At 41.6% G+C, this 71,767-nt stretch overlaps 2 protein-coding genes and 1 long non-coding RNA gene across 4 annotated transcripts in view; all 3 read left to right on the forward strand.

Moving 5' to 3' along the window:
* Positions 1 to 425: 425 nt before the first annotated feature.
* On the forward strand, positions 426 to 3,776 carry LOC142028659 (uncharacterized). The gene is made up of 3 exons (XR_012649653.1): positions 426 to 651; positions 2,265 to 2,384; positions 3,558 to 3,776. It is a non-coding gene; the product is annotated as an uncharacterized LOC142028659 (long non-coding RNA).
* Positions 3,777 to 5,585: 1,809 nt separating this feature from the next.
* Positions 5,586 to 42,150, forward strand: CMTM8 (CKLF like MARVEL transmembrane domain containing 8). The gene is made up of 4 exons (XM_075022503.1): positions 5,586 to 6,044; positions 34,207 to 34,380; positions 38,721 to 38,837; positions 41,607 to 42,150. Exons 1-4 carry the CDS (start codon positions 5,874 to 5,876, stop codon positions 41,688 to 41,690), a joined length of 546 nt encoding a protein of 181 aa, XP_074878604.1. The 5' UTR covers positions 5,586 to 5,873; the 3' UTR covers positions 41,691 to 42,150.
* A 4,002-nt stretch (positions 42,151 to 46,152) lies between these two features.
* CMTM7 (CKLF like MARVEL transmembrane domain containing 7) overlaps positions 46,153 to 71,767 on the forward strand; it is a 31,511-nt gene continuing 5,896 nt past the window's right edge. The window contains exons 1-3 of one of the 2 annotated variants that reach the window (XM_075053150.1): positions 47,300 to 47,408; positions 48,329 to 48,405; positions 69,283 to 69,456. In XM_075053150.1, coding sequence (XP_074909251.1) covers positions 47,315 to 47,408; positions 48,329 to 48,405; positions 69,283 to 69,456 — 345 coding nt within the window. In that variant the 5' untranslated portion in view covers positions 47,300 to 47,314. Of the gene's footprint in view, positions 46,451 to 47,299; positions 47,409 to 48,328; positions 48,406 to 69,282; positions 69,457 to 71,767 lie in introns of those variants that run through there. The other variant, XM_075053140.1, reaches the window with a different exon arrangement.

Raw genomic sequence — 71,767 nt, forward strand, 5'->3', positions numbered from 1 at the left:
CAAAGCCTGCAGTTTTCAAAGCAGACTAAGTGAATAGAGAAATTTAATAAAATTTGGCTTTCTGATTAATTTAAAAATTCCAGCAGGTTTTGCTAGACAGGCAACAGAAAACACTCTGTTCCCCATAAATACATGCAGCCATAATGAAGAAATCATTCTCTCTTCTATTTATCTCCTGTTTCTCCAAGCTCCTATTTCTCTTGCAATAGCTATTTTCAGGATCCTAGAACAGAAGAATGTACTAAGTGTCTTGCATCTCTGCAGCTATTTTTTCATGTACTGACACAAGACTTAACCAGGTATCAGCAGCTTTGCATGCTGGTTTTGTGCATATCTGTTAACACTAATGCTATGAAAGCATCCAATAATTATTTATAGTCATGAGCAGTGCTCTGTATATTCTAAAACACTGGTGCCTGTGCCTCTGTGTCCTGCTTTGAGTTAAATTTGACTGTGTTTTGTGCTAGGGAGATTTGTTTCTTTGGTTTTGTTTTGTTTCAGGGCTAAGCTGCAAGCAAGTTGATGCCAGAAGTTATGAGGTGGCTGTAAAGTCTCTCCCTAAACATGGATGATGTTGTGATGAAACCGTGGTGGAGTTGTTCAGTCTTTCATTAATTATCTAAAACCAAATATAACTGACAATTGTTGAAGGTGATCTTTTCCTCCAGCTGTTTTCCACTGTATAAACGTTACCTGCTGTGATTTACATAAACACTTAGGCAAATACCATCCTCAAGGAGTAGAAAACATACATGTCTTCAGTGGAAATGTTTATATTGTCAAGTACTATAATCACTAGTATGTGTTTGTGCCATAGTAATATTTAAAGGTCTATGGAGGACCGGTGACCCCAATGAAAGTATTTATGAGTGTGCCACAGGCACAGCCTGTCTGGACACACTTGGGGGCTGAATAAGCTCCTTCCTCACACAGCATGACACTGGACACTCCTGAATATCCAGGTGACTTGTGATTTGCAGGTGTGAGAAGGCATGGCCACGAGCTGCACTTCGAGCTGTGCTTGCAGGCTTACTGTAGAGAAAGGCAGCTGAGGGCAGCTGAGGAGCAGCCTGTGAAATAAAATATGCACATACTCTTGCAGGTGCATTACAGATTTGAGGTCCCCGACCCCAAAGTTTGAAAACCACAACTCCAATTATGAGAAGATTTGTACTTCTCACTACAAACTCTTCTCTTAATTTGAGTAGATGCGCTCTCTGCCCTGAAGTTAAGCATACATGTACAGCGTGCAGGGACGGTGTTCTAAGTACAAATTGGCCCTGGAGGAAGTAAGCATTTTTCCTCAGCACAGTATCTAAGACACGGTTGTGTTTCAGGGCTGGGAGGGATTTTTAGATTCCCAGAGCAGATAAACAGCTGGTGAAAGGCTAATGCACAGAAAATACATGGCTTATGTACTTCGTGATTTCTTTTCTTAGCACAGTCTCTATAACCAAACAGTTTACTTAGTGTTATGATAATGGGTTTCAAAACTGAAAAAAAAGAAAAATTCTTAAAGTCAGCATATTACTGTTGACAGCATGGAGTTAATTCTCTGTATGGCAGTGCATATGTTCTAAGACAGCTTTTTGGCGGGTAAAATGTCTGTGTGTCTACAGTCAGGCCTTTGTCCTTATAATTCAAGTAAGCGTCATGTAAAGAAAGAAATATTTGCAAGAAAAGGAGTACAGAATATAAGCAGCTAAAATTTGCATTTTCCAGCATTAGGGTAGTAACATGTATGTGATGATCAAATGCCATGCAATCATTACTCAGACCGTAGCTTCAATTGGTATTGGTTTTACGTTTGTTAATTTTGAGGTGCCCAAGCTGCAAAACCAAACAAGCCTAGTGTTCAGTAACACCATGTACACACACAGATCCTCTACAGATTTGCAGAATAATAGCCATTTTGAAAATATGGGCATCTCATCTATTCTGTCTCTGTTGCAGCAACATTAGAAGATCCAAGTATCTCAATCATGAAAACCATCATTACTTTGCAAAATACTGGTTCATACACAGTTAGGCATGTCTATAGCACATGTCACTACCAAAGTACAAATCAAGTATTTCTGGTTTGGGTTAGTAGAAATCAGCTTTTCCGTACGGTCATAAGCCGCAGAAGAGTAATATATGTTATTAATTGTTTACTTAAATGTGTTTGTAGCTCAAAGCCTACACTTTGCTGATTCCGAAAAGCCATTAGGAAATATTCCAAATGTTTCTTGATTTAATGCTAACTAAAAATATCTCATCCTCAGATTAGCACAGTGGGATGTCAAGGGTGAGAATATTTGTCCTGGACATCCGACATGAATCCATATTCCTTACGTAAGACCTGGGTTCCACAAAAGTACAATTCCTTTCTTGCCCTCTTCAGAGTAAGTTCCCTTGGCTTTCTTAGATCACTCCTAGGTCATTTAAAAACAGTAGCTTTTTATTGTTGACTGAAATCTGCTGATGACCAGTGAAAAATCTCAATCACCTTTCCTTTTTTATGTTTACTTGTTTTTCTTGCCTAAAAAAAAAGTCTGAATAACTTTGGCATTTGAAAATTCTAGGATTTGGGAGGGGGGAAGGGAAGCTATATTTCAAAAACAGAAAACCAGTTCAGGAAATTCCAGTCAGCTCTGCTCCTTGGGCCTTTGAGTCTACTTTAATTAGCACTTCCAGTTGGCCAGATTGTTGCTAAGATGGTAGTTCTAGAGAGCTTGATCAGTAATCTCAAAAATGTTGATACCTCAGGATTTGAGAACCAAACCAGCTTAAATGGAAGAATCTGTTAATTAGATATTGAGATGTTCAGGAATAAGCCATTTACTTAGAAACTTGATAATACTTCTGTCAGCTATTTTGCTTTTACTAAAACATTTACATTGAAAGGCTTCACTAAATTACATATTTTTTTCTACTCACAGTTTACTTTATTATAATAGTTGACGAACAGAGGTTACAATCTTGACTGGTGTTTAAAAGCTTCACCAATCCTTCCCTTGAAAGGTTAACTTAAAACACAGAAAATGGGCCACCTTCTTCTCTCTTGGTAGTTCTGTAATAAAAGGTTGATTGTTCAAGCAGCAGCATTCAATTATTTTGCTTCTGATGCTATCTACATGTAAAAAAATCTAGCTAAGCTCAGGTGGTCCCTGCAGGCTTTCCAGTTCTAGCCTTCAGTGCAAGGATGCAAACCAAAAAATTAGAGCCTCGCAGTTAACATTCAAAATGTAAAGTGTTATGTTGTCAAGTTAAAGAATGAAATTTGCTTCCTGGAATATCAATGATATAGAAAAGCTTCTGGAGTGTTTGCCATTTTTTTAGTAAAGTTTATTCTTCGAATATGTTTGCCGGAGAAAAATGTGCTAACTAAGGAGTTCAGAGTGGCAGCCAGGGTTCAGGGAAGTTGCTCAGAGATGTAGCTGTCCCATTCTTATGGAATTAGTCATAATACTAGACCTCTACAACAGACATTGAAAATTTATGCTATATTAATAGATGTAATATAGTTGAAACAGAAAACAAATGGTTCCCTATCTGTTTTACTTCTTTTTCCACAGGACCTGGGATACTCAAATGATAGATTTGCAGACCAAAAGCAATGAAACTTATTGCTCTGATTGTGATGGTTGGAAGAGAAACAACACTGACCTCAAGAAGTTTAGGGAGCAAAATAAATACAGAGTTTTAGCATTATGCATCAAAACTGAGACCACTGAATAACATCCTGGAAACGTGGTGAGAATAGACATCCAGTGTAAAATAAATCAGCTCTCAAAAGAGAGAGTGATGTGAATGACTCAGACCATTCTGAAATTTGTATTAATTTTGCTATTGGCGTAAATTTTAGTCCCACATTTACTCACTTTTTACTTACTGATCTTATAGGTGGGAAACTGAAAAGACAGGAGTCTTTCAGAGGAGAAAATCGATGCTGTTACAATGGATCCTCACGAACAGCACCTCAAAGTGGCTCTGGCATTGGAAGGAAGCTTGGCAGCACTGAACAATCAGATAAAGCACTTTTTATTTGCAAGCCAGTTGAAGCAGGTCTCTAAACAGACCAGTGCACAGATGTGTTCTGTTCCTTTAAAATCTCAGCTCTTACTTAAGAGAAAGGGATCAAATAGGAATGCAACCAATACAGAAATGCTGGTAACTCCATAAAAAATGATGGTTTTGCCAAAAAGTGTAAAATTCCTCGTTCATGACTGAGATGCTGTGTTAAATGCTTTGAGTTCATGGTTTGCTAATGGTCTTTTTTTTTTTCCTCACAAAGAAATTATATGACCTGTCTGTCATGTCATATGCTGAGTGGCTGGCATCTCACTCTGACGACCTGCAGCTGATGTTTACAAAACTCTGCTGGATTTCTTCTGCCATCTTAAATAAAAAAGTCACCAGCACCTATGAGTACACGGAGGCTCCACAGAGCCCAAGCCAAGACACACATTCCAAGAAGCCCATGGAGCCTGTGCTGTGACACACTTACACTGTGAGTGGAGGCACAATCATGCACAAGAACCAGTTCCTTTGGGTAATTCACGTTTCCCATATTTCTGGGAGAAACTCTGTCCTCCTCCTCCTCCTCCTCCTCCCTCCCCAGCTGATTCAATCCCTTGTGGAAAGGTAATACTGCAAAATCCATTCTTTGTTAGCCAGTGGGAGAGCAGCAGTAAACAATTTGAGGACAATAGCCACCAGACATATGGAAAACACTTCATTTTTACTGAGCTGCCACATGCAAATTCTTTGCTAACGAGAATTCGTGAACGTTGAAAAAAAACTATAACCTGCTTTCTTGTTGTTGAAACACCATACTTTTTGCGGAATGGAAGATTGCTTTAGAAGCTCTTAAATGACCCAGAAATGATATTTTTTTTTTCTTTAAAGGCGACAGTTTAGACTGGAAAAGTACTAAAAAATATAGGTTAGGGAACAGCATGACACTGTCAGGTAGTAGGCCAATAATGACCTCATTCTTTCCACTTCTAGTGACCTTCATGGCTTTTTAAAAGTCTTTTGCATCATGGAGACTCTTGGTTGTTTAGCAGATCCTGGCTAAATCCCCATTTCCAGCTCTGAGAGGGCTGCGGTACCTCCTAACCTCTCGTTCCCCGCCCGTGGCACTTCGTGGGCACTTCTCTCCCAACAGCGTGCCACCGATGAGCGATGGCAGCCAGCGGGGACGACAGCCCACAGTGCCAGCACGTCTCCCGTCAACGTTTGCTGCCCGTGGAGCCAGGGGCGACAGTCTAGACGGACGACGATGGCAGGGGGCTGGGGCTGGACCCCCCCAAACCGCGCTCACCCGTGAGGCTACGGCACGGTTTCCCGCAGGGTGTTCTCCCAGAGCATGGCCGGCTCCGCTCGGCTCCTCGCCCGCGCTGGAAGCGGACGTGGTCCCAAGGGGGTGCGAAAGTCCGGGAGGCCAGGCGATGGTTTCAGAGGGGCCCCGCCTCGCCCCCTCAGAGGGCCCTTCCCTAGCGCCGGGGAACCCCCGCAACACCGGCCCCGGGCCGGCGTCCCCCATACGGGCCTTGGGCGGCCGGTCCCCAGCACCCGCCCCGTAACGCGGCTGCCCCGCTCCCGCCCCGGGGAGCGGGGAGGCGGGGGGGGGCAGCTACGGGAGGGCTGGGCGGCCCCCTGGGCGGGCGGCCCCCCGCCGGACCCGCCTCCCCGCCCGGGGCCGGGCGCCGAGCACCCTCCCGCCGCCCCTCCGCGCTGAGGCGAGGGGCTGCCCGCGGTGCCGGGGCCACACAAAGCGGCGCGCGGCGGCGCCTTTCCCGCCGCCCCTCAGGCGGCAGCCGCCCCCTCCTCCGCCGGGCTCGGGGCCGGCCGGGCGGGCGGCGCGGGGCAGCCCCGCGGCGCCGAGGATGGAGCCGCCGGTGCCGCCGCCTCAGGAGCCGCCGCCGCGCCCTCGCTCCCACACGGTCACCACCACCAGCAGCTCCTTCACCGCCAACCTGTCGGCCAGCTCCAGCACCCTCGCCTACGACAGGGAGTTCCTGCGGACCCTGCCCGGGCTCCTCATGGTGACCGAGATCGTGAGTGTCCCCGGGGAGGCGGCGGCCATGGAGCAGCCGGGCCGGGGGGGTGCGCGGAGGGGCGGGGGAGCGTCGGCCCGGCCCAGGGCGCTCGGCTCAGGTTTTCGGGTCGCCGCCGAGGAGGGTTCCCGCTGCCGTTTGGAGGTCGGGCTGTTTCCTCTCGGGTCATCGTCGCCTGATGCGGCTTCGAGGGGTCCGTACCGGCAGGTGAAGCGGAGGGAAAGGGCTTGGAAACAAAGACGGGCGGGGGCGGGGAGGGCACAGCGCTCCCGCCTCGAAACTGTCGACAGATGCAAAAGTAGTACAGGGCACGTGCGGTCTCCCGCAGCGCTTGCGGTATCATCACCTCCTGTAGCGGAAAAACGAGTTTTGGCAGATCAGGAACTGATTTTTGGAGGCTTTTCTTTAACTACGTTGGTTGTACACGCTTCGTACTTTATAGCGCACAGATAACCGTGATGCGAGAGTTAATTAGGCAACTTACCTTCGTTTTGTAGGTCAATAAAAAACGTTTCCTTAGGCTCTTAGTGGTTAGATACACCTGGCCAGAGCGGGATAGGAACTAACACCTTTTGGGTTTGGGAGTGATTTTATTTTTTGCAGGTACTTTATAAGCTGCAAACGAACATACAGATGGCCAGGCAGTATGGGGTTTAGTCATTTGTCTTAGTGGTAGGCAGTGAACAACGCAACACTGGGATCCCTCTGCAGGCCTGCCTGCTCTCGGTGTCTTAAGCAATAAATACTCAGCATCTCCGCTTAAAATAATGCATTTCTTTTTAAGTCTGCTCATCTACACTATTAATAGTTAAGGTACTTAAAGAGCTGGTTGCCCCAACAAATTTTTTGAGTTTCCTGTGTGATGATTTTGCTTTGATGATGCTGGAAGGATTAACTTATCTGACCAGATTCATTTTCAAGGCTTGAAAACATTGTGCTTCACCAGAGCAGTGGAACGACTGTTGGTTTTGCTGACTTCAAAGTTAAAATAACCAAGCAAAGCTTCAGGCTGAAATGCGGTGTAGGACCCCTGGCAGGAACTGTGCCGTCAGAGAGAGGACGTGGATTGAGATGGCAGCTGCTGTGCAGGCAAGTAGTGGTGAGGGTGTGAAGTCAGAGCCTGCTACCAGCTGGTACCTTGTATGCTGGCATGGTTGGGAATTCTGGCCATCTTTAGTAGGTAGGTGATTGTAGGCTTGTTTCAGTTGTTAAATACAGGGGATGTTTCACCATCGGAGTTGTGGTAGATCTGTGAATAAAGAAGACTCAGTTTTTGAAAGAAAAGCTGCTTGCTTTTCCATTCTTTTTCAGTTACTAATTACAACAGAACTGTGAACCTTTCCTGTACTTTATCTGAAGAGTGATCCCACTGTAGATTGTTAGAGAGGAGCCCAAGGCTTTTGCCAAGCCCTGCTGGAAGTTACATGGCCACAGGGCATGGACAGGCTCTTGCTTACTTTTTGTGGGAATTGTGCTTTCTAGTTTGTGTTGACAGATGATGATATTTGTGTAGCTTACCTTTCTAAACAGAGTGATGATGGTTTTTAGGGGGACTTTGTTTCTTGTTGGCCATTCTTGACTCCTGGAATAATTATAAAATCTTCAGCCACCATTTTGAGATGCTTGAGTCCACTAATATTGACATTTAGAGACAGCTTTGGTTTAAGTTTCATAAGTACTTGAGAACACATTTACCAGCTTCAGAAAGAACCTCAATGCTACTTGACTTTGTAGGCTAGTGTAGAGTTGTGTCTGCGCTACAGGCTTTCACTTATGTATTTTTATTGATCAACAGTGTGAAGATGTACAGTTCCTGGCCAACTCAAAGGTGCCAACAGAAGTCTCTAATGTAGATGAACTTATACTGGTATGTGATGAGGTATTTGAGAGAGTGGAGGGCAGTTTTACTATGAAGTTGAAAGCAATAAGGCAGGTCCTACAGAAGTAGAGTATTGCTAGAAAGTGCCTTTGAGGAAATACTTCTGGTTCTTAACCCCACTTATTTTAAAGCAGGTAGAGTAACAGTTCTTCTGTGAAATTCAAGGAGAAGAAAAACATTAGTGAATACCTTGATGTGGAATTAACTGAAATAAAACCAGTTATTAAAATCAAATAGGTGAGTTTATATGTATGTGTGTGTATATATATATATATGTTTGTCATTGGGTTTTGATCAAACCTTTTCCACCAGTTCTGTACGTTCTTTTTTTTCTGAGAAAATGTGCTTTAAGAGAGCATGACTTGCTTTACACAAGATCTCTATTTCAAAACTGGCTGTGCATATTCAGCAGTAATGGAGTTTTGTACCCTAAATCAGTCAGTTCCTGCCTGTTCTGATCATCTTATATACATAAAAGTTGTGGCTTGCCTGCACAGATTAGCTCTTCAGGATATTTCTGACTCTTTGTACTGACCCCCAGCACACAGCATGATCCATCTGCTAAGGATTTGCAAACCTGTAAATGGGACAAACTCATATGTGTGTCTGTATTTCAGTCTCAGGAGTTTGTAGCCTGATTATTTTCAGTCTAAGCACCAAGCTCTGAGGTGCAGCAGCTGTGGTAAGAGCATACCTTTGCTTCTGCTGCTCCTGCTCTGGAGACACCTGCCAGACGGACAGGGAAGAGGACTGTTTTTAGTAATACCTGTTATCACTGCAGCGACTCATCTGCCAGACACAGCGCATATTAGGATACTATGTTAAAGCTGAGTTATGGGTGTTAAACAACAGTGCTAAATGTTCTGAGAATTTGCACTGTGGGGCTGCATAAATATTTGATTATTGCTGCTGTCAGTCAGCGATATGCATGCAGCAAGAGGAGTGCAGTCTGTGACTCCTGTCTCTGAAACTGGAGCTTTCTTCTCCGTATAGGCAAAGGGCAAATTTGTGTTATTCTTCAACGAAAGAGAATGGAAAAGCACAAAGTTACCACATAAATTAAATCTTTCAGTCCCTTAAATGAAGGATCTTGATCAGGTTTTGCTCTTACCTCCCTAATTTGGGTGCTGTGAAGATGAATTAACTGCTGCATGGACTTCCATGTGCACTGGTAACCAGCCTACTTCTGCACTGAGGCTGTGGTTTAATGGCACAGTAAATTCAGCTTAACGGCTCCTACTAAGAGATTCTTTGCAGTGCTGCAAAACACTGGTCTGCTATTAACTCAGTCTGCTGTTGCCAATTTGTTCAAAGTGAGTTAGCTTTATAAAGACAGGTTTTATGATGGATCAGGTATTATCTGTCTTTTACGTAACTGCTTTAAAGCCAGCATAAATCTGGGATGAAGTTGACTGTGCATATTCAGCAGTAATGGAATCATGTACCCAAACGTGGTTCAGATTAATTTTGTAATGCCGTTTGGCCTAGCACTGCACGCATCTAGTATGAATGAACACAGAACTGCAGCCTGAAATGTAGGCTAAATTACCTGGTGCTGACAGATTTCCTTTGCCTTCTACATCTGCCTCCATGACCAGAGAGCGTGCAAGGTTTCCTGCCACTTACTGGGAAAGAACTGGGGTCCGTTTATTTCAGTGCAAAGAACAAAATAGAAAATGCCACTGGATTTCTGAGAGGCCCCTTTGGGAACTGGCATAAAAGACAGGTTTGGTGTGTGGAAGCTCATCCAAATTACTTATATACAGAAGTAATGATGCTTGCTGAACAGGACAGGGTCTTCTGACTCAGGAAGCAGATTCACTGGCCTTAGTTGGCCAGTGACTACTGACAATGAATTTATCTGCATCTCCTTAACTTCTCTGAATGACTTCTCTGTTCATGGAATATGGATACAAATCTTTGTAAGGCACACTGAGATCTGTTGGTGAAAAGTAGTAAGACATAAGTGGTGTCACATAAAGTCTTTAATTTAGATGTCGTTCACCTGAGTTGACACTGCAGTAAAAATACATCCTACAGAAGATAATTGATACTTATTCCTATAATGGAACACATGCCCCTGCCCCCAGAGGACTTATAGTTTCAAAAGAAGGACTTATAGTTTTGAAAGAAGCAAGTATAGCGATTTCCACAGATGTCTCTTGAGTGTTTGTTTTCTGTACAGTGATGGCCCAGAAAGACTATATATTTGTCTTCCTGGGAATTTGATGGCCAGGATAAATGATGGCTAGTGATACCTTCTCAGCGCTTTAAATCAGCTTCTCAAGTCAAGCATTATGGATCACTTTGGTAAAGTGGAGAGTTTTATGGTTGCTATGGGTGTAGTTATAAAAATATTTACTTTCTAGCACGATGACATTGATTCCTTCAGATTGTTGCTTCACACCAGTGTGTTCCTAGATACAGTCTCTCGTTAAACTTGCCCTACTAATTTTAAGGCTTGCAATGGCTATTTGTCTTTAACAAAAACAAGTACTACATAGCTTGGAAGGTTGTTATGCTGGTGCTGCAAGAGAGATCTTGTGATAGTGTAAATTTTAGTAAATCGTAATTACAGCTGCATTTCTTCATGCTATTCTATGCAGATTATTCTTTGAGTGAAATGCCCAGAATAAGATAGGGACTTGAAATATAAGCCTGATAGGAGGTTACTTACATTATTGGCACCACATAAAATTATGGTTTGAATTTACATTTCTGGACAATAAAAATCGTTTTGATCACTGTTTCATTATTTTTCAAATGTAAGACCTTCAAAGGGTAATTCAGAAAAGAAATCTTGTTGAATTTGTTTATTCTAGTAGAGTGGTGAGCCTCAGAATATTAAATAGATATTGAAAGTTATGTCAGAATTAAGATATTGAGGTTACCAAAACCAGAACAACTGAACATGTCCAAATGTTTGTTCAATAGGCTTTTCCCTCCTTTTTTTCTGAAGAGATGCATCAAAATCTACTACAGATATTCAGGTTTTGAATTAAGTTAGCAATAAAATCATATAAATGTGAAGAAAACCAGAAGTAATACAGTGAGACCATGTACTGTGAAAAAGCTAAAAGACAAAAATTGTACTTATTATTTTTAAAGCTCTTCTTGCATTTAGCTTTTTCTTTTAGTCTTATGCCCTCTCTGACTGCAATTCAGAGTTTCGTGTATAGATCCCATGCTCCTCCTGCACCCCCAGTTCTTGGAATAGCCCTCAGAAACACAGAGGGAATTTCATAAAGCCTCTTTCCTCACCTGAGTAGCATCAAGAGTTTCTCTTCTGTCAGGAACAGTAGAGATTTTTTCTTTTTGTTTTCTTCTTGTAATGCAATATTTACTCGAGTCACAGTGTGTCTGCTTGCATGTAGTTGACAACACTGAGGCACCTTCTGATGATTTGCCTAGAGGAGATGTACGTAAGTGTGGTCTTAAAATGATTCACTTTGAATTACTGAGTGAAAAAAAAAAAGTATCCTGTACTAGTCAGTTACTTCATCCAGTAGCTTCACCTTCCTGTGCATGAATAAGAAAGCACACATATAAAGTCTAAGCTCTCTCCTTTGCTCTAGATCAGACAAAACTCTCACTGAAGTCAGGTTTCAGTTCTCCCTTTTTAGGTGCTGTTGTTCCACTGCTAACCTTTAGTGTAACTGTCCTTAGTGTAGTGAATACACACATCTTTATGATTTCCATCTTCCTCCATGATCATATAAATGTTTAAAGTTCTGTTTCCTTAAAAGTCTTTGGTTTCCTGGACAAGATCAGGGTGTGTCGTGGTTTAACCCCAGCCAGCAGCTAAGCACCACGCAGCCACTTGCTCACTTCCCCCTCCACCCAGTGGGATAGGGGAGAGAATTGGGAAAGAAAAAAAAAAGTAAAACTCATGGGTTGAGATAAGAACAGCTTAATAGGACAGAAGGGAAGAGAATAATAATAATAACAATAATAAAATGACAATAATAATTAAAAAAAAATTGGGAATATACAAAACAAGTGATACACAATGCATTGCTCACCACTCGCCAAACAATGCCCAGTTAGTTCCTGAGCAGCGATCGCCCCCAGGCCAACTCTCCCCAGTTTATATACTGGGCATGACATCAAATGGTATGGAATACCCCTTTGGCCACTTTGGGTCAGGTGCCCTGGCTGTGTCCCCTCCCAACTTCTTGTGCCCCTCCAGCCTTCTTGCTGGCTGGGCATGAGAAGCTGAAAAATCCTTGGCTTAGTATAAACACTACTTAGCAACAACTGAAAACATCAGTGTGTTATCAACATTATTCTCATACTAAATCCAAAACGTAACACTACACCAACTACTAGAAAGAAAATTAACTCTATCCCAGCCAAAACCAGGACATGGTGTTTCCTTGGGAAGAGAGAACTGTTTGGGGGACGCACAAGAAAACAGAAGCTTTGGGAAGTGTTGTCTGGAACATGCTCCGAGTGCAGATAGAAACAGCATTAGGACTGACATGCTAAGAAGGTGAAAATGCCTCTCAGATAGAATGCAGATATTTTACAAAAGGTCAAAAATGCAAAATATTCTCAATACCTCAAGGTTAAGGTGGAATATGTATGAAATGTCATTATCCCTTCAAGAGAAGAATGCTTTAAAGACATACTTAAATACCAGCTTTGTTCTTCTAGATGTATATATATAGGTAAATAATATATATATAAAAATGTGAGTATGTATTTATTTTTTAACTTAGTTTTTCTTTTGAATAAAGTGCATATTGGAACAGCGTGATATTTCTGCACTTGCCCCTGTTCCAATTCCACAAAAGCAGTAGAAAGTGAGTCCTTGCAGAGAGGACCAAGTCCTCTTTTCTGGGGTCAAATCACAAATAGATTTTAGCATCCATCAGACCTTTGGCAAGGTGCTTCTGTTGATGTGGCCTGTGCCAGTTCCCGTGGAAGCTGCTGGCACCAATTCACCTGTCTCTGAAAGGTGCGGCTTGGGTATAAGACTGGCAGAACTCCAGTGAAGGAAGGACTAAGTAAGGAAAGAATCAAGTCACTGCTTTCAGTGGGAGCTGGATCTGGTCCAGGCTTTACCAGATGACTTCGCTACACAGACTTGGGTCAGTCCTGGGCGTGACTGCATTTTTGCCAAGTTTGAGCACAATACCGAGCGCTTATCCTGTTTGGTTTTGCAAGGTGTGGGTGTGCAGATGACACTGATGCAACCACAAGTTTGCCGAGACAAAAATCTTGAAAGCAAACCAAAAACAGTGTCAACAAATTGGTATCATTAGAGGGATGCTGTCCTAGCACTTTGTCCTAGGCAGCCACAATGTTTCTGGTGCAATGAGAGATGCACTAAAATCAGATTTAGAACTGGGGCAACCTAAGCAAGCATGGTAATAATCAGCAAGATGATGTCAGTCTTTGGATATATCATAATCTAGTTACAAAGAACAAATATATTGAAAAATCCTAGGTAGGACTGGAAAGAGGCCATGTGGGGAAAGCAGCCTCTCTGATCACACTCTAGTAATTGCTGTTTGTGTTTAGCTGATGGTCTGATGTGCACAACTTGAAAGGAAACCTGTCAAGAACCTCTGCTTCATACCTGAAAACCAGACTGGTTTGTGTCATCAGCTTCAAATGTGACTGCTGTGTCCGGGCCTGGATTTAAAATATTAAAGGTGGCACTGTTTCACACAGAATTCATTTATGTAGCTTGAAATCTGTACAGCCACTAAGAGGGTCCCCCCCCCCCCTTTTTTTTCCCTTTGTATGTGTGCATAGTGATTACATGAAAGAGTCCCTTTAATATGTATTTTAGCACCATTTGCTCCCTTCATTCAACAGTAGTGCTATTTCCAAGGCTGTGGCTCCTGCAGCTGGTAATAGCTGAATGTGGCAGTGCAGTTTTGAGAGAACTATGAGGAACCGTAGGAAAAACTTAAAAGGAGACATGGAGAGTGTTGCAGGCAGGAATTTAAGCATTTGGGGGCAGGGGAACAGGCAAAAAAACCTTCCAACAAAAGGGAAACTTCTGCAATGTGCCTTCAAAAGGACACTTCAACTGATAAAATCAGCCTTGGTTGTCTCCTACTGGAGACAGCCACTGTAGGGCAGACTCTGGCAAGGATCACGTGCGGGGAGGGTGAATCCGTGGCTGGATGCCTGTTACTACTGCTGGAGATTTGAAAGCATAAACAAATGCACAATCGTCCTCTGCAGGCTCAGAGCACAACTATGATACATGCTAGGGAGGGTGGTGCTTTTATTCAGTCCTTAGAGGGGGAAAAAAACCGTGGAAAAATAACAGCATCTGCATTGATTTGGTTTTAGTTTAACTTCGAAACCATGATCTACCTTGCTACCAGTAACATCATATGCTGTTTCAAAGAGCTAGCGTGTGTATAGGCATATAAAAAACAATTAAAAAAATATTATTACAGCTGAAGGCCTTGGAAATTAAGAAGCGCCAGAATTGATGTTTACCCTGGCAGTGTTGGTTTGGTATTGGATTGTGTGCAGACCATGGTATCCAGTCAAAACCTGCATGATCATGTTACTTTTATAAAGAAACTTCTGTCACGGTCATTGCACAGGAGAGTTTTTCTGGGAGTGACTGGGATATTGTGCATACAGCATTGGAGGAAGGCATGTCGTGAGTAAGGAAGGGGATTATTCAAAGAGAAAGGATGGTCTCCTGGCTAATTGCTTCCTTGGAAAATTTGATTTTTGTCTTCTGCTTGCACCACAGTGTTCCTGTGGGATGCTAGATAAGGCAAGTAAGCCTTACATTTCAGTGTGCTCGGTTTTCTCCTTGTTTTCTGAATCCCCAGCTTTGGGTCTGAGATGCAAAATAAATGATTATTCGCACTTGTAGCTGAAGTCAATAGGAGCTATGTTCTGAAAAGGCAAAATGCAGTGCCGTATTAAGTGTTGTGGGGAAAAAAAGAGTTTTCCAGTGAAATTTGGCAAGAAGTACTTTTGACCTTCATTTCAGTGCACTGTCTGTAAAATTGGGATACCATACTTCTTTATCTCACAGAGATGTGTTTAATAGTTTACTAATGACCTGTGAGATAATTCAGATAACAAAGTACTTTTAAAGAGCCCAAGCAGATACAAAGCTCTGATTTGCATGCAGGGAGCAAGTCTGCAGGCCATACAAGTAAACAAGGAGAAGGCAAAATAGTGGAAGGCATTAGTTCTGAATAAGGCTCTCCCTTCTGTTACTGCATGCAGGTAGTGTTGTTGAGAAGGGGAAAGTATGTGGTCATGTAATTACAGACTATACCATAATGTATACTTAACTAATGACAGAATTAAGATGTGTGAAGAACTTCTTTCCGGCACTGTTGCATACTTAATTGAAAGTATTTCAGCATATGTTTGTGCCTGTCTCTCGTCCACTCTTCTGCCTCTTTGTCCCAAGTCCTAATTCTCCAACTCTTTCAGTTGTGGGGGTTTTTTTGGTTTTGTTTTTTTGTCCCTTCATTCCTTCAAGCCTTCTTGCCCAGCAGCTCAGGGCAACTTGCTGAAGGCCTGCTTTGCACGATCTTCATCCAGTCTGCTCTTCTTCAGACTTGACACAGACAATTAACATAGAAGATGCAGCTCCTACCGTAAGAATTTGGCAAAATGGGGCATTACGAGAGGAGGTGTGAGGCAACTGAAAGAATAGGCTCTGCTTAATACGAGACATCCATCTTTAATGGTTTCATAAAGCTGTAGGTGGACAAAACTATGAAAAACACTGTTGTATTTTAGAACAGTATTAGAAGCACTGATAGTGATACAGTGATTTAGGAGGTTATTGGTGAATATTGTGACATATTTGGTTCTTGCATTGCGGAAGGTTCTTTCTTTTAAATAAACAAATGCTTTTGGCTGAGCCGTAGGCATAGAGCAGGTTGGACAGACTTGGGTTTTGTCAGACCTACCACAGTCTTGTGATGACTCAATGAAAGATTTTTAGAAAAAGGCTGAAAAGTTCTTCAATGTAAGAAATTTGGGATGCATGGAAAAGCAGGATCTCTATTGGGATCTCTGATATTTTGAAGCCTTGCTGTGTGCATAAGCCATGTTCATTGGACTGTGCAATACAGTTACAACAGTTATTTACTATTGTGGATTGCCATTTGACCTCCAAGATGAAAATATTTCTCCTTCCCTGTGGTGTTACTAAGATATAGCACAGTACAAATGAATACATTATTAGTGTTCTTTTTTCTTCTTCTAATGCACAGGAATTTGGCTAATGACAGAGTCTGGATGCCAAATGAAAGTCGTAATGGACGGAAAGACAGTTGCCATTGGGAAACTACTATATTTAGTTTTGGAAAATCACAATCCTTATTTTACTCTTTTGAGTAGATTCTTGCATTAATGGGACTTAACTTTAAAAGGCAGTGTGCAAGAGGAAAGTAATGACCTACTTAGAGATGGCTTCTCTTGTGGTTTGTTTTCTGTTTGAATTATGACCTCCATGTGAAGATGTATAAAACCAGTTTTGAACATATGACACAGGCCTAAAGAACTATAATTGAATGGTGAGACTTACCAAGAGTGGAATAATGATAAACAACTTTTTATGTTACTATTTACATCCTCATTGTTCCATTTGGTATATTTAAAGAATTTTCCCTGTTTATCTTCTCAGCAAAAAAGGTAGGAATCTTAGCCAGGAGATTAAGGTTTCCAAACATTTTGTTCAAACTTGGGATTTCTTTCTAGACTTTGGCAATCATGAAACGTGACCAGACACTTGTACAAAGAACTTGACATTCTTTTTATGCAATAACAGAGAACTATCTAGCAAATGTTTGCCTGAAGTAAGCAAGTCAAGATAATGTGCTAAAGGTGAGATGGGGTCTCTTAGAAAGTGTTTTACCAGGTCAAGTTAAAATTAAACCGAGTACACAGCAATAAATGAGTGGAATTCTCTAAGCTTGGTTACATCTAATTTTCACTTTCTTATTAAGCTGAACAGTGGAATGCTAGCCTCAGAAAAAAAAAACAAAAAAAAAACCCAAACCAACCCAGACCAAACTATGTCTGAAAAAATTTTCATGTTAAAAACTGAGCTTTATTTCAAAATGCCTCTTCAATTTATGCCTCTCGGTTTAAAAAAGAAGGTGAAGTGCATTTCAAAAGAACACTTAGTTTTGACTTGTGTTGGTTGCTGTTTCTGTAAGATTACATAAACAATGTACGCAAACAAGATGACCCTGAGAAGAGGTGCAAATAAAGTCCAAATGAGTTGATGGGAACGAAATCAGACTAAGATCTAATGTACATAAACAATATTGTTATGAAGAGAAGGTTATAATGAATCAGTTCTTGATGGTATTAAAACCTGTTGCAAATTTCCCATTGACTTCAGTCATCCCAACATATCCGCACATGAGATGAAAAGAACATGAAAGCCTACCTACTGCGAAGGCTGTACATGCTGATTGGCACTTATATTGTTTGTCGGGCTCTTAAAGATCAGCAGCTCCTTTCCGATAGTCATTTCCTATCCACTTGTTAGCATTTGGTGAAGGGGTGGCTCTGTTGTTCCTTCCGTTCAGCGCTGGAGAGAAGTGTACGCCCAGAAACTTTCCCCACTTGTTTCTTTTGCCAACTCCATGGATTAGTCTAACAAAAGAGATCACCTCCCTTAAGACCTTTCCTGTCCAATACCTCTGTGCGGAATACTTGCTGTCAAATTAGGTTGAGATTAGGAGGAACCTAATTAACACTTTTTACCTTTTTTCTGTTGACCTACTGTGCTAAAATTGACTTTGTAAAAATGAAAGGCACAGTTAACCCACTTGTTACTCAGATTCCCCCCCAAATTCCTACAAAGCACTGTTATGCTACCAGTTTGTTTACCTTGTTTCATATGCACAGTTTCTTTAGCTTGAAGAGTAGCTGATAGATGGTAAAAGGGGAACCTGTGCAGATCCGTTCCTTGGACATGCCCTTTTATAACCCAAATGTCTAATTTACATATTTCTTTAAAGCTCCCTATAGTAATGTATCCCACAGTACAAGGAGATGCCTTATTTTGTGATGAAGCATTGGTCATTTTCTTACATCCACATCACCATAACCTCATGGTACTATTAAATCCTAGGTGTCAAAGCAGCTCAACATCACAAATGTCAATCTAAACATGTTTCTTCAGTCCAACAATTGAGTGTGTCCCATAGTTTTCCTGCCTTATCACTGGATTATCAAACAACATATACCTTCTGTATCAAAGGCAAATAGCTATGCATGCTGTGTTCTTCCTTTTCCCTTTATGTGAACTAGCAAAGCTCGCAGCTAGTGATGTCTTTCAGTGCCCTAATTCCTTTCTGTTTTGTTTTGTTTGCTAAGACCTGTAATATTGTTGGCAGTAGGATGTTACATTACATGCCTCTGTGTCTGTGCACAGTTCATGATAATGAGCCAAGTTTTCAATGTGTGTGGATTTGAGAATTTTGGTATAGCAATTGTTGGTAGCTAGAAGAAAGGGGTACCTGTAAAATACCAGTTCTCTAAAAAATTTTCCCTCTTTGATTTGAATTTTCCCTCTGATTTGAAACTAGTAATATCATGCTTTGGGGGGCAAATGTACTAAATATCTCTGCAAACAGACTTTTTTAAACAAAAATCCACCATATCACTATACAGGCTTATGGTTTTCCCTTCCCCCCTCAGTGGGAAAACAGGAACTTCTGAGCAGGAGGTAAATAGCTGAAATACTCAACAAAGAGTATTTTAACGAAGACTGGTAACACCTCTTTATTGTATCGACACTATTGTCATTCTAGGGAAGAAAATGTTGGGCAGAAGAAAGCTGTGATCCAAATCTGAGGAAAGAGAAAGGGGAAAAGGTGTGGAGGTTAGTTAAGTAAATATAATTTAGTCGGTTGTGTATATTGGAGATGGTATAATATAAACAGAACTACAGGGAAAGGCTGAGGTTTTTCAGAAGAACCACTTGGGTGGGAAGGAAGCCTGCTGCCAGCCCTCAGCCTGTAACCCCTCAGCTCCTTGGTTTATGTTACCTTACCTAGAGCTCTCCTCCTTACAACTTTGGCGCGTGTGCTGCATCACTTGCTGCTAATAAATTGCAGGTCAGATGCAGATAGCTTTTGACAAAGTTGGTTGCTGCATTTTTGGATATTGGTACTGCTAGCTGCCTGCCAGGTCAGGTCATGGCTGCCTCCGCTAAACCAGCAGCTGACCCAAGTCACAGTTCCTATTGCCTTAAACCGTGATGAACTGTGACCTGAGCACTGCAGAGGTGGTTGACTGGTAGGCTGTTGCAAATTTGTGCTGAAGGCTGACAAGGTGACTGCCCTCTAGTTACCTGCCTCGCTCATCTGCCAATGGTTGATGGTGTAGTAGCCTTGTCCTCTCTTCTCACAATTTAGTCTATGCCCGTGTGCAGGACCATGCCCTGAGACAGAGCCGGTGTCCTGATGTGCTGACTCAGCTTCTGTAATGCAGGGGATGGGGGGAGGTTGAATGGAATGGAGAGCAATCAGTGCTTACATTTTAGACCAATATTTTGATCTCATGCTGAGGAGATTTGCCTGAATTTTAGGACAAAATTCTAGCTAGGATTGTGGGTACATTTTGCTAGATATGTTTGATTGTACCAGTTTTCAGTCTAACAATATGCTCGTCTGCCAGAGGAAAGTACTATGCCTGCAAAGGAGCTAGAAGGAGAATGTATGGGGAGTACCTTTCTGTTATGAGGTATAACCGCTCTAAACATTTATCTTTCAGGCATGGAAGATCCACTAATCCATAGTAATCCCTGTAGTTTGCAGCAGTTCTGACATCTGTGAACTGTATTGGAAAAGCAGGTTTAGAGAGAGAAATGGAGTTGAGTATGCTTGAAAACTCCAAATCTATTAGCTGTATTGTGGGGACAGTGAAGCATAAGTGCATGCAGTGAGAGCAGCAGCTAAGAAGGACTTGTTCCTGGTTGTTTCTTGACTTTTCTGTGTTTATGTATTATAGGAGGCAAATACAGAAGTTCTGGTTTCAGGCTGGTAGCTCTTAAATGCAGACAGCTGGAAAGGTCTCCATGCCTTGCTGTTCATTGCAGTTCACAGTTTAGCATACGGTGATACACCAAACCAGTGATTTGTCTACCTCGGATACACTGGGCACTGGAGTGCAGTAATTCAGGAGCAGCTTTGTATGCAGTCACCCTTGCAGGGCAGCAACCTCTGGCAGAAAAACAGAGCAGACATCTGAGGGACATTAAATAATTTCCACTCACTTATTTAAATCTGAATAAGCCAATATCTTCAGGCCCTGAAAGTTGTTTTTTTTTTTTTCTCCTTGATTGGAGGCTTTTTTTTCCTTGCACTAGAAAGCTGTCATTTGTAGCCAGTTGTTCTGTTTTTTGTTTACACAAGGCCCATTGAAGCAGTTGGAGAACATTATACCCTGCCTCACACACAGGCATATATAATTAGTTTATGACTTTGGTAGTTTGAATTTCAAGTGTCAGGTATCCCATGGAGCTTTTTCCTTTGTTCTTTTACGCTGCGTGTACCACTTGATTATCTATTATGGAGAGCAGACAGGCTGTGAGAAGTCCTTCAGGCTTGTGGGCTTTTTTTTCTTCAGAACCTTAAAAATAAAGTTGTGGAGCATGGTAACAAGGACTTCTCTAAAAGCATGACTGATCTGCAGTGTCTTTTTACATGTTTGTCCAATTAGTTTTTTTCCTTTGGCATTAGTATTTTCACTTGCATGTAATTCTTCATCTTAAAGTTGCTTTTGTACCCTAAACTTCTCTGCAAACATTAATTGTGGAACAGTGGTAAAAACTCATAAATAGATCTCTGTTGAAAACTTAATTCTGGATTTGGCCTGTTCTTGATTCTTTGAAAGTAAACTCTTTCAACTACTACCATGAAAAGAAAAAAGAGAATGAAAACAAGAAGGGAAAAAAAAGCATAACTTCTTGTCAGAAGCAATGTTAGTATTTGTGATTACCTCTTGTTCAGTTGTGTCTTGTCAACAATTTTAAATATGACCCTTAGTGCAAAGTTATCTTTGATATATCAGTGACAGATGGATATTTCAAAAACGGACATGCCCGGAAACTGACTTCAGACAAATTCAGATGAGAAGCGGGGCTGAGGTTTTTCAACAATGAGAGTAGTAGGCATATGGCAGCTTATTTAGGGACAAGATGAATCTTATCATTGCAGTATCTATGCCAAGATGTCATCTCTTTCCAAAAAGCATATTGTAGGTTGAAATCTTTATACCATTGCCCACATGGCCAAAATGGTCCTTTTTGACTGTGAAGTCTGTGAACACAAATGCCTCCAGCAAAGCATATGCAAATCTTAAATATTTATAAGCATGCTGTTTTTCTGTGTTGTTAATGCAAAATGTATTCAGGAAGGAAAGCAATTTTGCCAGAGAAGGAAAAAGATTTTTCAGTGAGGTATTTCTACAACATGTGGATCAATCTTTGTAAAATCCTTAATCTCTACCTAAAAAAATGGGTAATGGTTCCTGGGGTTGGACTTTTATATTTGGGATTCAATATAGAAATAGTCAAGAGGTGCAGTAAGCTTCTAAATAGTCAGACAACAACAGATCTGGATGCAGGCTTATTTTCTCATGTCTTCTGTTTGTCAGGCAAGGGAAACTGTTTCAACTTTTGGTGGCTAGAGGATTTTGCCTCACAGTGAGAAAAAATTCTGTATTGTACCACACCAATTTCTGTGGTGTTCAGCTGGAAATTAAAAGATACTTTCATTCTAAAAAAAAAAAATTAAAAAAAAAAAATCTTCTTTTTGAATAAGCAGTTAACATCCTCCTCCTGTTTAAATGGATGTAGAATGCAGCAGTAAGCTTTCTTAGCAGATACTCTCTTTGATTTTTCCATTGCATCATATCTGGCTTTATGTCTGTGTATCTTAACTATAGGGCAAAATAAAAGTTATTCCCAAAGAAGTAATAAACTTTCTATTTTAATGTAACAGCTAAGATTTGTGAAACAATGCTGTGCGTCCGCTAATTATAGGCATCTCTATTTACATGGCCTAACAGGAAGATGGAGATGTAAAAATAGCAACAAAGAGTCAGTGACATTATTAATAAAGCAGCTGTATACAGCATTGTTCTCCTGAAGAATGTAGACACCATTTAAACAAAGTGGACTACATAAATAATCAGTCATAATTCATAAGTAACCATTGTTAGGAATTCTCTTTTAAAAATAGTTCACCTTATTAACGTACAAACGATGGCAGAATTACTTTCTTTGTGGGTATGTGTATTTTACATGGACGCATGCACCAAATGTTAAAAGTAACTTACACAAATCATTGCCATTTATTGAGAAGCGGGCATTTTTCTAACGTCAGGAACTGTATTCTTCAGGGAAGATGTGAGAAAGGAAGATAGAGTGCTATAAAACTTCTTCCAAAGGAAAAGTTTGTATGTAAATAGAAGAGGCAAGATTAAGGTAGAAGAACACTTTTCACTTATGTAAGTTAATTAGAACAAAAGAGAAAACATTTCCTACCATGATGTTCCATTAAGAAACAATGGTAGTTGTAGTAATGAAAATAATAATAAATAGCCACATTGGGGACGACACAGACAGACAGACACATATGACCCTGTATCTTTTGAACTCAGAATCTACTTCTGAGCTTTTCCAGTTTAAATAATAAAAGAAAAAGTAAAAAGGGTTTACTGACAATTAGAGATTACTGAAGCTGATAGTCTTTGTTTCTAATTTTTCTGTGCAAGGGAAATAATTTTCTCACAGTGCACTTCCCAAAAGTACCAAAACAAACATGTATTCAGTGTACGCAGCAGGTTAAAATTGCAAACTCACAGTTTGTATGTGTGCTTTATAAAGGAGAACTCATATTCAGAGCACAAGGACTGTACCATGGTCTTTACCTCCACAAACACGTCTCTGCTACTTGACTTGAAAGCCTGCAGCTCTTCGCAGAAAAACTCTCATATGTGAGCGAACCAGTTGCTACATTTGTGCAAAGAAAAGGTAGTAGTGTGTTAAGCTTGTCATCTGCCCCACCCAAGAAGTGCCCCCCAAAACGCTAAACTGGGAGGGGGCAGACCCAATCCCATAGTTAGGCTGCAGCTGCACTCCTGAAACTCTGTCTTGAGAAGAGATACAAAATACATCATCAATTGAAAGTCTCGTTAAATGTGAGGAGATTGCTTCCTTTGTCCAAATCTTGGCTTCAAGTCTCAAAATAAGAATTCAAAAAGCCTGCCAGTATGGTTTTCCTTTTTTTAGTTAAATTGCCACAAAGAAGCACTACAAGCCCTTTTAAGTCCTTCCACCAACTAATTGATATTCCCTACTAATATGAGCTCTCAAATCTGCACATAATTTTGTAGTATGAAGATCTTTTAAAATTGAAATCAATGAAATCATATGGCATTGTATGAATTTGATGCTAGGACTCATCACAAATCAAACTGCATCTCATGTGGGTCATATAGGATGTATTTTTCTTTGCTATTACCTGGACGGGGACAGGGCTGTTTAGAGGACAAACTTGTGAATGTTGCTTCTTGATGAAATCAGCTACAACTTTTACTCAGAGCTCCAAAATGCATTAATATTTGAATGTTAAATCTAAACCATTTAACCTTGTAGTTTCACTTATCTTTATGATTTATAACCAGGCTTTTGAAAAGAAAAAATGATCGCAGTATGGAATTTATTTGCTAGTTTGAAGGTGTTTGTACTGAATCTTCAAGTTTTTCCCTTAAAAAAAAAAACACCTTTAGAGGCTGCACAAAAGCAACCACTAGGAAACAAAGAAATATGTATCCTGTGCCATGTGTGTCTCTGTGTGGCTATTTTGCTTTTTAATTGTCTGCTTTAAAATTCATGCTTGAAAGCAGCATTAAGTGAAAACTTCCTCAGAAAGTAACTGAAAAGGCGGATTATTTTGTGTTTGAATCTAATATACTATTACTTTACATTTTCCTTTCTCTGCTGCTGAGGAGCAAAGCATGGCAGGAATTCCACTAATTCCCAGCTCCATGGTACCACAGTGTTTGCTGTTACAGTATCACTTCTCCCAACTCTGTCTGGAAGCTGTGGAGGTAGTGAATTTGAAATCAACGGCATTACTACACAATAACAAGGTGTTTCTTTTTAGGAAATGCTAGGTGGTGGGAGTAATCCCTGCTTCAGCTGGGCCTTGCTCAAGTGGAAGGAAAAGGGAGCAGCAGTGTTCCTTTTATTCACATCTCTCATGATTGCCAGATAAGAGACCAGGCGGTCTCCTTGCGCTGGGGTCACGTTTAGAGGTTAAGCACTGTGGAGGTCATTGCCTTCCAACTGTTTCACCGGGTGCCCTTCCGAGGAGGTAAGTGCTTTTTAGGACAGGCTGTTTGTCTTTGGTGGTGTTTTGCACCACCCCTCTTTATTTTTACATTAAACTGTGGCCCCGATGGAGACGCTGATAGCAGTAACCGGTGCGTTCCCAGTCAGCTGCAGCAGCTCTGAGGCTGGTTGCAGGTCTTTCTCCTGACTGACCTGGGATGGACCCAGTGCGCTGTACTCTGCATAAAGGTACTTTCGTCAGATAATAGAACATCATGGGCAAAGATGAGGCTGTGTCTTCTGCTGTGGCTATGTAGATAAAATGATGGCTAGTACTGTGTTAGCAAGAGTATATAAGTTAATATATGTGTAGTGCACAGTAACCTGTATAAATGTCTCTATGTGTGTAGATCCTCAGGCAAAACACAAGTGTTAAGTCAGAATTTACAGGCACCAGTAAACAGTAGCATGCTCCTGAATGCAGCCCTCAGAAACCTTAAAGCATTTGATGTGGAAAGTGCCCTGGGACAAGGACCAATCTTTATGCTTTGTACACATTTTAATGACCTGTTAATGATCAACCACTGCTCTGCTGTGAAGATAGATTTTATGATGATATAATTCAAGCCAGTTTCTTCACCATTGATTGAGATAATTCCTCGTAATTCTACTCTAGAAACAAAAGGTATATTGAGGTGGCATGTAGTCATCCCATCCTATTCTATTAGCGCTTTTGCAGCTGCCAGTACTCAGTTGCCAGGGTCTCTTGCAGAAAAGTAAGGCAAATTAAAACCAGAAGTTAGTAATGGTGGTTGTAATGGATCTGGTCAGTGGTGTGTTTAGTCCACTATTCGGTCTCTGATAATGACTGATACTGAAAACTTAGAGGAGTGTAAGAAGGAGCACATACGACCAGATCCTTCTCTGCTATAGTTTTCTAGCTTCTAGCAAACTGCACATTTAGGAATTTCTAGAGCTGAAGGTTGCATCTTGACTATCGTGTATATAGGTATTATATACAGACAGGGCTGGCCAGTCTTCCAGGAGTGTGTATGATGTTTCCTGTGGCAATGAATTCTGTAATTTGGTTATGTATTGGGTTTTTTTCTTCTTTTGTTTTTTTTTTTAAATACCACTTCCTTCTGTTTTTCAACTTTCTGCCTGATAATTTAGCTGGATGCTTCTTGTGTTTCAAGTCCTAATCCAGTCCTTGTTCCTTTCTTTATGCCAGCCAGCGTTCTGCAGATTTCTGTCATAAACTTCTTCGGTCTTCAATAGAAAATTGGATGCATCTTTTTTCCAAACTTAACTTTCTTTTTTTGCAGGAGCCATTCTCTGTGCCTTGCATAATCCCACTGAATCATTTTAGAAATGGGAGAGGAATGAACAGAACATACTCAATGCATGGGTATGCCATCGATTTATAAAGCACTGTGATATGTTATGTTTGGTGGAGTTTTTTATCTTTTATTCCTTTCCTAACAGTTTCTAATCTTCTGTTGTGATGTTTTTAATCACATGGAACAAAATTTACAACCCAAGCACTGTCTTATTTCTTGTTTTCCTTCTGAATATCCACTACCCTACCTCTAGTTATTTTTTCAGACAAAAATTCCTGACAAACAGTAAGCAATACACTCCTTTGTAGTGATTTCACAATTTTGATGAGAGATGGGACAGTCCAGAAAACATCTCTTGCTTTTTTAATTTAAGCTACCTCTTTTTGATCTGTGTTACTGGTGTTAGCTCTGGTCTCACACATTCCACACATATTTCTCAGGTGAAGCAATGTTCGAGCATTGTAATACGCTGCTGGGATGGACAGTATGGTTTCCTTACTCTCTCCCACCCCGGAGTTATTTTTCTCAGCTGTCAGTTGCAGTGAGCCGGAGCACTGTATCACAGAAAACTCCTCACGCATGAGTTGCAGTGTGATCAGCGGAGTCAACAGTGGAGGCTAGAGAAGGAGTACCTTTGTGATTTATTCATTTTACTAGGCGGTAGACTCATTAAGGTAACATGAAATGGGGGTGTGCTACTGCATTTTGCTCAGGTACTATTGTCTTTATGTGTAGGCAGCAATTGGTACTGCAATACCCATTCTGATTAGAAAAATAAGCTTCCTGCTTGCATGCCAGCCACTGCCTGCCTGCCTCTCTCTGCTCTTCCCAATGAGACTTTATAGTTTCTTGGGCACTCCTGCAAGCTGGCTTTGCCTCTCAGTGTGAATTCTTTTGTAAGTGCAAGCCAATACCCTTATTTATGCATGCCGCAGCTGATTCAGTACATCCTCTCTGTCTGGCTGATCTGGATGATGAGTGTCATGGTCTGATCATCACGACTAGCTCTTCTTTACTGGCTCAGATGTGGGGAGGTCTGGTGCCCAGTTTTTTAGGCAAAGGCGCTCTTGGACTCTTTCCTAGGGAATTGTGGTAGGTGTGAGAGGACTTCCCTGCCCCATGGAGCTGTGGGAAAGGCACTGGAGGTCCATCAGGTGTTGAAGGACTTGGTTTGAATTCTCACTCTGGAATAGATGTGCTCCCTATTGAATGAAATGTCTGCTAGCGGGCCTTGACCCATTTCAGGCCTGGGTCAGGAGGTTTTTCTCTGTGGCTTGTAATAGGATTTGGACTAAGCTCTTGAGTAAGAGAGTTCACTCTTTAGTGAAGATGTACTTCTGGAGCATATTTTGGCACATGTTGCTTCCAGTAGTTTTCTCTCTTAGGAAATCTGCCCTAAAAAACAACTCGGGGGGGGGGGTGGTGTTCTCTCAAGTGATGGCTAATATTGCCAGTATCTCGAGCCCTCACATTTCGTCTGTAGTGAGGGGTGGTTGCTGGTGCTGCCATGGAGCCAAGAGCATGACAGAAAGTTTGAAGACTTGTGGGAAGTTTCAATGCTGGAACTAGTTACTTGAAAATAATTTAAAAGGTATTCAGACAATCTTTAGAAATTCTGTGAAAGTAGAAGAGACTGAATTTTGCACAGTTTTATACAAATAGAAATGTTTTCAAAGGTAGAGGAGACTTGAGATCTGTAGCTGCTACTCAGTTTGATACTAAGAGTTGTACTGTATAAATGATAAAATACTTCATTGGTATGTCCATTATGACCACTGGCATGTTTCTGCGAGCACTGTGGATTTTTAAATTTTGCTAGGAAGTCAAAGCCCTGAAAAGTCTCAGCAAAACCACTAGTCTTCTCTTTTATTTGGTGTACAACCTGCAAAACCATGCAGAATTCAAAGGAATTTTTTTCCTCTGTGTATATAGAGCCCAAGTTATCTTCTGTGGGACTGTCTCACTGGAAGACAGTCTGGGTGAATCACAAAGCTGTCCTTCACCGAGGAGCTCTTAGCAAAATAAATTCGTTCCAACTGCTGGTGACACCAAATGCTTATGGAGAAAAAGTGGTATACAGTATTGTCAGTAAGGAGGGGGACGGTAGCGACTGGCTGATGTCAACTCATTGTAATGTTTTGTGTTAAAAAAATGTTTGGGAAAGAGAAGCAGTAGGCTAAGGTAATGTATTGATTAGATTATTACAGAGTACATTAACATGGTCCTTGAAATTTCAGAGACACTTAAGCAAGGATCTTGTATCTCTAAAAATGTAGCTGAAAGATGTTTTTGAATTTTCTCATCTTTGCATCTTTACTCAGTGTTAACAAATTTTATTTAAGTTTGAATCCTTTCAGTTTTAAAAGCTAAGTTTTAAAACATGTTTATCTCCTTTTCCCTGACTGCAGCACAGACAAGATTTTTGTATTTTGTATTTTAGTCTGGATTGATATTTGATTGATTTATCCAGTACTTACAGGCTTTCACCTTATTTTTTCTTAAGCATTTTTCCTCCATGGACATTAAAATACAATTTTCTAAATAGTGGGGAAGAGTTTTGTGGGTTTGGGGGTTTTAATTTGGTTTTGTTTGATTTTCATGGGATTTTTTTTGTTTGGGTTTTTTGTTTTGTTTGGGTTTTTAGGTAAAACAAATAAATGATCCTTATTTTTCGTGGTTTGTGGGTAAACCTACGCTTGATGTTGCTGTTGTACCCAGTATGGAAGTGAACCTATCAAAGTTGCTTTGTGCAGACACTCTAACTTAGCATAACCCTTGTGAAAGATTTCTGTATATATATGGCTTATTTCGAGCCTTCCCTTTCAATCTGCAGGGGTTTGGCGGTGTATGCAAATTGCCCCTTTGATGTTTCTGCTGGGCATCTGAAGCCTGTGCCAAGTGCCCCCCTTCTAAAGCGTTTTCCTAAGAAAAGCAGTGATTGTGCTCCCTCTAATGGCAGAAGGCGGAATTGTTGAATGTTACTTCATCGATCGTGTCCGAGAGCACCAAACCTCAAATTTAAAGACATTATTTAAGCGCAGTGCAAACATTTACTCCATTTAGCCATAGCCGGAAGAAAAAAAATATCGTTCTGTATCTGTCAAATATAAGACAATTAAATCTGCTTGTTCTTACGACTGTCTGTCCTGGGTATGTCTTACAGGAACAATAGAGGAAGAATGGCCTTTCTTCCCCTCTTTAAATAACTTGCCCCTCCCCCCCCGGACACTTTGATTCACATTATAAGACCCTGTGTTTTGGTGTGTGATCCATGTCACAACATGTTTGGTAGATATTTGTTAATCTTACCAAATGCTTACAAACACCCAAGAGATGGTTGACTAATCAACGTCAAATAAGGGGAGCCCCTATAGTGCTGAACTGCTGGTCTTGGCTGCCCTTCGGGATCCTTGCTTACCCTCTCAGTGCCTGATGAAAAGCATCTCCAACCTTGTCTTCCCAAGGGTCATGAAAGGTGAGATAAGAAACTAGGGAGCAGGCATGAGAAATGTTCATGGTCTCCCTGCCCACAGGAGACTCCCTGGGGGTTTTTTTGCCTGCAGAGAGTAGCCAAGGGAAGAAAAGGATGGAGGTTGAGACATTCATAGGCTGCTTGTGCTGCTTCTGAGGTAGCTCCTAACTTGTGATTTAGTAGTGAAATAATGATGTGCAATAATTTAGAATAGTCTCTCTCTTCTAGTTGTAAACCTCCTTTCTTGGGAAGGAGAGGCAAGATGTCTTGCTTTCTACTTGCTGGATTCTGTCCACAGCTGCTTGAATACAGGAGACAACTGTTGCTGCAAATGCACAACTCTTCTAGTCTCCTACCATCATTTACATCTGTGCCAGTAGCAACTCTGTATAAATCCTACAATACTTATGCATACAGAGAACTGAAATAGTCGTAGGAGCCATTTCTAGGATAAAGAATAGGAAAAGCTTCAGGCAGACATGCCAGATAGGGGTTTTTGGGTTGTTTTTTTTTAATTTTATTTCATGAAACTAGATGAGCCTTGGTTTTTTTTCTCCCTGTCAGTTCTGCCACAATGATACTTATTTTTCTTTTGAAAGGGACGCATAAACATTTTTAACTGTGTTGCTGAGTTAACCAGTCAAGATGAATGCTGCAGAATTTGTAACACTAGCATCACTGGAGAGGAGTCACTGCATCATAGGCTTTTTAAATGTAGTTTGCAAGTACAAATTCAGTTCTGCAGTTTTTAAGCTGCTTCAAAAAGCAAAACTGGATACACCGATTCAAGCTCACACCTGCTTTCATACCTGCTGACTTGTACCAGCAACCTGAAACAAGATGTGTCTCATCTACTAGGGAACAAAGCTGTATTTTTTATTTAAGTGACTAAATAGTCCAATACTTTTGAAGTTCTCGGCACTGCGGAAAAATTATGGCACTTATTTAAGGGTTTGAATATGCAATTAAGCATCTAATTTTAAACCTGCACACTCAATAATATTGGACTTTGCTACAAAGTTATTTCCTTTTCATGGTATCTGCCAGCTGCTGAAGTATCCATTAGTACATTTGACATATTAATGCATTCTAGTAATGGAGGTACCTGATCAAGCAGCAGCCAAATGGTCACAAAATAGATGTCCAATGTGAAGTCAGAGACTGCAATAAACAAGGGAAAACAGCTTGCGTTTATCATGTACTGAGTGAAATCCCTATCTCCCATCTGACTTGAAAAACTGGACCCAGTTGGTGGAGCCCTTATAGTCTTAGGACCCAGCATCCCCTCTCATCAACTACCACATGCATTATTTTCTTCAGTCTTCTTGAAGCTTTTTCCTCCCTTTCTCAGAGTCATTTTTTACAGGATTGTAGTATGTTCCTGTAATTCTAAATAAGCATATTCTGACTTGCTCATAAATTAAAATCAAATATATAGCTATTACCAATACACTCTAGCATACTTGGTTATAACAAGATACAGGTCTTTCCCAGTTACTGAGTGGAGCTTTCTCCCTTGTCTTTGAGCTGATCTGAAGCAGTGAAAGTAGCTGTGTACCCTCTGTGCACACTGTATTACTGTGGGCACTCCCCAGGTATTGCAGTTGCTGGTCTTTACTTTACAGTGTTGCATACCTCTCACTCACTTGCCAGATTCTGTACACTAGATGCTCATTGAGATGTCATTTGAATATAGTCCAGTTATTCCCAGTGGGGAGGTTTGTTATCAAATCAGCAGGAAAAGCGGCATTCTCGGCTCCAGCAGATGCACAAATGTCATCCAGTTTGTACTGATCTGTTGAACAGCAAATGTATAATACAAAGGACAGTCAGAATGTTACGAGACAGGCTTTTAACACGACGGAAACTATCTCAGTATTTAATATGCTGAGAAGACAAGCTAATCACAGAAGACTTGTCTAGATGTCTATGTTCCTTTGACTCCTTAGGTATTTTGTAGATGCTGATGGCCAGTGTGAACTTTAAATCAATTTATTGTGCATGTTTACATATGCAATAAAACCCTTTGCCGTATCATTTAACTACACAGAGTGAATTGTTGACCATGAGCTGATCTGACCTTTTCAGGTCTAATCAAGAAATCTGAAATACTATTTCAGCCTGTCAGCTCCAGTAATATGCAGTAAGAGTATCTGGATCTAACTGAAAATGTCAGATGCGCTCTAATATGCAACCCATCAAAGTTACGATGCATATGAACAAAGAACTGGTTAAGAATATAAATCTGTAACATCCATGGTGCATCTCAATTACTTAGATAAATTGTTCTGCCATTGATATGGGCTAGCTAAAAACATGCACTAAAAGCAATTCTTTGGAATACATATGAGATGTACAGCCGCTTAAATATTAAAATGATCTTGAAAGAGAGGTGATAACACCAGGTTAGAATATTACTGGAAAAAAACAGTGACCATTTAGAATACCAGTGCTCTAGTTAAAGTCTTGCTAGCTTTGTTGTGTGGTAATATAAGATTAGTGATCTCATGTAAGCTCAAAATTTTCCCTTTTAATTTTAAGAATTTGCTGCTTGTGAAGTTTTTACTCTTTCCAGAAATAACCCATTATATAAGCTGAGGTGTCCTTATCAATCTTATTTGTGTTGAATTTAATATTAAGCATTTTTCATAGTCTTGTGCTTCTTATGGAAAAAGTCTACTTCTATTTTTAAAAGCTTTCTAAAAAGCAACACTGTTATCAGTAGGTTATGGTGTTTAATGATGTGTAATTTCTTTGTTTTCTTTGTCTCATCTTTGAAGTTTCTGTTCTTGGTATTTTACTGGATATTCAGATCTAGGATAAATCTGTGTTCAGTAATTATTTATCAAGCATGAGACCAATTATTCATTGGTATAATTTCTGCATGATGAATTTAAATTTGGGTTAAAGTGGATGGGCACAATGAAAAGCAACTTTGTATCCTAGGAAAATGGTATTTTGTTAGCTAAACAGTCTTATCAAGATTGTTTAATCTTAAAGCAGTTGTTACACTAAAATGGAGTTGTTTTTTAATCTAATCATGGGTAGTTTGTGCAATTTGAAGCATTATTAACTGAATTGCTACTATTAGTAAAATGTTGTTGGAACTAGAATTAAAATGAACTACGGGAAGCATTGCTGAACCGATAACTTTGCATTAAGGAATAGTGTATATTTTAAACCTACCCAGTTGATGCTATTTGAACTGTTCTTGTGAGGCAATGCTGCCCTCCCCTGGTATGCTGCAGAAAGTAGGAATTTTTATCCCAGTCCAAGCGAGTTCTAGGGCTTCCTATTAAAGAGAAGTTGCTGAATTGTTGAAAACAGTGGAAAAAATGCTCTTGAAAAGACCACTATGTGCCTTCTCTATTACAAGACACACAAAAAAGTAGTGGAACAGGCTTTTGTGCAGTGCTTCTCTGTATGCATGGTGCAGATGTAGATGAATGTACAAATAATATACAGGAATATACTGTGATCACACAAGACAACAAATTGAGGGCTGAATTAAGTTTGTGTGGCAATTTGGAGCATGAATTGAAGACAAAGTAAACAGATAGTAGGTAGCTGCTGAAAGTTAGCAGAACTATTTACAATAAACTTTTGTTCAACAGTATAGTTTTGTCTTGTATATAATACTTAGAGATTTATCAGTAATGTTTACGTGTTCAATTCTGCAATAGAAAAGTAAATGGGACCATGGGCAACAACTTGCGTGGGAATAGCATTAGCTCTTGTGCAAATGAAGCAATAGCAAAATTGCCACCTTCTGTCAGGGGCTATTGATTACAAAGATACCACCATAGGCTCAGGAAGTCCCTCCACTGCACATTCCTAAGGGCATGAAGAAGGTAATCCAAGGAAATATTACAATTGCATGGTCTATTCTTAATATATTTTTTCAGACATCTGTTATTAACCACTGCTGGAAACAGAATATTGGGGTAGAAGGTTCTTTAGATTGTCCAGCTATGGCTGTTGTCTGTTAAATAAGCGTGTTGCTATTTGCTTTAATTTTGTCTTCCTTCTATTTCTCTAGAAAAATAGAAAAAAAATAGAAAACTGCTAGGCAGTTTCACCATAGTCCAGATAGCAGAAAGAGATGAAGCTTGTTTCAAATACAAGAATTTTAGTTCCCACATCTGACTCCAATAAAGTGTGTGTGTGTGATGGGGCCTGTTTTTTTCATTTGTTTTTAAGGTATAAAATATCCCTTTCTTTTTATAGTTAAGATTTTTCTAATTGCTGGACAACTTGCAAAGCACACAACTTTTCTTCCTGTGGCATATGACTTGACTTCTGTTTTGTTTGCTCCTCTTACCTCTTAATGCATTGGAAATCACCTAACACTGGAGAAAACTGGAGAGAGTATGTTGAAGTCTTTGGTTCGTGCATTTCTTCATGTCTTAGATGTGAATAGATTGCCAGAGTCAGGATCAGGAGGGAGTTGTTTTCCCCAGACTGGTTTGCCTGAGGGCTTTGCTTGAGTGTGAGTTCTTGCCTACTACTTAGGGTCAGGTCACTTGGGGGATGTTTTAAGAACTGCAGAATATAATAAAATGACATTCCCAACCTGATCTGCTCTGGTCCAGCAGCATGTTACAGTGGTGGTGGCTGTTGGTATTTTACTACTACCTTTTTTACTAAGGTCCTAGGAGTTGTTTTGTGTCTATGGTGCCTGCCCACGCACAGAGCAGGCATGGACCATTTTGAACTAGACCCCAACTACTCAGTTACCTGTGACTGTGGCAGATGGGAGCTGAAGATCCCAGTGGTCCTTCACAGGCTTCTGTTTCTAAAGTGACTTCACTGACTGCAGAATAGTGGTATGTACCTTCATGCACGTAAGCTAGTAGGCTATAATAAGCAATCCTTTTGAGAGCTAGCTGTAAAATCACTGCAAGTATGGCTCCATAATAGTTAAAGGTGAGCTAAATCAACACTAAGATGCCTCATTCTGCCTTTCCCTTTGTGACACCCTGCCACAGCAAAACCAATTTTATATTTCTTTTTTTGTTAGATTAGTATTCTGTCAGTGTAGCATCCCAACTCAGCTCATCAAATGGTTATGTGAATGGCAGTGGTGTCATTCCTTGACTTAGAACAAATGTATGAGGTCTAAGACTGTGTAACATTTTCTTTCTTCTCCATAATTTTTGCAGGTACTGGGGCTGCTGGTGTGGACCCTGATTGCTGGAACAGAATACTTTCTATACCCAGCCTTTGGCTGGGTGATGTTTGTGGCTGTGTTTTACTGGGTTCTCACCGTCTTCTTTCTGATCATCTACATGACAATGACCTACACCAGGATCCCCCAGGTGCCATGGACCACAGTGGTAAATATACCCATTCTTTGTTGTTTCAGGTTTGCCAAGTTATGAGGCAAATAAAATATTGATGCATTCTGTGGGTGTAGTTAACCAACTGTACTTGTGCTTTTTGCAGATTTTTCCCTAATTACTGTGTGGCTGCATACCTGCAGCGTTTAACCTTCATACTACCCAGATACTTTTAAAATAATTCCTATGATGTTTCACTGTTTTGTTCAGCGGTTGATGTAGTGACTTGATTTTTAATAAAGTGCATGTGACTGATAATTATGCACAGTGGCCTCTTTTTCTCCCTGTAGTGATTACATCCCATGAAGAATGAGTCTGTTGCTGCCTCTGAGCTAACAGACATGGCCATATGGCTTAAGCAGCAGAAATCCCTACTTGAATCAACACCATGAATTGGAAGTGGGGCCCTGGGTCTTAAAACATGAGTCTTCCTCCACTAAAGTAAAAGCAAAGTTGGTTCAGAGGTAGCAACAGTCTGACAATCCATATATGCCCTACTGTGAAAATGGTGCTGAAAATTAGTGTTGTATATATGTAAAATATGTGCCATGTAATCCTTTGCTTTTAGCTCAAGACTTAATGCAAATCAGATAAACAGCTAATGTAATTACAGAAAAATTTCACAGGCACTTAAAATTCAGATCCAGTTTTTGTGGTTTGAACAAACCTGGCTAGCTGTACCTCTCAACAGTATATTTTTACAGGATTTTCATAACAGGCTGATGTTCAGGGTAATAGATCCTAAAAGTCACTGTCATCTCAGCCAACTGGCTATTTGTGACCATCCAAGAATTATTATGAATTTTAGCTTTGCATTTGTCTGATACAGTGAGATACTGTTCTTTTTTTTTTTTACTAGCTAAATAAATATTATTGACTAGAATTCTGTTATTTTTATGATATAATATATTTGACTTCTGTCTTGCAAACAGCTTGTTATCAGCTATGTTGTGTATGTGACTAAAATTGAATACTCTTCTTTTCATCTTCCCATTTGCTGCTGTAATAAATACCCAGCTATAGCAATTATTAATAAGAACAACCAGGATTATGTTCAGATAGCTTCTCTGTTTTCAAGTTTCATGACCAGCAATTACCATTAAGGCTGTAACACTGCTATAGAAATGTTGGATTGTTTCAATTACAGCAGTAATGTGTCTGGGTACATTTAAAGGTGTGTTGGTTTGGTTGGGGTTTTTTTTTCCCATTGCGTTAGATGTAAGTTAAGTACATTTAAAGGGAAAACATCTTTGTATCCATTTGGATACAGCGTTAGTCATTACCTCTCTTTCATCAGTTTAAAACTATTATCAGACAACAGCTGCACATAAATGAGTTACCCCTGATAGTGGTAGACAAGCTGGAGTATTTGATTTGTTTCTATGTCATATTGAGTGTATTTCTTGCTCCGAGTTCCAAACATATTGTAGATATGATTACATAAATGTAGGTCCAAAAGGTAGTCTCCTATTATAGTAAAGGATAATATGAAAATAAATGCATAATAAATAAAAGATGCTTGCATTTTAGCTTATTTTGCCCTAAGCTATGAAAAATGCTGTTGGGAATAGCCTTTGAATTGGATCTCTGCCACTCCTGGCTGGGCAAGAGGAATGTTGGATCTCTTTTCAGCTAGATGTTGTTAATGTCTTCATTCAAGAGAGCATGACGTGCACCTTTTTGAGTGATACACACCTTTTTGAGTGAGTGAGTTTATACCCTACTTCCTCCTATTGTCTGAAGTATCCTGAATTTCAGTCTCTGCTAGTTATTGCTCTGCCTCCTTAGGCGACAGTTAGCTCAAACTGTGCCTATTGTATGCAGGATCCAAAATTACATCTGGACTTCTCTGTCATAAATTCACTTTTTGCAGGTTAAGCACATTACCAAATTGCTTAAGATGCAGTTACTTTTACTGCAAATTAACCCAAAGGACGTGCTTCAAAACTGACTCTCCTTAATAGTGCAAGTTCTTTGCTAAAACAATCAATGGAAGCTTTTAAAATCTGGTAAATTTGAATTTAAGAAGCAGATGGTAATTTAGCATGAACCATTTGGTTTGAGTAATATATTGGCATTAAAGGCCCAATCAGCTTGCATTGCACTCCATCTTCCCCAACAGTGTTATTTCCCAGAGCAGCACTTCTCAAAAATTGTGTGCTTTTTTCTTTTCTACATGACAAGATATTGCAGGGATTTGTAGCTTTCCAGGGTAATTGAGTCATTTTGGAACAGGAAATCTAAAAATAACAACAACAAATACTCTAGACAGTCAAATTTGGAGTTTGAAAATCAGTGCTTTACGGAAGTTCACCTGAACCTGCCAGTTGTTGGCATCTTATCCTAAAACTGACAGTTTGATATTTTATTATTGTAATGCCCAGATAAAACAAGAGAGGTGAGATCTGTGGATAGACATAATACCTCTTATTAGATCAACTGATATAGGTGAGATAAACCCCACTTATAAATAAGCGTATGAATCAAACTTCAAGTGCCAGGCCTTGGACTCCATCTGAGTGCTGAGGCACTGCCCATGGTTCCCTGTGGAAAGGTGGGTAAGTGGCTCTTTTCCAAATGCCCTCAAGTTGCAAGGACTTAGGAACCACAGGAGGACGGACGTGCATGCCCTTCAGCCTGCTCTGAAAACTGTAAGAAGGTTTGTTGCATGGGAAGGGGTGACCTGAAGACTGACATGTTGACAAATGACAGCACAGCATGCTGTGCTCTGGAGGGGCCTGCAGTTGAGAAAGCTTGTGTTTGGGGAATGGCTTCCCTTCAGAAAGTTTTGAACCCTGTGTGTCACGGGAGCCTGTGACAGTGGGCCAGAGTCCATCAAGTCTGAAGTAAACTCTGCCAGAACCAAATGTCCTGGCAATGGATGTGAGCAGCTTCCATACCAACCACTTCAAGCTGTCGATCCATGCTTTGGTGCACTGAGGGAATTGCTGATGTGGATACAGCTGTTGTTGCTGCCTTCTGAACTTCTTGGGCTGCAGCTCTTTTTTTTTTTTAAGATTCTGCCAGAGTTAGTGACTAGTGAATTCAATAGAGAATAATTGGCATATATTCCTAGCATCCACTGGGTCACACCATGGCAATTAGTAAGTTGTAGCTGCACCAGTATGGCAACATTTAGAGACAACTGGGGCAACAGAGTTAAGGGCTATGATATTTGTGTGACACTCTGGAGTGCAAACATGGGGCCAGAAGCTGAAGGGAGCAGATCATGTACAACATTAGGACCTGATCTAAACTGAGTTACCAATTCCTGCAATTGTACCTAGGTGCAAAGCATGTCATGGGTATTCCACTTAAACATGGCACCAGTGATCTAAAAGTATATTTTATGGCCAAATTCATATGCCTTAGACAAGTAGCAGGGTGGAGTTTGGGGGGATTTTCTTTTTAAATAAGAATGAACTTCCTATAGTCATGACCAAGCAGTGAGTAAGTAAAGGACAAAGTATTGAACTTACTTTAAAAAAAACCCTCATACCTTTTTATCTTTTTATCTTCTTAGACTTCCATTCTCCCTTCATTTCCTGTTCTCTCTCACCTGCAAAACCCGAACAAACTGGTTTTGTTTATTCTCTGTAGTGTTGTGTGAGATCAATATTGCCTGCTTTGCTTCTTTCTTAGTAATGAACATAGGTACCCTGAGACATTAACTATGCTTCTTGGAAGAAAAAATGCAGCATCTACCATGGATGGGTCTTGATGACCCATGTAGTCCATTCAGACTGTTCTCCTCCTTGGCTTTATCTGTTTCTTTCTCCTCTCAAAAACAAGCAAAACGGAAAGGTGGAAGAATACAACTGAAAAAATTACACCCTCTTTATTCTCCTTCAGAAATGGAGAAAACAAAGTTTTGGAACCTTTATATTCTTCATATGCCATGAGTTATTGATTCTTACAGTGTATCTTTGTGTAGATTAGAAATGTAATCAAATTGCAGTGTTGTTTTGTTGGTTTTTTTTTTCACAGTGTCATATTATTGCTGCCTAACACTTAGATTGTGATAACCAAAACGTGTCCTTATTTTCATGTTTGGAAAATCACAGCACACCAGTTTTAAGACTTTTCTGGATTTAGTGTGATGGAGAGAACAGTTTCTCCAAAATGTGCTTTAATGTTTATGGGTCTTCAAAATAAATTAAAGTTTAAAATTTAATCTTGCACATAGAAATTTGGAAGAAGGTAAAAATAGTTAAGAATCACATTTCTTGTGTACATAGCATGTGTATGTTATATTTCAGAGGAGAGTTTTGTAATGTTGGAATAGAAAATGGTAAGAAATGCATGTGCATATTAATTGTTGTTTGTTTTTTCAATAGGGTCTGTGTTTTAATGGAAGTGCCTTTGTTTTGTACCTCATTGCTGCCATTGTAGATGCATCTTCAGTTACCAAAGAACTGGACAGTCACAATTACAACAGCTGGGCAGCTTCTTCAGTGAGTTTATTTTTTGTTTAAATAAGTTCTATGTCCCATAAAGTTATATCAAAAGAAGGCTTCCTGGGAGTGCGGGTTGAAATGCACACACTCTGGATTTTGAAAAGCTGCAGACTGATGTAGAAGCTTATACACAAAACCTATACGTAGCTGTAATTTAGTTCATAGTTTTTGGAGGTGACTAGAAATTCCACCAGGAGATGACAGTCACACCAGAAAAGGCTGTAGTGTTTTTAAGATCATACTGCTTTTCCTCTCCCCTGCCCCCATTTATTACCAGCTCTCTGGCAGAGGGTATAGCCTGCACATCAGAGTAGACAAAACAGGTTGTGTGAGCACCAAGTCACCTCAATGCACTTGGACAACTTCAAAAGCAGTTTAAACTAACTCAGCTAACTTTGCACATATGTGTATAAGATGCATTCAGCTTTTTGTGGGCTGAGCCATATACATAGCACCTTTGGGAAGGTCCTGAAGCGGTATTGCTGTTTCTACAGTGATCTTCTTGTTACAGCCTCAGCTTTTGATAGTCTTTCTTCTGAGTTGGGCGGGCAATGCCTGAAAAATCATGTAACTTCCCAGTGTTTTAAAGTGGATGCAAATCATTAATTAGCCTGACATTACTGTCTTACTACTTAGATTTGGAAATCCAGAGCAGTCAGGCAAAGTGAGTGAAAAACAACTTTTTTTTTCTTAAAGAGCCATGTCACTTTCTGAGTAGGTGAATGCATTGTCTAGCTAAGTTAAGGGAGTTGTAAAAGAACTTTTTGCATGTTGTGGCAACAGTAGTCAAATTCAATTATATACAGTAATTCCAAATTACAGCTACTTTGCTGACTGTTTGTGCTTCTGCAGTTGTCCTCTCTGGACTATTCACAGATCCTGTCTTCTGTCTGAAGTTTATCGTATACAGCCATGAATGCAGAGACTTGAACACCCGCTCTGTTTTTGTCTTGGGAATTAGATAACTACGTCCCTGTCATTTCAGTGGTGTTCAGGGGCTTCTCCCCTTGGCAGTTTGTAACTATTGATCTGTTACTCAGCCACTGCTGTTGACAGGATCCTGCCTGCTGCTAGATAAGCTTCCATGCTGATTCAGGTTTTATGCAAAATGCATGAATGCTCAGTGTCTCATGGGATGTTTGGAATCTCTTCTAATACCTCCTAATAGTGTTTATCTAATGCACTGTCTAAATAAACTATTAAATGCAGATTCCTGCTTTCTGAACCCATTAAGGGTTTCATGGATAGACGTTTGTGAGAATTTAGCAAATCATCTATCCCCAACAGTCTTTTTATGTTAGAAAGCTTTTAGATGGAGCTTTTATTTCATAAGAAACAAAAAATATTGGAAAAGAAGAATGCTACAATTTTCTATTGTAATAATATTTTACACCATCATCTACAGTTTTTGGTGCCACAGATTAAATTTACATTAGACAAGACTCGCCGAGAGCCCTCTGTTGGAAGGCTTAGTTTTACTGCCTCTAGGCATGCTTAGTAGTGCCTTGCTCTCAGAGCTGAAGTGCCTACCCAGGCCAATGATGGTATATAAGCAAGAAACACTGGTAGAATCATAAAATATTTTTAGGCTGGAAGGGACCTCTGGAGGTCATCTGGTCCAGCTCTTTCCCCCCTTAAAGCAGGGCTAACTCTTATCAGGCTACCAGGGCCTTGTCCACTTGAGTTTTGAGTATTTCCAAGGATAGCTATTCCACAACGCCTCTGAGCCCCTGTTGCCATGTTTGATTACTCTCCCTGTGATTCCCCACCCCCTCGCCAATACCTAATTGAAATTTCCCTTCCTGTAATTTGCATTTGTTCCCTCTTGTCCTATCATTGCTCACCTCTAAGAAAAGTAGTGTTAATCCTATTTGCAGTGTCAGCTTTATTTGGTTCAGTTACCAGCACAAAACATTCTGGTCTTATCGTAAGACCATTTTGAACATTGTCTATGTTCAAAATGCAGTGATTAACAGGAACTTAACCACTGGCACTGAATTGGACTTTATCAGTACAACTGAAATAGTTCACAGCTGTTCTTTGGTTTCTGTGTGCGTATGCTGCAAGGACTATAGAAGCAACACCACTGATATGTGTAGTTTTATCTTTAAACATAAAATAAATCTGGCCTGCTACAGTAGGCTTATTCTGTAATCAATTTCTGACAAAGTAGTAATATCTCAACGTAGTTGCTGTTGCTGTTACTTGCAGCTTGAGGACCTCTGGAGCTGGTAACCTAATAGGTACTGCTGTTTGAGAACATGTCTGGGCCTGCATTTTAAATCCAGGTTTTCTCTGTAAACAAACCTGTTGGGATGCACAGTGTGCCATACCGAGGTACAGGGGGGCTGTAGGCAATTTCTGGAACATAGCAGCAGTGCAGGAGTGTTAGCTTGAGCTCGCACTGTCCCATGGACTACCCCTCAGTCTTTACCAGCAATTGATGTTAAAAGCAGCAAGTATAGGATTGGTGGGAGTCCAATCTATAAGATCCACACTGAGGCAGTATAATGTGGAGATATGAGTTGAAATGTGCCATGTTTTGTCTGCTTCTAGACCCATATTTCTAAGCAGAATATAAACTTACTTACACAGTGTTGACTGTGATGGCCACACAAGTACAAGGAGGTGAAAGAGTGCCATTTTAGTCAGCCTGCTATTTCTCCTTTTTCCAAATCCCATAACTATTTTTTTCATAGAAATGACAGTGCTCTCAAATATAATTTTTTTTCCTAATATATATTTTTTTCCCCCTTCTCTCTACAGTTCTTCGCCTTCGTGGTTACCTCCTGCTATGCTGGAAATACGTATTTTAGCTTTATATCTTGGCGATCGCGAACTTTGCAGTAAATATTTTGTTAAAATGTATTCTGTAGTATAAAATATCTTGAGGACTATACTCTTTTGACAAAAGCTTGGAAGAGAGATGAGGTCTTTTTGAACATTTCTGTTAGAATTGACACAATATATTTTAAGCTGAGATTATATGATTATTTATAATACCATTCCATCTTTAGAGACATCTAACACCGACTTTATACTGTACAATAAAATTTCATACTGCTTCTTTTAAAATTAACATCATATTTTTCTAGACATTGTATAGATGTTATTACTAAACCTTTAATAAATCTTACTCAGACAATGTGCCAATTTTGTAAATGTAACTTTTTAAATGTTGCAGGTATACTTTTGATACTGAATGCTACAAATCAAAACTAAGATTGATACTGTCTCATTATTATGTATAAAAAGTGACATTGTGCAGAAAAAAACCCACCCAAAACATTAAAAGTAAATAAATAAATGACCCAGCTGTGCATGTTTTGTAAACTGAGAGTAAAAGGTTGCTTTTTAAATTTCTTTTTCAGAGTAAAATATATACTACTAAGAATTCTGATGATCCTGTCAGTTGGCACATTCTAACAGCTTCTCACAATCAAGAGATTGCTTTTGGAACCTGTTACTGTAGCCCTGAAGCTCACTGAAGGAATGTTGTACCTGAAACACATTATTTTAACAGGTTTCTCAAATCCAGCAGGCTCTGGAGCATAAGTCTAGACAACACTCCCTTAGTACTCAGTGTTTAACCTACTGAGACTATCACAAAACACCTGCTAAAGGTAATAAATTTTGTTTCTCAGGGGACTGTGTTTTTCTCTTTTCTCCTCAGATTAGGCCATTAATCTGTCCTAATTAAAATCTGGGCTTCTAAATTCTATTAAATGATATAAAGATTAAATCCATAGAATTGTCAAGACACCAGTGCTAGAAACAAAGAATTATTCCCTCCTTTCTTGTCTACTGGCATCATCTGAGTTGTTAGTTTAACAAATGAAGTTTTTAATTTGACACTCATATTTAAATATCTTTGAGTCAAGCAGAAATATGACAAGATTATGACTGTCAAAACAGATACTTTGAAAATTACTTTCAGATACAAATTACCTAAGGATTTTTTTTTTCCTAGGAATTATATGGAGAGCTGTGATTGTTTTATGATATTATTTAAAGTTTTTCTCATTTAAGTAACTGCTGGGAAATCTTTTATTCCTGGATTAAGAAGATTTGGACTCTTTTCTAGTCTTCAAAAACTTAGCTGGACAATTCTATATGGTAGTAGAGAAATCTTACTTCTTAAAAAAACTTCTTTATTTCTCCCTGTAACTAAATGGTGTGTGCTTACTTACATGCATGCCCTGCAGCAAAGAAGATTTATCAGCAGCCAGCTAATTCTGTTTTCAGTCACATTGTTTTGTTCTTGATTATCTGTTGGAGTCACAGGATTTCAGTGTAAGGGAAGCCAAGATATTATTTTAAAACCTATATTTGTCTGCAGATTGCATCTGGCCTGTACAACAAAGGTCAGGCTGTCTGCTGCTTGCTAAAATTACCCAGTCGTGAGAAGGAAGAAGGGCTACCAACTATGCATTTTATCTACACAGATAAAATGTGTCATTAAAATCTCATATGCTCTTTTCCATTGCTGGAAAAAAAACAAAGGCATAAAAATGATCCAAATGTCAACTGATAAAATGCGACTAGAAATATAGCCAGAATTAAAATCTCATCAGTAAAAATGCCTTCATAGTAAAAAAAATTCTTTCTTAAATGATATTTGAGGTACCTGTCTTAAGTCAAAAGAACGTGACTTTGCACAAATGTTTCATGATTTTGTGGTAACTGTGATGGTCTGGTCTAAAGTCATAACCCAGACAACATTTGTGGATAGAGGTAATAGGAGGGAGTAGAGCTAAGAGGGAGTAATGTGTTTCATCCAGTTTACCAAAAACTGTCATGGAAACTGTGTTACATGTCAGAATAAACACATTTAACGAAGGACAAAACACTACTATTACCAGGTAAGGAATGATTCTGGCAAAATATCTGCCACCTCTCCGAGTCCTCAGCACTGATCCTCAAGGGAAGATGTGTGGCATGTCTTCCAAAGGCAAATCTGTGAGTTGAATCCTTAATTCTGAATTTTAAAAAATACGCACTAGGCAGAAATTTGCTTTAGGCTTGGCCCTGCTTATTTTCACAAACCATAACATATCTGCCTTACTCTTTCCTTTTAGAAAGATAATTATCTTGCTTCCCATGCTCTCTCTCATCTGTCTCATTTCTCAGCTGTTCCCCAGGTACCAACTGCCTGTTTTTCAAGCATTCTGAATACCTAGTTAAAATTGGAGGAATCGGTACAAGCTGAGAATTACTTCTGAAGTTTGCTCCTCCTCTTTCAGGCCTGAAGAAAGGCATAAGCACCCAAAAGGTTATCGGTCCTTTATTAGTCTTAAATACTGATTTGCAAACTATGACTTTCACCTTTGTATATTCTAATATTGATAAAGAAGATAAGCTAGCAGTGGTTTATCATATAACAATTAAAACAAGATTTGTGGCTGCAGGCATTGCTTAGTGTTCATAAGACTGGAAGAAACCTCATTTAAAGGAACAACTGGTAAGTGATGAAATCATTAGTGAAATTCTTAATACAGATATTTAGAAGAATAAACAAAATGCTAATCAACTGGCAAAATGAAGGTATTTGACATTAGAAATAACTTGTGTCAGACAAACAGTCTCTGAAAAATCTAAGTCACCCACATACATAAGGATACTTGATGTCAACTTATGGCCATCAAATTTCATTTTCAAAGGAGTTGTCAGTACCTCTTACCATCATCATACATGATGCACTTAACAAGATGAAGTAAATAGCATGAGAACTGTAATAAAAACTTCAAATTCAGCAGTGTTTTAGACTGACTTTGTGCCAGTGGTTTACAGAAGATGCCTGTATTTCTGAGTAGAAAGTATGACTGTTATTCTACTTGTAGTAATTTAAAGGAATGTCTATTTCACTGGACTGGACTCACATCAGCAGGGCCCCAGTCATATACACACTTTCAAAAGAAGTTAAGAACTAAAGAACCTGAATCAGCAGGTAAGAAAAATATATTTCTTAATAGGAAGTATGGAAGTTGCTAGAACCTTCCTCCACAGGGCTTACAAGAAACCTATAAATGTGCATGCTTCTGAACTTTTAGTGTAAGGAGAAGAGGAAAAAAAGAGAAGCAGATGTTTAAAAAAAAAAAACCAAACAAACAAACCAAACAAAAACTCTCTTCTCAGCAGCTAGCATTTTACTCTTGCGGAGACTGGCAATGTTGTAGCTTTGATATCTAATGACATGAGATAAAATTGGATGGGACAGGCAATATCTTTTCTTGCAACTACTAGCTGGCTTAATAGAAGCCCAAAACTATGTAGTGCTTTAATCTATTACAGACCATTGCCCACACTGGCAAACCCTGTCTTGCTTGTGTAAATTGCTTGCGCTAGCCCCTTATTTGTGTTGGAGATCATCTGAACTTGCCCGTCTTCCCTCCTAAGACAATTTTAGTTTTATTAAAAACTAAATATGAACAGAACGTGCATCCTAACTGCAGAACAGAGCAGCAGAAGCTGGGGTTACTACTGTGATTCAGAGTGCAAAAGCAGCATATGCACAGCTCGGAGGCCTGCTATTACCTCACTTGTTTTGCTTTCTGACAAGTTTAAAAATAACTTGAGGAAACACACAGCTTCCTTTGCTGAGCTGTGTTAGTATCTCTGGACGATTTAATTCAAACAATGGGGCTGAGACATTTGGACAGTCACTGCAGTGCTGCCTGTCGCTGCCCATTCGATGCAAATGTTATTTCTTTTACGAGACCGTGAATCAGAAGGTTGGGGTTTTTTTGGCGAGAGTGCACGTTGCGTGGGAAGATGCTGTTCGCAGCTGTACCTCCAACCGCGAAGCACCGGAGCAGCTCCCCGCCAGGGACGTGGCCGACCGACCTGTGCCAGGCCGAGGGGCCGTTTATCACCGCTCGAGTAAAGCCGCCAGCCGCTGGGGTGGCCGGTTCCGTGCGAAGCTCCCCTCCCGGGACCCCGCGGCGTACAGCCAGGCGTCCCTCTCCCTGCTTGGAAGCGTTCGCTTCGGCCTCTATTTTCACGTAACCCAGCTGCAAGAGGGGAAGAAGGGCCGGGCGTCCCGCTGCGGCCGCCGCTCCGGAACGGTGCTGGGGCGGGAGTGCCGGCTCGGAGCCGCGGCACGGCCACCCTTCTTCGCCTGCCCGAGCGGGGCTCCTGCGCCCGGCTGCCAGGCTTCGTCCCGGGCCCGCCCTGCGCTGCCCGGCTGCGGCGGCCTCTCCCCGCCGCCACCACCCCCGCGGGAAACCCCCCGCGGCTTCTCCTCGCCCGCCCCCTCCGTGGCCCCCGCCCCGCGGCCGCGCCGGCCGGGGAGCGAGGGCGGGCGGGGAGGCGCCGCGCTCCGCCCGGCCCCTGGCGGCCCCGGGGCGCCGCCGCCCGCCCCTCGCCGTCCCGCCCCGTCCCGTCCCGTCCCGTCCCGTCCCCCTGTCCCGGGCCGGGCGGCGGCGAGGGGAGCGCGGGAGGGAGCCATGTCTCACGGGGCGCGAGTGATCCGCACCGGGGTGAGCAGCGGGGGGCCCGCGGCCCCACCGGCCGCCGCCGCCTCCTCCTCCTCCTCAGCGGGCGCGGACGCGGAGCTCGTGGACGGCGCCTATTTCCGCTCCTGCGCTGGCATGCTGAAGGTGGCCCAGATGGTAAGGGGCGAGCGGGGCGGGGGGCGGCCGTTGCCGGGGCCGGTGGGACCCTCGGCCCGCGCGGGCGGCGCCCTCGCCCCCGCCGGGTGCTTCTCTCGGCGGCGGGTCCCGAGAGCGCCGTCGGGGGTGCCGGGGTCGCGGCCCCTCGCCGTCCCGGCCGCCGCGGTTTTGCTCGTCGGCTCTCGCAGCTCGCGGGAAGGAGGAACAAGTCCCGGTTCCCCTGGCCAAGCGAAGCGCTCGGGTCTGTCGGGAGCTGCCTTCGCCTTTTCCTAAGGCAGCGGTGCGCGCTTCCAGCCAGACGGACCTGGGCGAGCCCGCGGTAACGCTGCTCGCTCGCTCGCGGTGCTGCGCGGTGGTGTTCTGCGAGGGGTAGCTAGTGGTAATCGTTAGTATTAACAACTCCTTGCCGTTAAAAACCGTGGTAACGTCGTGATGGAAAGGCCCATCAGGCCCCTAGCGGAGTACCTAGTTCTTTAGGGCGGGTAAGTTTTGGGGAGAAGGCAGGGCCGAGTGCCAGTGCCAACGGCGGGCCGGTCAGGGTGGGCGCGGCGGCCGAGACCGCTGGTCTGGCTGGCCCTGCGCCCTCTCTGTCGGAGACCTCCAGGCATTGCCCCGGCGACCCAGGGAGGGAGCTGGGAGACGTACGGCTCGAAAGCAGAAGTTCGAAAGAAATCGACAGCAGAGAGCTGCCAGGGTCAGAGCTGGTGCCTTCATTTGGCTCAGCGCAGGAAACCTTGCTCCGTCCAGATACGGAGAGGATTAACGGATGGATAAGCTATTTCTCATTTCTGTGGCACATAATTATTCTTCATCCATGGAGCGATTTGTCAGCTTAATTCCAGTAACGGCAGTGAATAATGACGGATGGCTAGGAAAGAGCATGGAAGATGGCATGTAGTGATACCTCCTCACATACAGTTTCATCCTGCAAAAACTTGTACCTTGACAACATTTTATGGTGCGGTTGTTGCCTTCATTTTTGATAGCCCCAATGCCTCCCCCCCCGTTTATTTGTCTAGTCATTTTTTTTAACCTGTGTAAGTTATTAGCATCCACAGAGTCCTAAATTGACAGTAAAAATTAGGAATCATTTTGTTCTAGGTTACAGTGGAACAATATCAGATCCTAAAGTTTCTATTTAAAAAGGCACCGAATTTCTTCCAGTTCATTAATGGCCATCAGCTGCCTTTAGAAATGAACCTCGGTAGCAAGAGACGTAGTTGAATGTGACTGAGCATGGCTACCTGCACCTGCTGAGCTCTCGTACTGTGCTCGTGAGACCTCCGAGTTGTCCCTCACTATGAATTCAGTTCAGCAGGAACTCAAGCAGTTCTCTGCTGCCTTCTCTTGGCTTGGGTTGTTCCCAGACCATCCTGTGGATCTGGAGTATCTTTTCAGGAGACAAATGACATTCTTTTGAGCGTGTGTCTACATTGCAAATGAACCTGTAGTCCTAAAATGGTAGACTCATGTTTTGCTGATTAGCCAAAAGTCTATCCTTTTGCTTTCACCGCTGTGGGAAGAACAGTTCCTTTTATGGACTAGAGGTACCTAGTCCTCTCTGCTCTCCATCCTGCTGTGGTGTCACTACAGCTATGACGTGTGACTCTTACAGCTAGCACAAGCATGCTTATTTGTGCTGAAATTTCAGGTTTTGGTGCACATGTAAAGTTTACATATTTTTCTGTAAATCTATGTAATTTTATGTAATACTTAGCATACTTTACATAAAATAATATTTTATCCATGATGTTCAATATCAAATTCATCAGAATTTAAGCTAGTGGCTTTCTGCGGTGACTTTAACAGAAGTTAAAATAATGTAAATTAGTTTAGCACTCTTTCAGCTTCGCCTTCTTACGTTTTTCTGCTTTCCAGCTTGCCTGCAAATAACATCAGTGGAAGTTACCTCAGGTATCCAAGGAGCTTTGGGCAAATTAACTTCTTTTAATAAGGTATCACAGCAGTGTTGTTTTCTCAAATAATTCCCTAAGAAAACTAAACGTTTGTGCTGCAGTGTGTAGAAATAACCAGGATAGGTTGGTTCTAGATTTAACTCCTGCAGCCAGTAAAATATGGAGAGCTAAATATTTTTGCACCTCTCCTTTATCTCTTCTCAGACAGTAATTTCCACTATATCCATGGATCCATTTGTATTCACATTCAGTTCTTCTAGTAAGAAGTGTTTGCAGTATCTTTCTTTGAAAAGAATTCCTTATGCTAAATCTATAAATATTCCCACATTAGTGTTAACGTGGCTGGTGGGACTGTGGTCTTACCAAGAAGGAGAACCATTATGCTGGCAGAAGACAAAGGTAAGGTCTTTTGGGTTAGACATATATGACACTAAATTGCATACTGGGCCTCTGAATGATTGTGGTTATGAAGAGGGAACGTTACTGTTTTCTCTTTCTTCCTCAATCCCATTTACCAAGAAGTAAATGATAATGAGAGATAACAAGAAAGAAACATTTCATCAGTTACTGTAATGTTAAGGGCTGTTTGCAGTGCTTACAAGCTAAAAAAAAAATTTGATTGAATGTATATGTGCATGAAATAATTCTAATAGATGACATCAATAAGCTATGGAAATTGTACAAAGGAAATAGAAGATAATGTTACAGCTGTTCTTCTGTAAGAAAGATGATAACACAAGGACTAAAACTTAGCAATCTTGGATAAGATGAAGAGATTGTGCAGCAATCTGATGATTACTGAATTGTTGCTACTGTCTACATGTTACCAGTGCTTTCTCTCCACATTCTGGATGCTGTGGTGTCTAGCACAGAATGAAATTAGGAAGCAAAAAATGTGTTTCTTGCCTGTAAGTCCACACAAATTCCTTTTCTTTTTTGCTTGAGAATTTCTTTAACCTTGCGGAATGATTATAGCTTTGAAAAGATAATGCTTTTTATGCATGGAGTTCCTGGCTCTCTAATGCTTAGGGAATGGTCTGTAAATACTTTGAAAATAAAATGGAGAAGAAAACATAGTTCTGTGACTTGTGTATTTTGCATGGCAGTAAGACAGTTTGAAAGCTGGTTTTCATGCGTGAGTATTACTGATGTTAGTAGGGGCTCCATTTTCAAAATCCAGTCTGAATTGATGCTCTTATTTTAACAGGAATTTACGAAGTATCTTCAACATCTAACCCACTTCAACTGGTTTAACCTGATGGTGATTAATATAGCTTTTTTTCTTTTCTTTTCTTTCTTTTTTTTTTTTTTGTATTTGCAGTTTTGCCAAGATCTCTTATATTCACAGGGATACATGCAGGATCCTATTGTGGCCACTTTGGTTCTATAGCAGCAGTGTACTAAGTGCATGAGTGGGTGTGTATCAGTGTGCACAATACACTTATGCCAGAGAAGCTAAATAACTTGAATTTTCGCCAGCTTGGCAAATCGATACACGTGGCAATCTTCAGTATGCCACACTAACTGTGCTGGTTTGTTTCAAGCACATTTGCTCTGTGTCCATGCTACTGCTGGCTTGTTTTATTATAAGACTTTCTAGGAACCTATGTTACTTAGCTTGGCGAGTTCTCAGTAGATGGGTTCTTGGAAGCCTTTTGAAGCATCCTGTGCCATTAGAGAGCGCAGTATGAATTTACATCCGTATTGTCACCAGGGTGGCTCAAGTAGCAGTGTTCATAGATTGAAGCAAGTCTGATTCAGCTGAATTTCTTGTGGAGCCCTTATGTGCCTTTTGTATTTTTACAGCTGAATTCTGGAGGATGCCACAGACGCTGTATTGGACTGGGTCCTGCTTTCAGCACAGCCCATGTTTGACAGTGGAGCCTCTATAGGTATCCCACCATGTTAGGCAGTTGGCTGGTAGGAATGGCTGTGATGGTATCACCTGTCCAAAGTGTCTGATGCAGAGATTTGCAAGAGCGTGACCAATACAGACTGAAGAGAGAAAAGAAGTGTTGAGAGCTCACAAGTAGAAGGAGAGCCATCACGGCACAGCACATGCTTGTGTAGGTGTCACAGGCTTCTCAAATTGTTTTTGGGCTGTTCCTCATTTCTAGACTCTGAGAGGTACAGAGGTGGCCCATGGCCTTTCTTGCCTCTCTTTCACCTCCTTCAGGTTGGGCCAAGCTAACTTTGACCACAGTTCAGACTGAAGGCGATTGTTCCCACAATAACATTGTTACTGAGCAGACAGTATTTCTGGCAGGGTAAGCACGGCCTCAGAGTACAGGCTGGTTTAAGCTAAAAACAGTGCTGATTCTTTCAGCTCAATATGAACCAGGAAAGAGCAGTTTCACCAGACAGAAAAGAAGAAAATCAAAGTTATCTTCTCAAGGCTGAAGAAAAAAATTACAACCAATTGCAAGGTAAAAAAGGATAAACTCAATAAAAGTTGACAACATCATTTTAACTTGTTAGAAATGCAAAGGCAATAGTTAAAGCTTTTCTGCTGAGTATCTATTTAATTTCCAAAGTATGTCTTACCAAAAGCAATTACATGCTTGACAAGTGAATAGCCAACAAGACAGTCTGTAATTCTGAGTAACTTTGAAGTGTGCTGAAACCCCTCTGGGTTATTCGTATACTAACATACAGTTGAATAATAGTATTCAAGAGAATATTAATACATCTAACACTGGAAGCTAGAAAATGCTGGTAGTTAGGCTGCTGGAGCCAAGATCAATTTCTGAATGTGTTGGATGATACCAGAAAAATTTACTGGTGAGCTAAATTCAGAAGAAGTTAAAATGTGAAAAGAGAGCAAAATCTGTTTGTGGAAGAAGACAATTCCTAATCAAAACCATTGATTCAGGAAAGGGAAATTCACAAAAGCAAATGATGCTTGAAAAGATTTGAGAGCTACTCAATCTTCTAACTTGATCTTGAGCCTGAAACATCTTTCTGTCCATGGAGGTGATTGAAGTAAAACGTCTAATTCTTTGCAGCAGCGCGTCAGTGATGTATGATTTTGCCTGTATGGTATATAATGCTGCTCAGTCAGAAGAGAGGGATTCTGGTGATATGCAGAGATGCTGAAACTGTAAGCCTGTCTCTGGGTCCTGTGTAGACTGCACTTTCAGCTTTCCCCTGCTATCACTCTGTCTATCGTTCTTCAAAGGAAAATAATGGCCAGAAGTAACAAGCTTGGTGAAAGCTGCCAGATGCTAACCTACAAACCTTAGATTCAAACAGTTCTGTGTTCTGCTTGACTTTTCATCTGGCTGATAACAGAAAACATGAAAAATAATGCTGTAATAGCTATCAGTGATGTCATGACATATTATACAAAAAGTCTTATTTTGAGGCATGCAGGAGGCATTTTATGTTTGCAAAGAAAATAATAATTGAGGAAAACTACCCCAAGAATGTGCAGGTGTCTCCAGTCTGCAACTATGTGATAAACTACTGGCTAAGCAATAAGAAATGGAACATGTTTTTTAGCAGCAAAGTTATTTTCAGGCCAAGGTCAGAGCTATGTGTTGTAGCTGCTAATTATTTTTGTTGTTCTGCTAGAAGCTGCAGTAAAAGGACCTTGCTTACCATGCTGAGCAAAGAGAGAAAAAATTTATCTAAGTCTTCAATGGCTCCGAAGTAGGCAGGAGCAGTTGAGTGAGGAATGTCCAAGCCTAGTAATTAAAACCAATAGGTCTGGGAAGTCCTGTTATTTCCACACTGAGATCACTGAAACAGGCTGGCTTGACCAGTTGTATTTTTTCCATGCCTCTGCTCTGGGTGGCCACTTTACAATTTCTGCCCATGTATTTGCGTAAGAGCTGGGAGCACAGTGTGTTCTCTGTGTGTTAACCAAGGAGTGCTTGGTGGTAGGCTGACACAGTTTTATTTGATGAGACAAAACTTCACAAGCAACACCAGTTTAAGGAATTTTCCCTTTCTGTCTCACCTCCATGCAGCTGTTCTCAGCTGCAGTGATGCAGCTGTTCACAAGGTTACACAGTAAACCAAACCAGGGAACTGATGTAGCTTTACTTCAGCTCTCCTTTGGTTTTGCGTAAGCGTTTTTAGACAACACTGCAGCCATAGAGACTACTGTCAGCAAGAGCAAGTGTCTGGCATATAAGGGCAGGAACTACATAAGCCTGAAGTGGTTCTATGTGCTTCAGACCACAAGCTGAGAATGTAGTCCTTTTCCTTTTTCTCTTGGGCAGGGGAAGGTTTTGTACCATCTGTTTTAATTTCTATCTCTTTCAGCAAAAAAGAAACTAGTAATTTTTCTGATGTCAAAACTGCTCTAGAAGGCTAAAAAATCAACTCCAGTACATTTTGTAAAAAGACAGCTATAGTCATTGTTAAACACTAGGGAATCTCTGTTCTGAATGGGTCAGTGAATGTTGTATTTGTATCCTAAAAGAGGCTTCCTAAAAGCACAAAGCTGGAGCTACCTTTCATTGCTCATTTGGCCCATCCATTAGGATTTGTTGCAATACATTCATTAGCAGCTTAAGTGCATGTAGTGCTCTTTGTATAGAGGTGATTGACCAAGGTTTAGCAAATACATTTTCTGAAACAAAAAAAAAAGGAAATGAAGCCTAGAAATTTACCACATCACCTGAGATGTGTTTAGTATGCTTGAAAGAGCAGAGTGAAGTATTGGCAGTGGTTTCCTGGCACATTTGTTTTACAGGAAGTTAAATTTGCAAATGCCATTTAAAAATCTTCATCAGGTGTACATGGAGTCCGTGGATAATAAGATGTGGTGAAAAGCGTGTTTTCTTACTGCTCTGTGACTTTCCTTTAAGACATGCAAGTGTGGTGTATCCCTTCTCTTCACTCCCTTTGGAGATGGTGTCCCTTTGAACATCCTCCCCTCCTGCCACAGACAAAGAGAAACCAGGGGATCGGTTCTTTTCAAGTGTGGTCTCCATCTGCTTGGAGCCCATAAATGATAAAGAGCATCTTGCCAAGCATCCTTCACTGGGCACAAGGGCTGTAGAGGCTGGAACAATCTGTTGTGTCTCATTGTGATCCAGTAAAGCTGTGGCCATACCTCAGTGAGGGCAGTATACCTGACCGTGACGCTGTTGGGTACCTGCTCCGCATTACCGGTCTGATGGAGTATTGTCCCCCAAAGCCAGACACTGCTTACTATGAGTAAGTGTTTCCTCCGCTCCCCTCCCTGGGGAGTCCTTGTGAGGTATTCACTCAGTACTGCGGCTGAGTTGTCTCCTTTGCACTGTTGTCATATCATGTGTGCTGTGGCCTTGTCCTCTTATTTTGTGGTGAGATGTAAAGTATGCAGCAGCCAGAAATTGCTACTTTCTGTACACAGAGCTCAAAGTCTAAAATTGCTGTGATTTCCCTTCACCACCTGTGAGCTTCCTCTTTTTTGCTTAACTCAGATTCTTAAGGGATCATCACGGCTGAAACAACTCCCTGCACTGTGATGCTGGTGTTTTGATGAATGTAATGGTGAGTACAGATGTGTCTGACTGGTGACTGCAGCTTTCAAAGCCAAAGCAAATTTGGCTGCTGTTCTTGCAACAACAGCAGCAGCTGCAATGTTCATAGCTTCCTCTCCTGCTCACAGCTTCCCTTAAGGAAAATGGAAGTGCGATGATGACAAGATTGAGAAGCTGCTTCAAGGGGGAATTTTCTTAGAATGTTTTTGGTAGTTAGTGTTTTGGGTTTTTTTTAAAAATACCATTAGTGAGTTCAAGAAGCAAGTACTGACTGCTGGGAGAGAAGTATGCTGTTAACCTGAGATGACCAGCAGCAGCTGCAGAACTACAGAATGACTTGGCATACTTTCCTGCAAGTCTCTAATCACACTCTGGGAAGGCCACTTTGAGAGCTCTTTTACCTGTTTGAGAAGAACACAGTCCCCAGTTCCTGCTTGTCACCTGCTGGCTAATTGAGCCTTTTGTAGATTGCTTGAGTGAAGCTTCCTATTAGACACAGGAGTGCTGTCCCAGCGTGTTTGAAAGGCCTGCCAGTCTCCAGGCGGTCACTGAAAGCTGTCAGCTGTGGCAGGGACACTGGGGAATCTCATCTATTCTCATTTTTCCCCCTCATTCATTGCCCTGCACTTCTCTGGCACCTTGCCAAGCATCAGGTGTTCGCACTTGGGAAAGGTCGTTCTTTTGCATGCTATGGCCCGGTCTGATCCAGCGGCTAGGTTGTGATGATGCCGGTTGGTCTGGAAAATGTCATTTTCGGAAACTCTCACCTGTTTTTTCCTGATAAAAATAATGATGTGCCAGCACAGCTAACAACATGGACATCGGTGATGTAAACAAGTCCTCCTCTTATTCGAGGAGACGTTGCTCAAGGCTCTGTTGCCGTGACTAACAAAGCCTTTGCTGGAGATGACAGATAAGAACTTTTTAACTGCTGTCTCTGTGACTGCCAGCTGTCAGTGTGGTGTTCTCTGGGGCAGGGAGAGATACGGCAGGTGTTAACTGAAGATTTGAATCAGTCAAGCAATAAACGCCTCAGACAATGAGAACGGGTTTTGTTGTGAGCAGCATCTGTAAGGGCGAGTGATGAACAGATTGCTTGCTGAGGGTTAGCAGGCATAGGCACTGAGACTTCACTGAGCAGTTCGGAAGGTGTTCCTTATCTCAGTAACAACTTTCAGGAAGATGAGATTGCGTATGCTTTTTATTTTTTGTGCATCTAGTTTGATAGGTTACTAGAATGATAATTGCTATGAGGTACTGGTTTTGTGTTATATGTTCCTATTTGAGTTTTAAGTAGCTCTATGCTTTTAGATATGTACTGGATATCCAGGTCAAGGGGGAAACTTTGCAGCTTGCTGTGCAGAGTTTGTGGGTGTTTGTTAATAATAAATGCTGTGTACCCTGGGCTTCAAGCAGCCAGCCAGTCTGAGGCAGGCTTGGCTGGTCAGCCAACGTGGGCTCCTTCTCTGTAGGTAGTATTGCCATGCATGGTTGGTAAATCCATTTTTAGACAGCCATGAACTTTATCTACGAGAGCTTTATAGCTCACAAGTAAGTATTAGGCTCTTTCTATATTGTATATTACTGACATTATGGGACTTTATTGACTATTTAAAGGGCAACCAATACAAACAACCCAAACAATATATCTGACAATGATTCAGAGCAGTGGTTTCAGAAGTGCCTTACTCCTACAAGGAGCTCTTCTTCCCAGCCGACCAAAAGGAAGTATGGCAGGTGAGGTGGGCAATCTCCTGCCCCGAAGGAGGGCTCCCTCTCCAGACCCGGGATTGGTGAACTCTGTTGCTGCTTTTGCAGCAGCAGCCTCAAAGGACAAAGTTCTCCAGCAATGTTTACATACCTTAGGTGTCTTTGTACTTCCATGAGCATGTATGTTCCTGTACGTCATTGTTGGATTCCTTTCTGCCATTGAGAGCCACTTTTCTCCCATTCCTTAACACAGCTGAAACCTCTTAATTTTTAGGTTCTCCCAAACCAGCTTTGGCTGGCTTACAGTTCTCCTCCTAGTCCTTTTGCTTTTCTTGCCTCAGAAGCACCTTGCGTGCTTGGGGCAGTCTTTCTCCATTTACACAAACCTATCCACACTGTAGACTGTCTTCCCCTGTCATTCTGTCTGACTCCCAGATTTACCAGACTGAGAGAACAGTTAACGTGGCTCTCCAGGAGGATCTAGATGTTGGAAGTGCTTGCCTTGCAGAGGAGAGAAGTAACAATCACAGCTTGCTATGCAATTTATGAATCTGCAGAGATCTGGTTATATTAATCCCTACATTTTTGGTTGCTGTCACCACATCCTCCACTTTTTACTAGAGGACTCTGGAGATTCAAGTCTCTTACAATGTTTTTTACTTCCTATAATCTTCTGAATTGCGATATAGGGATTCTCCCTACCATGCAAGATAGATGGTCTTCTACAGTGGAGTGAAATACAGCAGGAACTGCTTCCATGCTTTTTGCAGCAATCAGGTAGTATTTTTCTAAATGGGCAGTTGGCTTGGTGGTGTGGGACACAGGTTCCCAGTGAGCACCACAACCAGTACCTTGCCTGGGAGGAGGGTAGAGAGCACAGGTTGAGCCAGTGATTGTATCTGCGCATCTGCAGATAAAACCAGTTATAGAGGATGTGTCCCTGCTCTTACCTGAAACAGCAGGTTCATCTATGATATGGGGACTATGACTTGATTTGAGACGGGAGAGGCCACTGGAGTGGGTGGCAGGCTAGCTGTTACATGGGGGCTGTTGCCTGCACAGAGAAGTAATTCCTTATTAATAGGTGGACAAGCTACATGCTTGCAAAGTATGGGGGTCTCCTGGCCTTGTCCAGAGTAGTACCTTCAGTCATTGCAGGTGTCTAGAAAGACATAGGCACCTCTTTGAGAGTTAGAGGGAAAGCATCTGTGTTTCCCAGGGTTAAAACCCTGACAGGGCATTTGCTGTGTTTAAAATTCTGTTCCTATACTTTGCAGACATGCTAACAGTCAGCTGTGCCATTAATACTGTTTTGCAATGAGTTTTACGTGTTTTGGGAATTGTTTGTGACTTGAATATGGCACTTGTGTAAAGTTACTCAATTATCACTTATTATTGCTGCAGTATTTTGAGTGTTGTGTGTTCATCTTTGATGTAGATTGGAAAAACTTACTGATAATGCTTTTACAGTTGAAATGTTTTAAGTTTAAGTTGATTTTTAAAACAAATCTGTTAATATTGGATTGGAGCGAAAAAAAATTATGAGGTTGTTGTTGGTAACAAACTTGTATTGTGGTGGGGTTTTTTTAATTAATTCATTGCCTGATGAGAATATAGTACATTCTTTGCCATTTAACTGTGAAGTCCTCAGCTTTCAGTTAATAGCGTACAGCATTTTATGATGTTTTTCAGTGTGGTGCAGGCAGCTGTGGGGATTGAGGCAGGGAGCTAGTTAAGCTGGCAGTGGTGGGACTGAAGTATTGCATACACTGTGATCAGTGGTAGGCAGGACTTAATTGTAGCTGGTCATTACAAAGAATTGCCTTTTTAATGGTCATGGCTAACACCCTGTAACAAGGGCTCTTTAGTAATGTCATTCATATGCTGGTTCTGTGATTACCCCACATCCTTTTCTACCACTGAGGCCTGTGCCTGAGCAGATAGATAACTTCTTATTAATAGATAAAGAATACCACTTGCTTGTATTTAGGAGTCATAAGGGGTCTGAATAAGATTATTTCACCTTTTCTCACCCTCCAACCATTTTTATCTTCAATAAATAGCCTGTGGATGGTGGTGCACAAGAGAAGTCACTTACCAGAGGTCAGGCAGCCTCCTTATTTTAGCAAAGCAGCCAGACAAGAAGGAAATCTGCCCAGACACAGGGGCTGAGAGATTATTGTGCAACCAAAGACTGACTGCTTCACAGAACCATGCACTTGAAGGCAGCTGATTTCATTGGTCATTAGTGAAGATTTAAATGGACTATTTTTTTATCTTCTTTTCTAGTAGGGGTTTGGCTGTCAAAGCTCACATTTCCAACACCGCCCTGGAAGAAGAAAATCTCGATTACAGCAGCAGTCGATGTTGTTGCTTAAATTAGCTGAACTAGTCTTGCATGAACTACAATTGTAACCTTGGCCTGTGCTTTCCTCATCTTTCTGTTTTGGGAAGCTGTTCAAAGAAATTGTTTTATTCTGTCCAGAAATATGTACTTAATACTATATTGGTGTTTCTTCACTGTGTTGAGGTGTAACATTCGGAAATGCACAGCCGCAGTCAGTGACATTTCTCCAGGGCATGGTTATCCTGATTGGCTTGCTTAGGGACGGAAAATTCCACTTACTATCTTGGCTGGTGTCACAAGCTGGAAACTTTGACTTTTTTCGTTGAAATACAGAAAGCATTTAGCTCTTATTATATTGGTTTTTTTAAAAGGCTGTGATAAAACTGAGTATGAGTCAGTGCTGTCCCGTGCTCCAAATATGTAGACAGACAGTTTCTGTACAGTTGCTTGCATTAGAACTTGGGTAAGTTTTAAGAGAGTGGAAATCAATCAGGTTTTATCAATTTCATGGATGGTTCTCAGGGTCCTTCTCTTTTCAGATTCAGGAGGAGGGACATTAACACAGTACAAAGGTTCATCAGTGCTCCAGTAAGTGCAGTGGAGAAGCTCTCCTCTCAATGCTGTTTTACAGTATTGGGGGTAGGGGGGGAAGCTGTTTCTGTCTTCTAGAGGGTTAAATTGTCAGAGAAGGATGGAAAGGAAAAGCACTTTCAGGTATTGCCAACTACCAACTGGAGACTGGTAAACCACAGCTGCTGCCTACAGTCTTCGTACAGGTGTAGTATTATGCTGAATCCTGTCCCATGACCTTTTTCCCCTGAATGGTGCCAATTTTTAGTTAGCTAATTGCAATGCATGTCCTGATGCAAGGGAGTGGTGAAGACAGCTAGGAAATATTAGAAGAGGTAATTATGGTGCGTTTGCGTGTATAGAGGGAAATTTGGATGGGAGAGAACGAGAGATATAAAGGAGAAGAAATATGGAGTGTAGTGTAGGGAAAGAAGAGGAAAGGGGAATAAAGAGCAGAAAAAAAGGAAACACTGGAGACAAAAAGTCATAGTACAACTTCTTGCGGGAGAGTATAGCAGAGGGGAGTACAGTCAGGAAAGAAAAAATTCTGAGAAAAGCAAGAATGTGGTTGTACATTGCATGGCAAAATAATTCAATGAAAAGATAATGCAGTGCTGGGTGGATTATACATGGCAATGTGTGTGTCACAGTATTATGGTAAATCTTTGAGATAAGAGTTATAGTGTTTCTCTAGAACTGGGCACCTTCAGGCAATTTTGCTTCTTACTGACGTTATCTTTCGTCCCTGCAGTTTAGCTGGCATTTCACATCTTATTTCTATACAGAAAAAGAAAATTATTATCCATAGTTAAAAGTTAGAGTAAGACAGCAGTTTCAGCCTGTCAGTTCAGTATATGATCTTGGGATTTGCAAAAACCATGTTCAGTTCCTTTCTGCAATGATTTTTAATATCGTTCTTTGTACTACTGCAGCAGCTGGAAGTCCCAGGCAAGGAGTAGGCCACCTGCAGTGGGTTAAACCCAGTCAGCAGCCAAACATTCACTCTGCTCTTCTGCAGGATAGGTAGGAAATAGAAGGAAGGCAAAAAGACCCATGGATCAAGATAATGGCAGTTTTATAAGGAAAGCAAAAGCTGCGCATGCAAGCAAAGCAAAAAGAGGAATTCCTTCACTACTTGCCATCGGCAGGCCGCTGTTTAGCCACTTCCTGGAAAGCAGGACCTCAGCATGTGTAATGGTTGCTTGGGAAGACAGACGCCACAGCCTCAAACGTTTCCCCTTATACCTCCTTTTCTTGAGCTTTTATTGCTGAACACGACATCATACGGTGTGGAATGTCCCTTTGGTCAGCTGGAGCCAGCTGTCCTGGCTGTGGCCCTTCCCAACGTCTTGCCCGCTTGCAAGCCTACTTGCTTTGGGGTGAGGGGAGGGAGAGGAAAGAAAGCTTTCCTGCTGTGCAGGCACTGTTCAGCAGCAGCCAAGAGAGCGATGTGTTATCAACACTGTTTTAACCACAAAGGCAAAGCACAGCGCCATACAGGCTGCTGTGAAGTTAAGTCTATCCCAGCCAGCACACCCAGAACATCACCACTGTATGGGGTGTTGTGCAGGCACAGTGGGAAAGGGTAACCCTTCCTTCGCAGTCATTAATAGAATTGAGAAAGAACAGCTGGATACAGGCAAGCGATAATGTGCGGTATAGAGGAGTCAGGAATGCTCAAGAGGATGAATAGTAAAGTAGCCTTTGCATTAAAGATTATGCTTCCAGTTATGAAACGGTTTATTCGCAATGTCTTGTGCATGGTGGTTTTTTGCAACACATGATAACAAAGTCTGTTGTAAGTAAATAAGTGACAGTCAGGAAATAAATACCAATTCCCATTTTACAGCAAGCTAAGACTCTCATTTTTATCTTCTGTGGCATAATGGCAACAAATCAACCAAAAAGCAACCCGCAAAAGGCCAGCTTTTTTCTACTGTTTTACTTGTTCTGTGTCTTCCTCCTTGGATGTTTTAGGGTCATTACCACACATATTTTCACCCCTGCTTGTCTGTTACATCTGTGACGTGTTGATTGTTGATTTGGGCTTTTGGGGGTGGCGGTTATGGGTTTGGTTTTGTTGGGTTTTTTTAGTGGGCATCTATTCTTATTCGGACTATAAAGGAAAACAGTCACCTTGACCTAGAGGTTTATTAGCAGTGCTCAACATTTTTGCCTTATTTTATATTCTAAAGTGTTTTGAAGGTGAAAAACTTCAGTGCAATGCATATTAAGTCTTTATTAGTCCTCATTTGGCAAATAGGGGAGCTGAAGCAGCAAAATACGTGATTTACTGAAGTTCAGACAGTAAGATGGTATCGTGGTTTAAGCCCAGCCAGCAACAAAGCACCATGAAGCCGCTTGCTCACTCCTCCCCACAGTGGGATGGGGAGAACAAAATATGATGAAAAGCTGGTGGGTCAAGACAAAGACAGGGAGGATCACTCACCAGTTATGGTCATGGGCAAAAACCAGACTCGACTTGAGGAAAAAACCAAAAAATCAATTTAATTTGTTACCAATCAAATCAAAACAGGATAATAAGAAGTAAAACCAAATCTTAAAACATCTTCCCCCCCGCCGCCTTCCCAGCTCAACTCCACTCCCAATTTTCTCCACCTCCTCCCCCCCAGCGGTGCAGGGGGACAGGGAATGGGGGTTGGGGTCAGTTCATCACACGTTGTCTCTGCTGCTCCTTCCTTCTCAGGGGGAGGACTCCTCACTCTTCCCCTGCTCCAGCGTGGGGTCCCTACCATGGGAGACAGTCCTCCATGAATTTCTCCAATGTGAGTCCTTCCCATGGGCTGCAGTTCTTCACAAACTTCTCCAGCATGGGTCCTTCACACGAGCTGCAGTTCTTCATGACCTGCTCCAGCGTGGGGCCCTCCTGCAGGCTGCAGTTCTTCAGGCACAGACTGCTCCAGCACAGGCTTTCCCATGGAGTCACGGCCATCTTCAGGGACATCCCCCTGCTCCGGCATGGGGTCCTCCCCGGGCTGCAGGTGGGCATCTGCTCCCCCGCTCCCCTCCACGGGCTGGGGGGGACAGCCTGCCGTCTCACCACGGGCTGCAGGGGCATCCCCTCCTCCCCAGCTCCTCCTCCCCTCCTTCTTCACTGACCTTGCTGTCTGCACAGGGGTTCCTCTCACATCTCACTCCCACTCCTCAGTGTAGGTTTCCCCTTCTTAAATCTGTTGTCCCAGAGGTGCTGCCAGTGTTGCAGATGGGCTCGGCCTTGGCCAGAGGTGGGTCTGACTTGGAGCCGGGGAAGCTTCCAGCAGCTTCTCACAGGAGACACCCCTGCAGCCTCTCCCCCTCTACCAAAACCCCGCCAAAACCAATACAGGTGGTTACAAAATGGGTCAGAATTCAAGAGCCAGTGACATTCAATTCCTCCCCTGTTTTGTCAGTGTTTGTGGAAATGTGTAATGCTCAGGACATTAGGCTTTCCTTTAGAGTAGGCTCTTGTCAATATTGGAGATCATGCTGTATTTATGTTTGTGCAGGTAGCTGTGTCTAAGGAAAATTTAGTTCTCTCCAAATGCTACAAAACAATTAAGTATTGGTAATAAAGCCAGAGCTTTATTTATTACATCCATTAAAGCAGGACAGTAGAAAAAGATCATACAAAGCACTTGCACGGATTGATTCCTGGTTTATAAAATTGTTCTGCGGTCAGATAAACTACAGTCTTCTACCACATGATCAGAAAATGTTTAGTGGTGCCAGCTGGCCTGTGGGTACCTGGAGAGCAAAACAAGTCCTTTCTTATGTTATGGTTCCTTCATTACGCTCAGGACACTAGTGAGGAAAATTGTATCTGTAATCTCTTGACTGGTAGGTGTGCACTTCTGCCTGCCCCTTCCTTGGAAGCAGGTGGTTCTCTGTTAAGCTGCTTTGAACTTGCTGGCTTGATCCAGGTTCTTCCATCTTTACTGGTACACGCTGGCACGACGGTGTTAGTGAAGGGGAGCCCAGCCTGTTAGACCTGAGAGGCAGGCAGCTCTTGGGCAGTTTCACGGTGGTCCCCATGACTGATGACAGCACTGGAAGCCGCAGGAGGATCTAGCCACCAGAGAAGCTGAGGACTGTGTTGCTGGCTTGCTCTTGGTCGCAGCATCGTGCCCAGTCCACTCCTGTGAAGCTAGGATGTTTGGAGCCAGGTTTTCTCTGTAACCTAATTGCATCTGCAGGACTACAGCCAGCCAAGAGTAAGTGCAGGGAGTTAGGTGGAATTCAAACCATCTGAAATCAGGAGTACAACAGTGTCTGGGCCTAATGCCACGGGCCTTTTCTCCAGTGTGCATTTGCCTTAGGAGTAATTGGAAGTTGGATCTTCCTCCTGTATATAATCTTTTCCTAGTACAAAGGCATGATTCCTCTCCTTTCCTTAAGAAGGTGTTGAATTTTCCTGCAGTGGAAGATTGACTTCCTTGAAGTCTTGATACACATTTTCTTTGTCTTTTACTGAGTGTAATCAATGACCAATGGACTTTAGATACTCATTCTTTGACAGGGACAAGAAGAAACAGGGAGGAAAATACCCGATTTTTAAAAAGGAACAGCATTTCCAGGGAACACTTCAAGTAGCATTTTGTAGCACAGGGAAAGCGAATTTATCACTCTTTTCCAGTCCTTCCCTATCCTCTATATCCTGAGAGGTACAGAAGGAAAGTGTGCCATTCTGAACAGATTATGTCATCTCTATGGGCAGGAAGGAAGATCCAGGGAACCACAGGTTTGTCAGCCTCACCTCAGTCCCTCAGAAGGTGATGAAGAAAATCCTCCTCGAAAGCATTTCCAAACACATGAAGGACAAGGTGGTCACAAGTAGTCAGCATGGATTTACAAAGGGGAAACCATCCTCGACCAGCCTTACTGCCTTTTGTAATGAGGTCACTAGCTTGGTGGACAAAGGGAGAGCGGTGGATGTTGTTTACCTTGATCTTAGTAAGGTTGTGGTCTCCCGTAATATCCTCGTTAGACAAGCTGACAGGGTATGGATTAGATAAGTGGACTGTGAGGTGGGTTAAAAACTGTCTGAATGGCCAGGCCCAGAGGGTTGTGATCAGTGGTACAAGGTCCAGTTGGAGGCCAGTCACTAGTGGCATACCCCAGGGGTCAATACTGGGGCCAGTGCTGTTCAACATCTTCATTAATGACCTGGATGTCGGGGCAGAGTGCACCCTCGGCAAGTTTGTAGATGATAAAAAACTGGAAGGAGTGGCTGATGAGCCAGAGGGTTGTGCTGCCGTGGAGAGGGACCTCGACAGGCTGGACAGAGAGGAATCTCATGAAGTGCAACACAGGGAAATGCAAAGTCCTGCATCTGGGGATATCTGACGGTATCTGCACCCGTACAGGCTGGAGGCCAACTGGCTGGAAAGCAGTTCCGCAGAGAAGACCTTGGGATCTTGGTGGACAACAAGCTGACCATGAGCTAGCAATGCACTCTTGTGGCAAAGGCGGCCAACAACAGCACCCTGGGCCGCATTAGGAAGAGTGTTGCTGGTGGGTGGAGGGAGGTGATCCTTCCCTTCTACTTGGCACAGGCAAGGCCACATCTGCGGTGCTGTGTGTGGTTCTGGGCTCCCCAGTGCACGAGAGACATGGACTTACTGGAGTGAGTCTGGCACAGGTCCACAAAGATGATGAAGGTTCTGGAGCATCCTCCACGTGAGGAGAGGCTGAGAGCTGGGACTGTTCAGCCTGGAGAAGAGAAGGTTCAGGGGAGCCCACCAACATGTATAAATACCTGATGGGAGGGAGTGAAGAACAGGGAGCCAGAGTCTTCTCAATAGTGCCCAGTGACAGGACAAGAGGCAAAGGGCACATGAAAGTCAATCTGAACATCAGAAAACGCTTTTTTCTCTGTGAAGGTGGTCTAACACTGGTACAGGTTGCCTAGAGAGGTTATGGAGTCTCTATCCTTGAAGATATTCAAAACCTAGCTGGACACCATCCTGGGTAACTGGCTCTAGGTGTCCCTACTTGAGTAGAGGGGTTGGGCAAGGTGAACTCCAGAGGTGCCTTCCAACCTCAACCATTCTCTGATTCCGTGATCCTTGCTGTGAGCATGAGACACATAACTGGATCACACCTTACAATTCCTGCATGGCTGGGACACACGTTGTGCTGCTGCAGCCCCTCTCTCGCCTCCAGCCTTGGTGTGGCTGGTCAGCCTGCCTGGCCCGTGCCTGGCACATTGAGCAAGTGGTGTCATAGCACAGGGGAAAAAGGGTCTTGGGCATTGCCCACATCACTTAAAGGCAGCAGCAGCATAACACCTGGCCCTTCTTTGTTGTGAAGATTATATCTCGCAGCCCATGTCCCATCTCCCATTAACATCCTTGAAAGATCTGTGCTTGTTCAGCCTTTTTTAGGGACCATGGGTTGGCTTTTGAAGGAAGACCATATCAGGAAAAAGCAAATTATGTTTTATTTTTGGCAGAGCTGTGTTCACTTCAAATCAGAATGGAGTTAAGGCTTGGGAGCTTATGTCAGTGCTATTCAAGAGCCAACATTTTCCACAGCCACGTTGCAGAGGATGTTGTTGCCTTGTCTCCAGCTCAAAATAGAGAAGAGAATGCAGACTCTTACCATCTTTATTTTATGGTGTCTATTCTGTCTGGTAAGGTGTTGAGTGCCTCCTGGCAATTGCTGACTGCCTTTAGTTCATGTTGGCTTCACTGTGAGATAGTTCCTGATATATACCAGTGTTCTTAAACACACTTGATGACTCACTTCAAATATCTGGTCCAATGGAAAGTCAAGAAGTGGATTAGTTTAAGCCAATCAACTTCTGTGAAACAGAGTAAATATGGAACTTACTTTATTTAAATCCAAAAAATCTCTCCTTGGAGTTATTGATGCATATGTTCTTTCTTCTGCTTTCCAGAAACCAGAAAGCACTTAAACAGTAGCGTCCTGCAATATGTCCCTCACCCCTTTTGTAATGCAGGTCTAAAGCCTGGATATATTTTGTGGAGCACATTGAAACCTTCTAATGAGACTGACCATCACTGGATCTGTACTTCTGGTCTGACTGGCTTGCTGGCTATGGGTTGCATGTCTGCTGCTCTCATAATCTGTGAAATACTATATTCAAATGGAAATGGCAGTGCCCTAATTTTTTCGTGCCTCTGGTTTTTATTTTCAAGATGTATTAACCTGCTCCCCTGAGTGCAGATGCATAAAGAACACTCATAACATTTGATCATTTTAATGCTTTGCCATTCATTTCTTTCTCTCTCTCTGTGCCACAAACTGACTTCTAGATATATGTTGAACTGTATCTCAGACAAGTACATATTAATCATTTTAGCGCTCAATTTCAAGTTCTCTGGAAACAGGAATTCCAGGGGGAAAAAATATAGTCATCACCCAGTATATCATGATAAACCAATATCTGGTGAAGGAACTTCGTATTTGTCACTTTTAAAGGACAAATAATATTATGTGGCCCTATTTTCTACATGTTAGCATTCTTTTTCAACAGGTGAGTTTTAAACGCTGACTGCACCTGCTAGCCATGCAGGCAATATAGTGTGGTGAACATGGTATAGCTTTATATAGAGTTGTTGATATGGTCCCTTTGCACTTGTCCTGTGAAATAGCATTATGTGCCTCCAATCAGAGAACCCTCTTCAGAAATTGCATGTAAATCTCATGTTGTGAAATTTATGCTGAGAAAGGAAATCTTTGAAAGAAATACCTGTTGCCATGCAGGAATTTCTTCCTACCTGTGTGCTGAGGCACGTCTAAAACCAAAGAAGGGAGAATCTTTACTAATTGTTTTTGGAATTGTTTTAATTGTGAAGTAAACTTGAAATGGAAAGCATGTTTGTTCAAATCCACATTTCTACCCTGTTCTTAGGATCTGAGCAGATTCTAAACTGACTGGTTGGTACCTTGTATCTTCTTATTTCTGAGGAATATAACACCTCAGATGAATTTTCTGACCTTGTCTTTGGATGGCTTACATTTTTCCTTATGCTTCTTCTCAAATTTCAAATACCTTTTAACTGAAAAAAAAGTACTTTCATGCTTCCATGAAGTTGAAGGAACCAGGTCTAGTTTAAGCTAAGTTTTTTTTACCAGTGCTGCTTCTTATTTGGATAGTGATTGTATTTCAAGGATCCAGTCCTTCTTATCCTTTGTACACAGTAAAAAAGTTGCTAAAGTTAATGGTTCAAGCATTAAACGAGCCTATAGGCAGATGTAATATTTCTGTCAGTTAGCACTTCCTTCTTGATTTGTACAGTGTAATTGAAATTGAGAACTGATTATTGTGAAGACATCTGAATAAGGGAGACCCCTTTTAGCCCTTTGTGGTTAGAGAAGTGTTGTCCTTATCCCACCTTTATCCAAGAGCAAGTTTCAACACTTGCTGTGACTTCTTATTGAATCTTCCTTTAGAATGAAATTTCATTAAACTTAGTTTTCATTTTCTTGTTAAAATAATAGCTGTGTGTCTGGCATCACTTCAAGTGTTCTCCTAGATTATAGGGTAAATGACCTGCTGATCTCCTTCTGATTGTTCAAGTTATTCAACAGCTAAAAGTCAGATGACTCTTTGCTTAACTGACATTAAGATTCGAGGAACTGAGATGGATGGTCTGCGGCAGCCTGAGCCAGTGTGGTTACTGGCTGCTGCTATCCTGCCTGCTCAGTGCTCCCTGTCCTTTCCACTGGAGTCCTAGCTTCTCCCTCACACTTCCTTGCTCACCTGACCCTGCCTTGTGTGATGGCAGAGTCAGAGTAAAGCTATTTGGGTTTTTTAGTAATACACTTTTCTGCTGGCTTAGTACGCTGAGGTGGCTCAGCACAGATGAGTGGAGGAGCCAGTACACGACAGGGAGTGAAATCAGGGTGGGAAGGAGAAGATGACAAAGGCCATGGCCCCTCCTGCAACCACAGCTTAATGTAGACCTGGTGTATGTAGACATAGATTGGGCAAAACTTCATTAAAATTATCTCAGAATTGAAGAACTGGGCCAGAAGTCTTTAAATGCTGAATTGTGGATAGCATTGCTTTGTCATCTTCTAAGAAATGTAGCATCTCGGAAAGCTCTGCCATGCACAAGATGCAGGACTTTGTGCATTTAGCATTCCCCAGTGGCTAGGCTGTGAGACCCAGAGAATAGGCATGGTACAGGCAGAAGCACTAAACATGCAGGATGCTGCTATGATGTTATACTCCCAAACCAGAGGGCAGGAACATATTTTGGGGAGGCAGGGACTGAGCAGTACCATGCATTTTCAAAGGCACATGTAACCTCCATTCTTGAGAAGTATTGAGGATGATCTAGCCCTGCACCTCAAAGTCCTGTCTTTCCTGCCCTATACCTATTTCAAAGCTAAGAGGAGATGTAGGCTTACTCTAGTGCAGAAGCCTGTCACTGGCTTGGACCGAGCATCACTTACAATGCTAATATTAACCCCTTGGACTACCACAGTAAAAATAGTGGAGCTGGACCAGATCTAACAATAGCTTAGCCACTTGTGTGGGAAAGGATCCCGGAGCATTGACTTTTCTCTTTGGAGCCACCTTTTTGAGGTGGTTCACTGTTGTGACATTGATGTGGCTGTTTGGATGAAGTTTGGTCAAGGTGACAAGTTCTCCTGAACTTCTTGTGAAGTTCTTATGTGTGTATAGAGCTTTTGGTTGCCCTTGAAGATGCGTACGTTTAGCCTGTCCACTTAGAATCAAGCAGGTGAAACTCAGTTAAAATTGCAACAGGGACAATCTAAGCTATGTTGTTTGGGTGTTGGGGTTTTTCCCCCTTTTAATCTTAAGGAAATTATTCTGATAATGGATGCAGTTGGTTAGGAGTTTGGCAGATGAGTGTACAGGAAAGGATGGTGCTCCATCCAGCCAAGTGCTGGCCTTCTCAGATAGTTTTTTAATGTCTTGGAGAAACACTTAAAATGTGAATCATTATTGCTCCTGGCTGACTTTGGATGAACTAAAAATTACAGTGGCTGAAAGCAAGCATTGACAAACTCTGTAATAAGAAAATATTTGGGTATATCCTTGGTAGATTTATTTTTATCACCCAGGCTAGCCAGGCTGGTAGAAGCAGCAAGATTAGTGGAATAAACAAGTAGCTTTAGATTAAAAAAATAAAATAGCTTTTTGTCCTTTGCAAGCCTACAACTGAAAGAAGTTATACAATAATGCTTTATAGTTTATGTGACAATGTTAATATACTAAAGCTTTATAACTATTGTATTGGGGGTGGGGTGAATTGATCAATTCCTCCAAATGTTTATATTATTTGCTATGATACTACCTTATAGTCTGCTAATAATCCTGCTCTGTAGGTGTTAGCTCAGTTGGAGCCAGGTCCTCCCATTTTGCATGTGAGAAATCTCACTAAATGGAAGTAAAGGTGCATGTGTCCATAGGCACCTTCATTTCTACAGCTTTCAGTGATTTCCTTCTGAAAGTCCTTGAGGTTTACATGCTTGAGTCACTGGTGCAACTCCAGGCGTTCAATGCCTCTTCTCTATTTGAGACCTCTTGTATTGTACATAGAGACTTCTTCAGGTTGGATTCTTCAGGCTGAAGCTGCTGCTTTCCTTCTAGCAGTTGGCTCTTTCCCCACTCTTAATGGTTGTTTTAGCTCATTTAACAGCAAATTTTAAAACGTTATTACCATGCTCGTTACTTTGTCCTCTGTTTTGTTGGGACCATCCAATTTACATTAGATATTTGTCTTCTAAGTACCATTTTGTTGTGTTTTAAATCATCTCCACAGCCCTCTGAGCACCATTGTAAAAATCTTTAATGTGCCTTTTGTCTTTCAGATCTCACTGCTGGTTGGATTCATCAGTGTAAATAATTCTCCATGGACGGATTACAGTGCATACAGCTACTTTCAGATTGTTACCATGTGTGACTTGGTTATGATTTTGTTCTTCTACATTATCCACATTTTCAGAATCTACAGGAAGCTTACTTGCGTTAGCTGGCCACTTGCGGTAAGCCTGTTAGATGGTCTGGGTTCCTTGCCTCCTCCTGTGAGTTGATGTCTCAATTACTTAGTCCATTTTCTTGTGCTATCACACAGTGATAGGCTGTCTTTCACGGAATTCTTTTTTGCCTTGCATACAAATCCTTTTGTTGCTTTTGTTGTTAGTATTCGTTTCAGCAGATGCTGTAATTCTAAGTTTTTTAGCTGATTTGGATCTGCCCTCCTTTACACAGGTATAAATCCAGATTTACTGCAGGGAAGGCAATAGTGTTATTCTGAGACAATTGAAAAGAAGCTACTGATTATCAAGCCTTCAGCAGATGGGTCCTAGCTCAGGTCATTTATAGCAGCTAAGGGATTGCTAGAGTACCAAATCATAGCATTAGAAATAATATACTACTTCCTGTCCCAAAATAAAGTCTACGAGTGCTATTTAAGTTAAATATGTCTCTTTTTGGTATGGTTTTAGGTAACTTAAACAATAGCAAGAAATAGGAGCCTCAGCCTGATTGCTATAGCCTGGCCATTCCTGGGATATCCTGCAGGATGTTCCTGCCTCATTCCCGCATTTCCCCTGCAGATCAATCTCTCATATCCTAGCAGAGAACTAACAAGCAGCACAGAAAATGCGAGACCCGGACTTCCTCAGTAGCTTTGAATAAGGTCAGCTAACAGAAGAGTCCTGTGTCCTAGTGTGGGATGATGGATTTTAATAACCTCTTGGAACATGTCTCCCTCACACATAGTGACATGTTAGTTCCACAGAGGAAGGACCAAAGGGATGGGGAAAGCCAACTGGAGAGATGTAGAAGGATTTTGAGATCCAAGAAGTGGTTGGATGGCGTTTAATGGAAGCTATGTAAGTAGTTTACAGATCTAAGGTAACAGTTTGTCCATCCATCCACTTCTAACCAGAGAGAAAAATTTAATTTTCTTTTTAGCTGAGGAATACAGTTAGACTTGCACCCCTTTCTGTTTTTTCAAATGTGTACCACCATCTGTCTCTAGAAAATACTTCTTTATCTGGAGGTAATACAGATGCAGGAATTGAAATAAGGGATTGAAATAAGCTAATAAATGGCAACATTTAATGTGTGCATTGCTGTAACAGGACTATGCCATTTTGACCTCTGCATAGGCTGCTTTTGTTTTTTATGGTGTGTTTAATCATTCCTAAGTGTTCCAGAGTCACTAGTGAGTTTAAGGCACTGCAGTTTGTGGCTGGTCAGCTTCAGATAGCTTTATGGGATGTGATGTTCGAACATCACTGCTCTGTTACAACCAACTTCCTTTTCAGTCACATATTGAAGTATCTTTAGCACAGAATAGGAAGACCTGTAAGAGACTTTGGGAAACTACAGCTGGTGTTTGGCTGAGTTTCCTGGCAGGATCTCTACATTGCAATCAGGGGTGTGATTTGCAGTCAGTAAAGTTGCGGTGGTTCAAGAAGTTGTTTAGCACTGACATCTTTTAAAGCTGGGAAGTATTTCTCCAGAGGGGCACTCTCTCAGCCCTGCCAGGGGTTGGTTCTCCACCTAATTTAGCCTTTGATGATTCTTTTGCATCTTTGCCCATCCCTCGGATTCCTCTGAAGTAGTGGGCTGTGTACACTGGTTTATTTCATGTCTCTAAGGAGGCAGTGGCGTGCCTAATTTGCCTGCTGCATCCTGGACTAGCCAGAGAAGCCTCCTTATGGAAATAATTTATTCTAGCAAAAGCAAGGGTTGACATCTTGATTACCTGAAACAAGGTTACAAATGAGGAAAGTAAGTTGCAGTCTCAGAGCCTGCTTTATGGCAAAGATCCTCCTCAGCTGTTTATAAACACCTGAACAGAGGGAAGCTGTGGTATGGTATGATAGAATATTTCTATTCTGGGATTTCCTTGAACAATTTCCTTTTGGGACTATATTCTTCCTCCTTTCATTTGAGATGGAATCTCTCCTCTCCCTTATACATTGCATTTGCTTGGTTCATGCTGGTAGTGCAATGCAGATAACATAAGCAGATACCCTCCTGCCCACCCTACCATGCAAAAGAAACAACCCGTGTTCAGTTTGCAAACACCCATAGGTTGCCATAAACTTTGTGAGGATTCAAAATCTAAATCCACAGATCACCTCTGCTTATAACAAGGTAAAATTGACCCCTGGACTGATACTCATCACATTAGAGAAAAGCTTAGATGTGGTGCCTCAGTGCTCTCTCAGAAAAACCCGTGGCACCATGTTTTACTGCAGGACAGCTGGAGCCACCCTTACAGACTTAGGAGCCTGGGTGTTGGTTATGAGTGTCTGTGTAGTTGTGCTTTTTATGGCT

Source organism: Buteo buteo, chromosome 2, assembly GCF_964188355.1.
Source record: "Buteo buteo chromosome 2, bButBut1.hap1.1, whole genome shotgun sequence".
NCBI lineage: Eukaryota > Metazoa > Chordata > Aves > Accipitriformes > Accipitridae > Buteo > Buteo buteo.

Coding starts and splice junctions, on each gene's coding strand:
- CMTM8 (XM_075022503.1), top strand. CDS start 5,874: ATGGAGCCGCCGGTGCCGCCGCCTCAGGAGCCGCCGCCGCGCCCTCGC. Junction 34,381..38,720: donor AGGTGCCATGGACCACAGTG/GTAAATATACCC, acceptor TTTTTTCAATAG/GGTCTGTGTTTTAATGGAAG. Junction 38,838..41,606: donor ACAGCTGGGCAGCTTCTTCA/GTGAGTTTATTT, acceptor TTCTCTCTACAG/TTCTTCGCCTTCGTGGTTAC.